Raw genomic sequence first — 69,292 nt, forward strand, 5'->3', positions numbered from 1 at the left:
CTCCATCCCTTCCCTTTCCCTCTCCTTTCCCTCATCTCAATCCCCCCCCATCCCATTTTTTGGGATCTGATCCCTCCATCCCATCCCTTTCCCTCATCCCATTCCCACCTCTCCCCTTTTTTGGGGATCCGATCCCTCCATCCCAGCCCTTTCCCTCATCCCAATTCTCCCTCATCCCATTTTTTGGGATGTAATCCATCCCTCCATCCCATCCCATTCCCCCCTCTCCCCATTTTTTGGGATCTGATCCATCCCATCCCTTTCCCTCTCCATCCCAATCCCACTTCACCCCATTTTTTTGGGAAATGATTCATCCATCACATTCTTTTCCTTCTCCTTTCCCTCATCCCATTCCCACCTCACTCCATTTTTTGGGATGCAATCCCTCCATCCCAGCCCTTTCCCACCTCACCCCATTTTTTGGGATCTGATCCCTCCATCCCATCCCTTTCCCTCTCCATCCCCTCAATCCCAATCCCACCTCACCCCATTTTTTGGGATTTCATTCCTTCCTCCATCCCATCCCTTTCCCTCATCCCATTCCCACCTCTCCCCATTTTTTGGGATATGATTCCTCCATCCCATCTGTTCCTTCCCCTTTCCCTCATCCCATTCCCAGCTCACCCCATTTTTTGGGATCTGATCCCTCCATCCCATCCCTTTCCCTCTCCTTTCCCTCATCCCATTCCCACCTCACCCCATTTTTTGGGATGTGATCCCTCCATCCCATCCCAATCCCACCTCACTCCACTTTTTGGAATGTGATCCCTTTATCCCATCCCTTTCCCTCTCCATCCCAATCCCACTTCACCCCATTTTTTTGGGAAATGATTCATCCATCACATTCTTTTCCCTCTCCTTTCCCTCATCCCAATCCCACCTCACTCCATTTTTTGGGATGTGATCCCTCCATCCCATCCCATCCCTTTCCTTCTCCATCCCCTCATCCCAATCCCACCTCACCCCATTTTCTGGGATCTGATCCCTCCATCCCATCCCGTTCCCACCTCACCCCACTTTTTGGGATCTGATCCCTCCATCCCATCCCTTTTCCTCATCCCATTCCCACCTCCCCCCATTTTTTGGGATCTGATCCATCCATCCCATCCCATTCCCACCTCTCCCCATTTTTTGGGATCTGATCTCTCCATCCCACCCCTTTCCCTCTCCATCCCATCTTTTGGGATGTGATCCCTCCATCCCATCCCAATCCCACCTCACCCCATTTTCTGGGATCTGATCCCTCCATCCCATCCCATTCCCACCTCATCCCATTTTTTGGGATGTGATCCCTCCATCCCATCCCTTTCCCTCTCCATCCCAATCCCACCTCACCCCATTTTTTGGGATCTGATCCCTCTCCCCCCCCCCCCATTCCCAAGGATCCCAACTTCGGCGCCGCCCCCGCCCCGAGCAGGAAAAAATCCCCCTTTTTCCCGATCCCAATCCCTAAAAAACGCCCCCCGGGCCCCGCCATTCCCGAGGGCTCGGCCGGCGGACTCACGGGAGAACTGCTGGAAGAGGCGGCTGATCCATCCCATCGCTCCCGGAGCTCCGGGAATCGCTCCCGGGAATCCGCTTTTCCCTCCTCCTCCTCCCCCTCCCCCTTTTCCCAAAGCTCCCCCTTTTCCAGCGGCGAATCCAACGGGATTTATTAACAGCGCCCCCCCCATCCCGACATTCCCGGCATTCCCAAGGAATAAAAAGGACCCCACTCACTCTTTTCCCGGGGCCGGCGGGGGATTTTCGGGAATTCCGAGCGGGAGGAGGAGGAGGAGGAGGAGGAGCGGGACAAGTTGGGAGCCGGGAATGTTGGAGGGATCGGGAAGCGCATCCCGAGGGATCCCGCGGGGCCCTGGCGCCACCTGCAGGCCGGGAAAAGGGTTGGGATAAGGAATTCCCGGCCCTCCCAAACCTCTGGAGAACCTCAGCCATGCCCTTATTCCGTTATTCCATGATTTCCTTGGAAAATCCATCCTGGTTTGACTTTTAGGGATGGAAAATCCTCTTCCCAAGTGCCCTTTGCCCCCCCCTCAACATTCCCAAGGAATTCCCAGCCCCCCCAAACCTATGGACAATTCCAGCCATGCTGTTATTCCATTATTCCATTATTCCTTTATTCCATTATTCCATAATTTCCTTGGATAATCCGTCCTGGTTTGACTTTTAGGGATGGAAAATCCTCTTCCCAAGTTCCCTCTGCCCCCCCCCCCCCCTCAACATTCCCAAGGAATTCCCAGCCCCCCAAACCTCTGGAGAATCCCAGAAATGCCCTTATTCCTTTATTCCTTTATTCCTTTATTCCTTTATTCCATTATTCCATTATTCCATTATTCCTTCATTCCTTTATTCCTTTATTCCATTATTCCATTATTCCTTCATTCCTTTATTCCTTCATTCCTTTATTCCATTATTCCTTCATTCCTTTATTCCTTTATTCCATTATTCCATTATTCCTTTATTCCATTATTCCATAATTTCCTTGGAAAATCCATCCTGGTTTTAATTTTAGGGATGGAAAATCCTCTTCCCAAGTTCCCTCTGCCCCCCCCTCAACATTCCCAAGGAATTCCCAGCCCCCCAAACCTCTGGAGAATCCCAGAAATGCCCTTATTCCTTCATTCCTTTATTCCTTTATTCCTTTATTCCATTATTCCATTATTCCTTTATTCCATTATTCCATAATTTCCTTGGAAAATCCATCCTGGTTTGACTTTTAGGGATGGAAAATCCTCTTCCCAAGTGCCCTTTGCCCCCCCCTCAACATTCCCAAGGAATTCCCAGCCCCCCCAAACCTATGGACAATTCCAGCCATGCTGTTATTCCATTATTCCATTATTCCTTTATTCCATTATTCCATAATTTCCTTGGATAATCCGTCCTGGTTTGACTTTTAGGGATGGAAAATCCTTTTCCCAAGTTCCCTCTGCCCCCCCCCCCCCCTCAACATTCCCAAGGAATTCCCAGCCCCCCAAACCTCTGGAGAATCCCAGAAATGCCCTTATTCCATTATTTCTTTATTCCTTTATTCCATTATTCCATAATTTCCTTGGAAAATCCATCCTGGTTTGACTTTTAGGGATGGAAAATCCTCTTCCCGAGGGGTTTCCAGGCCCCAAAACCGGGAAAACAGCTGGAATGAGGGTGCCAGGGATGGGATGGGATGGGATGGGATGGATGGGATGGGATGGGATGGGAGGGGATGGGATGGGATGGGATGGGATGGGATGGGATAGGATGGGATGGGATGGGTGGGATGGATGGGATGGGATGGGATGGGATGGATGGGATGGGATGGGATGGGATGGGATGGATGGGATGGGATGGGATGGGATGGGATGGGATGGGATGGGATGGGATGGGATGGGATGGGATGGGATGGGATGGGATGGGATGGATGGGATGGGATGGGATGGGATGGGATGGATGGGATGGGATGGGATGGGATGGGATGGGATGGATGGGATGGGATGGGATGGATGGGATGGGATGGGATGCCCTAAAACCCATAAATTATCCCCTGGGATAAATAATCCCTGAATTATCCCCTGGGATATTCCTGCTTGGTGACCCCAAATCCCCCCCCAGCCCCCGAGGAGCCTCCACGGTGTCATCCCGACAGAATTCCCTGGAAAAACAACATCCCCCCCATCCCCGAGAAGGAAGATCTGGGAAACCACAGGTGGGTCAGGCCTGGAATTCCTCCCTTTGGGAATGTTGGGGGGACATCCCGGGAGCTCCGGCAGCGGCCCCACATTCCCGACATCCCCCCATTTCCATGGAAACTGCGGATACAAACTCCATGGCAACCCCATGGCAACGGCGCCGCTTCCCACAAATCCGGAGGCGGGAGATGCCCGGGAATGCTGAGCCTGGAGAGCTCTGTGTGCTCCGTGGGTGCCACCATTCCAGCATTCCCGGGAAATCCGGAGTTGTCCCGTCTCCCGAGGTGGCCGGACGTGGTTATCCCGGGATTCCTGTCCTGCTTTTCCAGGTGTCCATCAGCTGCTCCACGTCCGACCTGGATGCGAGGGAAGCCCTTCCAGAGGGTTCTTATTCCCCCTGGATCGTTATTCCAGCAGAAATGAAGGATATCCCAACAAACCGGGGGGTCGGGGAAGGGATTTGGGAATGTTTCTGACCCCTGGGCTGAGTGAATCCGTCGGGGCTGGAGCAGGGATTTGGGAAGGGATGGCTGGGATGGGCAAGGAATGTCCTGGGAGAACAATCTCGGGGATCCAGGGGCAGCCACAGCTTCTCTGGGAATTCCAGCCCAGCCCCTCCCCACCCTCCCAGCCAGGAATCCCTTCCCAATCTCCCCCCCAAATCTCCCCTTTCCCACTGGGATCCATTCCCTGGGGCCTGGCATTCCAGGCCCTCATCCCCAGTCCCTCTCCAGCTCTCCTGGAGCCCCTTCAGCCTCTGGAATGTGCTCCAAGCTCTCCCGGGATCCTTCCCTTCTCCAGCCTGGCCATTCCCAGCTCTCCCAGCCTGGAGCCAGAGCCTGCCCTTGGATCCATCCCCAGCCCAGCTCCTCCCTGGGAAGGAGTTCCGGGAACAAGGGGGTTCCCTGGGAATCTCGGCACTCAGGGCAGGGTCTCCCTTCCCCTTTCCTGCCTTTTCCATCCCCACATTCCAGAAAAATCCCTCTGAGTGGATCCTGAGTGTCCTTTATCCTGGACCCATGGAACGGTTTGGGTGGGAAGGGCCCCTTAAATCCCATCCCATCCCATTCCATGTTCAGGGACACCTCCCACTATCCCAGGGAATCCAACCAGGCCTTGGACACTCCCGGGGATCCAGGGGCAGCCACAGCTTCTCTGGGAATTCCAGCCCAGCCCCTCCCCACCCTCCCACCCCCCCGACGTGCAGGGACCCCCGTGCAGGTGACACCGGGCGGGGGGGGCTCTCAGGCCCTGTCCCGGTGCCGTTTTTCCCGGTGTTCCCAATGGAAACACTCCGGGATGCGGCGGCGGGGGGGGGGGCGACGACGCTGCCCCTCGTTGCTAAGCAACAGATGAGAGCGCATGCGCAGTAGCGACGTGAAACTGCAATGGCGCCCGCGTTGCCAGGCAATGGGAGACGCTCCCTTTTGCGTGCGCATGCGCAGTGACGCAAAGCACGCACGTTGCCAGGCAACTGGTGAGTCTCTCCTCACTTTGCACATGCGCAGCAGCGACGAAAACTCGCCATGGCTGCCGCGTTGCCAGGCAATGGAGGACGCTTTTCCGGTGCGTGCGCATGCGCAGAGACGCAGAGCACACACGTTGCCAGGCAACCGGTGACTCTCCCTGCCCTTCGCGCATGCGCAGCGGCGGCGAGAAACCGCCATGGCCGCCGCGTTGCCGGGCAACGGGGGACGCTCCCGGCCGGGCGCGCAAGCGCAGTAGCGGCGCCGCCCTTTCCCGTCTCCCAGCGCTCCCGGTCCCGGCGCATCCATGGAAAACCGGGAGGGCGGGGCGGCTCCGGCCGCGCTCCACGAGATCCGCGAGCCCAGCCCCGGCCCCGAGCCCAGCCCCGACCTGCACCTCGGGGCTGCCGCCGCCGCCGAGAGCGGCCCCGAGCCCGGCGCGGCCGCCGAGGCGGCCTCGGAGCGGGCGGAGCGGATCGGAGCCCGCAGGAGCCGCGTCGAGGCGCGGAGACGGTGAGGAAGCGACCCCAAACTCACCCCAGGGCTCAGAACCTGTCCCAAAATCCCTCCCCGGGGCTCAGGACCATCCCCAGGGCTCAGGATCTGTCCCCAAACTCATCCCCAGGGCTCAGAACCCGACCCCAAATCCGACCCCAGGGCTCCAAACCAGTTCCCAGGGATAAGGACCCGACCCCAAACTCATCCCCAGGGCTCAAAATCCATCCCCAAATCCCTCCCCGGGGCTCAGAACCATTCCCAGGGATAAGGACCCGACCCCAAACTCATCCCCAGGGCTCAGAACCCGACCCCAAACTCACCCCAGGGCTCAGAACCTGTCCCAAAATCCCTCCCCGGGGCTCAGGACCATCCCCAGGCCTCAGGATCTGTCCCCAAACTCATCCCCAGGGCTCAGAACCCGACCCCAAATCCGACCCCAGGGCTCCAAACCAGTTCCCAGGGATAAGGACCCGACCCCAAACTCATCCCCAGGGCTCAAAATCCATCCCCAAATCCCTCCCCGGGGCTCAGAACCATTCCCAGGGATAAGGACCCGACCCCAAACTCATCCCCAGGGCTCAGAACCCGACCCCAAACTCACCCCAGGGCTCAGAACCTGTCCCAAAATCCCTCCCCGGGGCTCAGGACCATCCCCAGGCCTCAGGATCTGTCCCCAAACTCATCCCCAGGGCTCAGAACCCAGCCCCAAATCCGACCTCAGGGCTCCAAACCAGTTCCCAGCACTCAGAACTCGACCCCAAATCCGACCTCAGGGCTCAGAACTCGACCCCAAACTCATCCCCAGGGCTCAGGATCCATCCCTAAATCCCTCCTCAGGGGTCAGGACCATTCCCAGGGATAAGGACCAGACCCCAAACTCACCCCAGGGCTCAGAACCCGAGGGGTGGTTCTGGAATATCTGCCCTGTTCCCAAGGACGTTCCCAAACCTGGACGAGGAGCCAGGGAATGGATCCCAGTGGGAAAGGGGAGATTTGGGGGGGAGATTGGGAAGGGATTCCTGGCTGGGAGGGTGGGGAGGGGTTGGGCTGGAATTCCCAGAGAAGCTGTGGCTGCCCCTGGATCCCTGGCAGTGTCCAAGGCCGGGTTGGATCCCCTGGGATAGCGGGAGGTGTCCCTGAACATGGAATGGGATGGGATTTAAGGACCGTTCCCACCCAAACCATTCCAGGATTCCAGGATAAAGGACACTCAGAATCCACTCAGAGGGGTTTTTCTGGAATGTGGGGATGGAAAAGGCAGGAAAGGGGAAGGGAGACCCTGCCCTGAGTGCCGAGATTCCCAGGGAACCCCCTTGTTCCCGGAACTCCTTCCCAGGGAGGAGCTGGGCTGGGGATGGATCCAATGGCAGGCTCTGGCTCCAGGCTGGGAGAACTGGGAATGGCCAGGCTGGAGAAGGGAAGGATCCCGGGAGAGCTTGGAGCACATTCCAGAGCCTCCTTCCCACGAGGATTCCCGGCATTCCCAGCTCCTGGAAAGGCTCTCCTGGATCCCGTTTCCCTCCTCAGCATCACCCAGAGATCCAAGGGCTGGGATCCCAAATCCAGTCCGGATTCCAGGAAGATGTTGGGGTGGGAAACATCCCGCTTTTCCCACTGTTTTTCCCCCCAGGGCAGCCCTTGGAATTGTGGAGGAGGTGGAGGAAGAGGAGGAGGAGGAGGAGGAAGAGCAGAGGAAGAGCCTGGCACTGATCGAGGAGACGGAGAAGGTGAGGGGGAATCTGGGAATGTGCTCCTGGATCCGCCCTCGGAGCTGGGATTGGGTCATTAATGGGAAATTTTGGGATAGGAACTCCTCAGGACTCGGAACTGGGGTGGAATCCTTGGGATGGGAATTCCCTGTGGAAATCCCATGGATTGGGAGGATCTGGGGCTGGATACATGGATCCAACCCCAATCCCAACTTCCCAAATGTGTGTCCCGGGTGTCTCCTCCTTGGAACTTGTTTTGGGTCATTATTCCAACATTTTGGGATAGAAACTTCTCCGGACTCGGAATTGGGGTGGAATCCTTGAGATGGGAATTCCCTGTGGAAATCCCATGGATTTGGGAATGTGGCCATGAATCCAACCCCAATCCCAACTTCCCAAATGTGTGTCTTGGGAGTCTCCTCCTTGGATCCCTCCTTGGAATTTATTGTCCCATTTTTGGGACAGAAACTCCTCGGGATTTGGATTCGGGCTGGAATCCTTGGGATGGGAATTCCCAGCCCATGGATTGGGAGGATTTGGGAATGTGGCCGTGAATCCAACCCCAATCCCAACTTCCCAAATGCGTGTCCCGGGAGTCTCCTCCTTGGATCCATCCTTATAATTTATTGTCCCATTTTGGGACAGAAACTCCTCAGGATTCGGAATTGGGATGGAATCCTTGGGATGGGAATTCCCAGCCCATGGATTGGGAGGATTTGGGACTGGATCCATGAATCCAACCCCAATCCCAACTTCCCAAATGTGTGTCCCGGGTGTCTCCTCCTTGGATCCCTCCTTGGAGCTTGGATTTGATCCTTATTGTCCCATTTTGGGACAGAAACTCCTCAGGATTTGGATTCGGGCTGGAATCCTTGGGATGGGAATTTCCTGTGGAAATCCCATGGATTTGGGAATGTGGCCATGAATCCAACCCCAATCCCAACTTCCCAAAACTGTGTCCTAGGTCTCTCCTCCTTGGATCCCTCCTTGGAATTTATTGTCCCATTTTGGGACAGAAACTCCTCGGGATTTGGATTCGGGCTGGAATCCTTGGGATGGGAATTCCCAGCCCATGGATTGGGAGGATTTGGGAATGTGGCCGTGAATCCAACCCCAATCCCAACTTCCCAAATGCGTGTCCCGGGAGTCTCCTCCTTGGATCCATCCTTATAATTTATTGTCCCATTTTGGGACAGAAACTCCTCAGGATTCGGAATTGGGATGGAATCCTTGGGATGGGAATTCCCAGCCCATGGATTGGGAGGATTTGGGACTGGATCCATGAATCCAACCCCAATCCCAACTTCCCAAATGTGTGTCCCGGGTGTCTCCTCCTTGGAACTTGTTTTGGGTCATTATTGCAACATTTTGGGATAGAAACTTCTCCGGACTCAGAATTGGGGTGGAATCCTTGGGATGGGAATTCCCTGTGGAAATCCCATGGATTTGGGAATGTGGCCATGGATCCAACCCCAATCCCAACTTCCCAAATATGTGTCCCAGGTGTCTCCTCCTTGGATCCATCCTTGGAATTTATTGTCCCATTTTTGGGACAGAAACTCCTCGGGATTTGGATTCGGGCTGGAATCCTTGGGATGGGAATTTCCTGTGGAAATCCCATGGATTTGGGAATGTGGCCATGAATCCAACCCCAATCCCAACTTCCCAAAAGTGTGTCCTGGGTGTGTCCTCCTTGGATCCCTCCTTGGAATTTATTGTCCCATTTTGGGACAGAAACTCCTCGGAATTTGGATTCGGGCTGGAATTCTTGGGATGGGAATTCCCAGCCCATGGATTGGGAGGATTTGGGAATGCGGCCATGGATCCAACCCCAATCCCAAACTTCCCAAAAGTGTCTCTTCCCTGCCAGGCTCTGGCCAAGCTGCTTTTCCACGGCACTCAGCTGGTGACGGATGTCCGGGTGGATTCGGATTTCCGGGAATTCCAGAGGAGGGAACGGGAAGCCAAGGAGAGGAGGGACAGGTGAGACATTCCATGGTCTCCAAGGCCTTTTCCAGCCTCAGGAATTCCAGGATTCCCTCAGAATTCCAAATGGTTGAAGCTGATGGTCTCCAAGGGCTTTTCCAGCCTCAGGAATTCCAGGATTCTGTCAGGAATTCCAAATGGTTGGACCTGATGGTCTCCAAGGGTTTTTCCAACCTCAGGAATTCCAAGATTCTTTCAGGAATTCCCAATGGTTGGAGCTGATGGTCTCCAAGGGCTTTTCCAACCTCAGGAATTCCAGGATTCCCTCAGAATTCCCAATGGTTGGAGCTGATGGTCTCCAAAGGCTTTTCCAGCCTCAGGAATTCCAGGATTCCCTCAGAATTCCCAGTGGTTGGAGCTGATGGTCTCCAAGGGCTTTTCCAGCCTCAAGAATTCCATGATTCCCTCAGAATTCCAAATGGTTGGAGCTGATGGTCTCCAAGGGCTTTTCCAGCCTCAGGAATTCCCAGTGGTTGGATCTGATGGTCTCCAAGGGCTTTTCCAAGCTCAGGAATTCCAAGATTCCCTTGGATGGAAAACTGGTTGGAGCTGATGGTGTCCAAGGGCTTTTCCAGCCTCAGGAATTCCAGGATTCCCTCAGGGGGAAAAATGGTTGGACCTGATGGTCTCCAAGGGTTTTTCCAACCTCAGGAATTCCAAAATTCCCTTGGATGGAAAAATGTTTGGACCTGATGAACTCCAAGGGCTTTTCCAGCCTCAGGAATTGCGGGATTCCCTCAGGAATTCCCAGTGGTTGGAGCTGATGGTCTCCAAGGGCTTTTCCAGCCTCAAGAATTCCATGGTTCCCTCAGAATTCCAAAGGGTTGGAGGTGATGGTCTCCAAGGGCTTTTCCAGCCTCAATGATCCCAGGATTCCACGACGCCGCTCGGAATTCCGAGCGAGTTCCGAGGGGAAGTGGCGCTTCCCGAGTTTTCCCTGGATCCCTGCAGGTTGGAGAGGCTGGAGAGGGAAGCCCAGCGGAGCACGGAGAAGCTGGGGGAGATCAACTCCGGGTGGGTCCTGGCCCAGGATTCCAAGATCCCGCAGGAATTGCAGGAATTGCTGAAGGAACAGCAGGAAAACTGCGAGCGGCTCCTGCGGGAAAAGAACCGGCTCATCCGGGACCTGCGGGAGGTGAGCTGGGAATTCCGGGGCTGGAGCCAGGCTGGGAAAACTGGGAATGGCCAGGCTGGAGAAGGGAAGGATCCCGGGAGAGCTTGGAGCACATTCCAGAGCCTGAAGGGGCTCCAGGAGAGCTGGAGAGGGACTGGGGATGAGGGCCTGGAATGCCAGGCCCCAGGGAATGGATCCCAGTGGGAAAGGGGAGATTTGGGGGGGAGATTGGGAAGGGATTCCTGGCTGGGAGGGTGGGGAGGGGCTGGGCTGGAATTCCCAGAGAAGCTGTGGCTGCCCCTGGATCCCTGGCAGTGTCCAAGGCCGGGCTGGATTCCCTGGGATAGCGGGAGGTGTCCCTGAACATGGAATGGGATGAGCCTTAAAATCCCTTCCCACCCAACCCATTCCAGGATTCCAGGATAAAGGACACTCAGGATCCATTCAGAGGGATTTTTCTGGAATGTGGGGGTGGAAAAGGCAGGAAAGGGGAAGGGAGACCCTGCCCTGAGTGCCGAGATTCCCAAGGAACCCCCTTGTTCCCGGAACTCCTTCCCAGGGAGGAGCTGGGCTGGGGATGGATCCAATGGCAGGCTCTGGCTCCAGGCTGGGAGAGCTGGGAATGGCCAGGCTGGAGAAGGGAAGGATCCCAATTTCCTCTATGGATTCCATCTGGGAATTCTGGGAACTAAATTTCCAGGTTTCCTCTCCGAATCCGACCTGGGAATTCCAGGAGGTGGAGGGGTTTGGAGTCAGGAGTTCTCTGCTAGTCGGGATATGGGGGGGGAAGGGATGTTCCAGGGATGGAGTGGGATTATTCCCTTGGGAAAGAGCCCAGACAGCCCTGGGATGTGGGATGAGGATGATCTTGAACCAGGGAAGGGATTATTTCCTTGGAAAAAGCCCTGACAGCCCTTGGATGCGGCTGCTCCGGAGCTGGGCTGGGTTTTCCCTCGGGAAGAGCCCTTGGATGTGGATTCTCCGGAGCTGGGCTGGGTTTTCCCTCAGGAAGAGCCCTTGGATGGGGATTATCCAGGGCTGGGCTGGGTCTTTCCCTTGGGAAGAGCCCTTGGATGTGGATTATCCGGGGCTGGGCTGGGTCTTTCCCTCGGGAAGAGCCCTTGGATGCAGCCCTGGAAAAGCGGGATGTGATTGTTGGATGCCGGGAGCAAACCCCACCCAGGGCTCGTTCCAGGCTCGGATCCAGGATCCGCTTCCAGAGGGTGAGACCGGAGTGTAAACATTGGAATGAAAACCTCGTGTGGGAAGGAGCCGGGGTCGGATCCGTCGGGAGGAAGGGAGGGAAGGAGGAGGCTCTTCCCGGTCAGGGCAGAGCTCCGGAATATCGGGATCCAGCGGGAGAATCCTGGGATTGGGGGGGTCCTTCCTGAGCTGGGAGACACCTGGAAGTGTCCCTGGAAGTGTCCAAGGATGGGCTGGATTCCCTGGGATAGCGGGAGGTGTCCTTGGACATGGAATGGGATGGGATTTAAGGGCCCTTCCCACCCAAATTAGTCTGGGATTCTGGGATAAAGGACATTCAGAATTCAGTCAGAGGGGTTTTTCTGGAATGTGGGGATGGAAAAGGCAGGAAAGGGGAAGGGAGACCCTGCCCTGAGTGCCGAGATTCCCAGGGAACCCCCTTGTTCCCGGAACTCCTTCCCAGGGAGGAGCTGGGCTGGGGATGGATCCAATGGCAGGCTCTGGCTCCAGGCTGGGAGAGCTGGGAATGGCCAGGCTGGAGAAGGGAAGGATCCCGGGAGAGCTCGGAGCACATTCCAGAGCCTCTCCTTTTCCATGAGAATTCCCGCTGGGAAGCCTTCCCCGTGGTTTTTCCAGGAGCTGGAGCAGAAGGACGAGCGCTACGAGCGGGCCCTGCAGGAACAGCGGGATGAGATCCAGCTGCTCCTGGAAAGGATGGAGGAGCAGACCAGGAATCTGCTCCAAACCTACCGGAAAAACCTCCGGCAGATCGAGGTGAGCCCGTTCCCGAGGGATAAGGATCCCTTTTTTGTGGGAAAATATCCCACTTTTTTGGAAAAGATCGCTTTTTTGTGAGAAAAGATCCCTTTTTTGGGTGGAAAAAATCTTTTTTGGGGAGAAAGGATCCCTTTTTTTGGGAAAAGATCCCATTTTTTGTGGGAAAAGATCCCATTTTTTGTGGGAAAAGATCCCATTCTTGTGGGAAAAGATCCCTTTTTTGTGGGAAATGATCCCTTTTTTGTGGGAAATGATCCCTTTTTTGTGGGAAATGATCCCTTTTTTGTGGGAAATGATCCCTTTTTTTTGCAAAAAGGTCCCGTTTTGTGGGAAAAGTTCCCTTTTTTGTGGGAAAGAATCTTTTTTTTGTAGGAAAAGATTTTTTTTGTGTGGGAAAGGATTCCTTTTTTTTGCAAAAAGATCCTGTTTTTGTGGGAAAAATCCTTTTTTTGTGGGGAAAAAGTCCCTTTTTTGTGGGAAAAGATCCCTTTTTTGTGGGAAAGGATCTCTTTTTTGGGGGAAAAGATGCCTTTTTTGTGGGAAAAATCCCTTTTTTTGTGGGAAAAAAAATCCCCTTTTGTGGGAAAAGATCCTTTTTTTGTGGGAAAATATCCCCTTTTTGTGGGAATGAATCCTTTTTTTTGTGGGAATGAATCCCTTTTTTTGAGGGAAAGGATCCCCTTTTTGTGGGAAAGAATCCCTTTTTTGTGGGAAAAAATCCCTTTTTTGTGGAAAATATCCCCTTTTGTGGGAAAGAATCCCCTTTTGTGGGAAAGAATCCCTTTTTTGTAGGAAAGGATCCCTTTTTGTGGGAAAAAAATCCCTTTTCTGTGAAATGATCCCTTTTTTGTGGGAAAAAAATCCCTTTTTTGGGAAATGATCCCTTTTTTGTGGGAAAAGATCCCCTTTTTGTGGGAAAGAATCCCTTTTTTGTGGGAAAGAATCCCTTTTTTGTGGGAAAAGTTCCCTTTTCTGTGGGAAAAATCCCTTTTTTGTGGGAAAAGATCCCCTTTTTGTGGGAAAGAATCCCTTTTTTGTGGGAAAGAATCCCTTTTTTGTGGGAAAAGTTCCCTTTTCTGTGGGAAAAATCCCTTTTTTGTGGGGAAAATCCCTTTTTTTGTGGGAAAAGGTCCCTTTTTTGTGGGAAAAGATCCTTTTTTGTGGAAAAGATCTCTTTTTTGTGGGAAAGAATCCCTTTTTTGTGGGAAAAATCCCTATTTTTGTGGGAAAAATCCCTTTTTTTGTGGGAAAAAAATCCCTTTTCTGTGAAATGATCCCTTTTTTGTGGGAAAAAAATCCCCTTTTTGGGAAATGATCCCTTTTTTGTGGGGAAAAAAATCCCTTTTTTGGGAAATGATCCATTTTTTCTGGGAAAATATCCTTTTTTGTGGGAAAGAATCATTTTTTTGTGGGAAAAAATCCTTTTTTTGTGGGAAAAAAATCCCTTTTTTGTGGGAAAAACACCCTCAGGATCGTGGCTTGGGATGATCTCCAGAGGGGGAGGGAATGAGGCTGAAATCCAGGGATCTGGAAGGCTGGGAATGCCAGTGGGAATGTTGAATCCTTGGATATTCCTTGGAATCACAGACTCTGCTCCTCCACAGGAAACCTTCGAGGAGGAGCGTCGGGAAATGCTGGAAAACCGCCGGAAAAAGTGGGATGAGACCATCCGGGCCCAGAACGAGCAGCACGTAACATTCCCGGGGGGGAAAAATCATGGAATGCCGGGGGGGTCCCGGATCCGTGTCCCCAAGGGCCACATCCACAGGGATTGGAAATCCCTCCGGGAATGGCGACTCCAGCCCTGCCCTGGGAAGTTCATTCCAGGGCCTGACAGCCCTTTCCATGTGGGAATTGTTCCCAATATCCCACCTGCCCCTCCCCTGGCCCAGCCTGAGGCCGTTCCCTCTCCTCCTGTCCCTCGTTCCCTGGGAATTAGGGACCCCTGGCAGGGAGTTGTGGGGCGGGAAAAGCTCCCTCCTGATCCCTCTTTTCTCTGGGATGAGCCACTTTCCAGCTCCCTCAGATATTCCTGCTGCTCCAGCCCCTTCCCAGCTCCCTCAGCCATTCCTGGTTCTCCAGCCCCTTCCCAGCTCAGCCATTCCCAGATTTCCAGCCCCTTCCCAGCTCCCTCAGATATTCCAGGTTCTCCAGCCCCTTCCCAGCTCCCTTGGCCATTCCCAGATTTCCAGCCCCTTCCCAGCTTCCTTATTTCCTGTTCTCCAGCCCCTTCCCAGCTCCCTTATTCCCTGTTTTCCAGCCCCTTCCCAGCTCCCTCAGCCATTCCCAGATTTCCAGCCCCTTCCCAACTCCCTCAACCATTTCTGCTTTTCCAAGCCCTTCCCAGCTCCCTCAGCCATTCCCAGTTCTCCAGCCCCTTCCCAGCTCCCTTATTCCCAGATTTCCAGCCCTTTCCCAGCTCCCTCATCATTCCAAGTTTTCCAGCCCCTTCCCAGCTCCCTCAGCCATTCCAGATTTCCAGCCCCTTCCCACCTGCTCCATCCGTATCCCAACAGCTGGAATTCCTGCGGGGCCGGATGGAGCGGGCGGAGGAATTCGAGCGGCACCTGGAAGAGCTGCAGGATCAGGACGTGGCCAACTACGACCGGATGAAGCTCCAGCTGGAAAAGGACGTTCAGGTCCCGCCGGGATTGGGATCGGGAATCACCCCCGGGATTGTTTCCTGGGAGCCCGGAATGGTTTGGGTGGGAAGGGACCTTAAATCCCATCCCATTCCAGGGGCAGGGACACCTCCCACTATCCCAGGGGATCCAACCCAGCCTTGGACACTCCCAGGGATCCAGGGGCAGCCACAGCTTCTCTGGGAATTCCAGCCCAGCCCCTCCCCACCCTCCCAGCCAGGAATCCCTTCCCAATCTCCCCCCCAAATCTCCCCTTTCCCACTGGGATCCATTCCCTGGGGCCTGGCATTCCAGGCCCTCATCCCCAGGCCCTCTCCAGCTCTCCTGGAGCCCCTTCAGCCTCTGGAATGTGCTCCAAGCTCTCCCGGGATCCTTCCCTTCTCCAGCCTGGCCATTCCCAGCTCTCCCAGCCTGGAGCCAGAGCCTGCCCTTGGATCCATCCCCAGCCCAGCTCCTCCCTGGGAAGGAGTTCCGGGAACAAGGGGGTTCCCTGGGAATCTCGGCACTCAGGGCAGGGTCTCCCTTCCCCTTTCCTGCCTTTCCCATCCCCACATTCCAGAAAAATCCCTCTGAGTGGACTCTGAGTGTCCTTTATCCTGGAATGCTGGGATAGTTTGGTTGAGAAGGGATTTTAAGGCTCATCCCATTCCATGTTCAGGGACACCTCCCGCTATCCCAGGTGGCTCCAACCTTTCCTTGGACATTCCCAGGGATCCAGGGGCAGCCACAGTTTCTCTGGGAATTCCAGCCCAGCCCCTCCCCACCCTCCCAGCCAGGAATCCCTTCCCAATCTCCCCCCCAAATCTCCCCTTTCCCACTGGGATCCATTCCCTGGCTCCTCGTCCAGCTTTGGGAACGTCCTTGGGAACGGGGCAGATATTCCAGAACGACCCCTTGGGTTGTTCCAGGGAAGGTTTCCCTTGGAAATCGGGAATTATTCCTTCCCAAAAGATGTGAGAGGTGCAGTAATGCTCAGAATTCCACGGGATGGAGTAGAAGGAATTCCCTGAGTCCGTCATAGATGCGGGAAAATACAGGGATGAGTTTTCCCAGGAAAATTGGGATTAGAACTCGGGTTTAGGGCTGGAATTCCAAGGTGGGAGAGCCTGGAATTCCTCAGGAATTCCTTGGGGGTTATTGGGAGTTTTCCCAGGAAAACTTGACCTGGAACTGAGATTTAGGGCTGGAATTTTGAGCTGAGTTTTCCCAGGGAAAATTGGGATTGGAATTTAGATTTGGGGTTGGAATTTTGAGCTGAGTTTTCCCAGGAAAATTGGGATTGAAACTCGGGTTTAGGGCTGGAATTCCAAGGTGGGAGAGCCTGGAATTCCTCAGGAATTCCTTCGGTGTTATTTGGAGTTTTCCCAGGAAAAATTTGGATTGGAATTTAGATTTGGGGTTGGAATTTTGAGCCGAGTTTTCCCAGGAAAATTGGGATTGGAACTGAGATTTAAGGCTGGAATTCCAAGCCTGGAATTAGGCAGGAATTCCTTGGGGGTTATTTGGGAGTTTTCCCAGGGAAAATTGGGATTGGAATTTAGATTTAGGGCTGGAATTTTGAGCTGAGTTTTCCCAGGAAAATTGGGATTGGAACTGAGATTTAAGGCTGGAATTCCAAGCCTGGAATTGGCCAGGAATTCCATGGGGGTTATTTGGGAGTTTTCCCAGGAAAAATTGACCTGGAACTCAGATTTAGGGCTGGAATTTTGAGCTGAGTTTTCCCAGGGAAAATTGGGATTGGAACTCATGTTTAAGGCTGGAATTCCAAGGTGGGAGAGCCTGGAATTGGCCAGGAATTCCTTGGGGGTTATTTGGGAGTTTTCCCAGGGAAAATTGGGATTGGAAATTTAAATTTAGGGCTGGAATTCCAAGGTGGGAGAGCCTGGGATTGGCCAGGAATTCCTTAGTGGTTATTTAGAATATTCCCAGGGAATATTGGGATTGGAAATTTAGATTTAGAGCTGGAATTTTGAGCTGAGTTTTCCCTGGAAAATTGGGATTGGAATTTAGATTTGGGGTTGGAATTTTGAGCTGAGTTTTCCCAGGGAAAATTGGGATTGGAACTCAGATTTGGGATTGGAATTCCAAGGTGGGAGAGCCTGGAATCGGCCAGGAATTCCTTAGTGGTTATTTGGAATTTTCCCAGGAAAAATTTGGATTGGAATTTAGATTTGGGGTTGGAATTTCAAGCTGAGTTTTCCCAGGGAAAATTGGGATTGGAACTCAGATTTAGGCCTGGAATTCCAAGGTGGGAGAGCCTGGAATTCCCCAGGAATTCCTTGGGGGTTATTTGGAGTTTTCCCAGGAAAAATCGGGATTGGAATTTAGATTTGGGGTTGGAATTTTGAGCCGAGTTTTCCCAGGGGAAAAAAGGATTTTTTCCAGGAAAAATTGGGATTGGAACTGAGATTTAGGGCTGGAATTCCAAGCCTGGAATTGTCCAGGAATTCCCCGACATTTTTGTTTTTCAGAGTGGATTTTTCCGCTTTTTCTCCCATCAATTTTTTGGGAATCAATTCCCGGGGGGGGGTAGGGAATTCCCAATTTTCCCATGGCTTTTGTGGGAATTTTTTCCCCCTTTGGAATTGCAGTACCTGGAGCGGAAGCTGCAGGAGATGAAGGGGATTTTCCACCTGAACAAGGTGAAGCTGGAATACAACCTGGAAGTTCTCCGGCAGCAGGACCTGGAAAATTCCACGCTCCGATCCTTGCAGAAAAGACGGATCACCCGGTAAATCCTCCGGAAATCCCATTCCCAGGGGGAAAAATTCCTCATTCCCGGTCATTCCCGGCGTGTTCCCGAATTTTTTAATCCTTGGACAGGCTCCAGGGGGCGCTGAGTAACTTGAATTCCCGGCTGGAAAAGCAGGAGAGGAAATTCCGCGAGGAGAAGCAGAGCTTGGAATGCGACCGGGAAAGGATCAAGGGGCAGCAGGAGGAGACCAGGAGCAGGATGAGGTGGGAATTCTGGGAATTCTGGGAATTGCGGGAGTGGATCGAGGGGCGGTAGGAGGAGATGAGGAGCAGGATGAGGTGGGATTGGGATCGGGAATTCCATGGCTCCCACTTCCACAAGGCAGGGAATTCCATGGATCCCAATTCCATGGATCCCAATTCCACAGGGCAGGGAATTCCATGGATCCTGCTTCCAAAGGGCTGGGAATTCTGACTGATTTTGGGGAATTCCTTGGATCCCGCTTCCCCAGGGCAGGGAATTCCATGGATCCCGCTTCCAAAGGGCCGGGAATTCCAGCTGATCTGAGGATGTGGATCCCAATTCCACAGGGAATTCCAGCTGGTTTTGAGGACCTGGATCAGGGAATTCCAGATGGTTTTGAGGACATGGATCAGGGAATTCCGACTGATTTGAGGATGTGGATCCAAATTCCACAGGGCAGGGAATTCCAGCCAATTTGGGGACGTGGATCCCAATTCCATGGATCCCAATTCCACAGGGTAGGGAATTCCATGGATCCCAATTCCATGGATCCCACTTCCCCAGGGCAGGGAATTCCAGACAATTTGGGGACGTGGATCATGGAATTCCAGCAGCACCTGGGGGACACGGATCCCAGTTCCCCAGGGCCGGGAATTCCATGGATCTCAATTCCCCAGGGCAGGGAATTCCATGGATCCCACTTCCCCAGGGCAGGGAATTCCATGGATCCCAATTCCACAGGGCAGGGAATTCCATGGCTCCCAATTCCATGGATCCCAATTCCATGAATCCCAATTCCACAGGGCAGGGAATTCCATGGCTCCCAATTCCACAGGGCCAGGAATTCCGGCTGATTTGGGGATGTGGATCAGGGATTTCCAGCTGGTTGGGGGACATGGATCCCAATTCCACAGGGCAGGAATTCTGTGGATCCCGCTTCCCCGGGGCAGGGAATTCCATGGATCCCAATTCCATGGATCGCAATTCCATGGATCCCAATCCCCATGGATCCCAATTTCACAGGGCAGGGAATTCCAGCTAATTTGGGGACATGGATCCCAATTCCACAGGGAATTCTGGCCAATTTGGGGACATGGATCCCACTTCCCCAGGGATGGGAATTCCGTGGATCCCACTTCCCCAGGGATGGGAATTCCATGGATACCACTTCCAAAGGGCAGGGAATTCCGGTGGGATTTGGGGATGTGGATCCCAATTCCACAGGGCCGGGAATTCCATGGATCCCAATTCCATGGATCCCAATTCCACAGGGCAGGGAATTCCATGGATCCCAATTCCATGGATCTCAATTCCATGGATCCCAATTCCATGGATCCCAATTCCCCAGGGCAGGGAATTCCATGGATCCCGCTTCCAAAGGGCTGGGAATTCCATCTGATTTGGGGAATTCCTTGGATCCCGCTTCCCCAGGGCCAGGAATTCCATGGATCCCACTTCACCAGGGCCGGGAATTCCACATCTCCCGCTTCCCCAGGGCCTGGAATTCCACGGATCCCACTTCCCCAGGGCCTGGAATTCCACATCTCCCCTTCCCACAGACACTTTTCCGTGACCGGATTGGCTCAGTTCCGGCGGGTGTGGTTGGTGAACGAGGAAGAGGCCAAGGAGCTGATCCGGAAAGCTCTGGAAGCCGATCGGCTCATCCACGTCCAGCAGCTGGGAATTCCCTGGGAAGAGCCGCTCCACTGGTTCCTGGAAAACGTGGGACCCTTGGGAGAGAAGCCGGAGAAGAGGACGGCCCTCCGGGCGGCCCGGGAAGCGCTGGAAGGTGGGAATTCCGGGAATGTTGCCGGAATATTCCCGACATTTCCCTCCCTGGGAACCCCCCTGGGATGTTCCCGGCCTTGTCGTTCCCGTTTGGAATCTCCCGGGAATCCTCAATTCCAGGAAAACTGGCCACGATCCTCCTCCCACCCCAGAATCCTTTGGATTTGTTTTCCTGGGGTTTGTTGGGATTTTCCTGAGGATTTTCATGGAGAAAATTCCAAGGATTTTTGGATTTGTTTCCCAGGGATTTTCCTGATTATTTCCAGGAGAACATTCCAAGGATTTTTTGATTTGTTTTCCTGGGATTTTCCTGATGATTTTATGGAGAACATTCCAAGGATTTGGGGATTTGTTTTCCAGGGATCATCTGGAAGTTTCTTGATGATTTTTAGGAGAACATTCCAAGGATTTTTGGATTTGTTATCCTGGGATTTTCCTGATGATTTTATGGAGAACAATCCAAGGATTTTTGGATTTGTTTTCCAGGGTTTTATTGGGATTTTCCTGCTGATTTTCAGGGAGAACATTCCAAGGATTTTTGGATTTGTTTCCCAGGGATTTTCCTGATGATTTTGGGGAGAACATTCCAAGGATTTTTGGATTTGTTTTCCAGGGTTTTGTTGGGATTTTCCTGCTGATTTTGGGGAGAACATTCCAAGGATTTTTTGATTTGTTTCCCAGGGATCATCTGGGATTTTCCTGATGATTCTAGGGAGAACATTCCAAGGATTTTGGGATTTGTTTTTCTGGGATTTTCCTACTGGTTCCAGGGGGAACATTCCAAGGATTTTTGGATTTCTTTTCCATAAATCTATTGGGATTTTTCTGATGTTTTTATGGAGAACAATCCAAGGATTTTTGGATTTGTTTTCCAGGGTTTTGTTGGGAATTTCCTGCTGATTCCAGGGAGAACATTCCAAGGATTTTTGGATTTGTTTTCCAGGGTTTTGTTGGGATTTTCCTGCTGATTTTGGGGAGAACATTCCAAGGATTTTTGGATTTGTTTTCCAGGGTTTTGTTGGGATTTTCCTGCTGATTTTGGGGAGAACATTCCAAGGATTTTTGGATTTGTTTTCCTGGGATTTTCCTGCTGATTTTGGGGAGAACATTCCAAGGATTTTTGGATTTGTTTCCCGTGGATCCATTGGGATTTTCCTGCTGATTTTATGGAGAACATTCCAAGGATTTTTTGATTTGTTTCCCAGGGATCATCTGGGATTTTCCTGCTGATTTTGGGGAGAACATTCCAAGGATTTTTGGATTCTTTCCCAGGCATCCATTGGAATTTTCCTGGTGATTTTTAGGGAGAACATTCCAAGGATTTTTGGATTTGTTTTCCAGGGTTTTGTTGGGATTTTCCTGAGGATTTCAGGGAGAAAATTCCAAGGATTTTTGGATTTGTTTACCAGGGATTTTTTGGGATTTTCCTGCTGATTCAAGAGAGAACATTCCAAGGATTTTTGGATTTGTTTCCCAGGGATCCACTGGGATTTTCTTGCTGATTCCAGGGGGAACATTCCAAGGATTTTTGGATTTGTTTTCCTGGGGTTTGTTGGGATTTTCCTGATGATTTTGGGGAGAACATTCCAAGGATTTTTGGATTTGTTTCCCAGGGATTATCTGGGATTTTCCTGCTGATTCCAGGGAGAACATTCCAGGGATTTGGGGATTTGTTTTCCAGGGATTTTTTGGGATTTTCCTGCTGATTTTGGGGAGAACATTCCAAGGATTTTTGGATTTATTTCCCAGGGATCATCTGGGATTTTCCTGAGGATTTTCAGGAGAACATTCCAAGGATTTTTGGATTTGTTTTCCAGGGTTTTGTTGGGATTTTTCTGATTATTCCAGGGGGAACATTCCAAGGATTTTTGGATTTATTTTCCAGGGATTTTCCTGCTGATTTTGGGGAGAACATTCCAAGGATTTTGGGATTTGTTTTACAGGGATTTTTTTTGGATTTTCCTGATTATTTCCAGGAGAACATTCCAAGGATTTTTTGATTTGTTTTCCTGGGATTTTCCTGATGATTTTATGGAGAACATTCCAAGGATTTTGGGATTTGTTTTCCATGAATCTGTTGGGATTTTCCTGAGGATTTTGGGGAGAACATTCCAAGGATTTTTGGATTTGTTTCCCATGGATCCATTGGGATTTTCCTGAGGATTTTATGGAGAACATTCCAAGGATTTTTGGATTTGTTTTCCAGGGTTTTATTGGGATTTTCCTGCTGATTTTCAGGGAGAACATTCCAAGGATTTTTGGATTTGTTTTCCAGGAATTTTTTTTGATTTTCCTGCTGATTTTGGGGAGAACATTCCAAGGATTTTGGGATTTGTTTTCCCAGGGATCATCTGGGATTTTCCTGCTGATTTTAAGGAGAACATTCCAAGGATTTTTTGATTTAATTTTCTGGGATTTTCCTGATGGTTTTGGGGAGCACATTCCAAGGATTTTTGGATTTATTTTCCAGGGATTTTCCTGGTTATTCCAGGGAGAACATTCCAAGGATTTTTGAATTTGTTTTCCAGGGATTTTCCTGATAATTTTGGGGAGAACATTACAAGGATTTTTGGATTTGTTTTCCATGGATCATCTGGGATTTTCCTGCTGATTTTTCGGCACCACCAAGGACTTTTCCTCCCCCTTTTTCTCTCCCCATTCCAGAGGAAAACTCCGGAAAACCACCCGAGGACGGAAAAGCGAAGAAAAAGAAAGGCTTGGGAAGCGGAAACGAAGGCAAAGGAATTCCCGGGAAAGCCGGGCTCGGATCCAGACCCTTGGGAAACGTTCCCAAAGAAACCATCCGGAGGATCCTGGAGCTGCTCCGGGACGAGTCGGTGAGCGACGGGTTCCGTGGGATGATCCCGCTTTTCCCGGATTTCCTCGGGATCAAGGCGGGAGACGCTCATTCCCGGCTCCGCCCCCTCTTCCCGGCCTTTTTCCCAAGGGATTCCTGATGGAGAAGGAGCTGCTGAAGCCACTGCAGGAGCTGGAGGGGCCCCCGGACACCCTCGGGAAGATCCGATCCCTCTTCCAGGTGCGGCGGGATTTGGGAAGGGAGTGAGGGAAGGGATGGGATTTAAGGCCCATTCCCACCCAAAGCATTCCAGGAGATTCCCTTCCCTTCCCTTCCCTTCCCTTCCCTTCCCTTCCCTTCCCTTCCCTTCCCTTCCCTTCCCTTCCCTTCCCTTCCCTTCCCTTCCCTTCCCTTCCCTTCCCTTCCCTTCCCTTCCCTTCCCTTCCCTTCCCTTCCCTTCCCAAACCTTCCCTTCCCAAACCTTCCCTTCCCAAACCTTCCCAAACCTTCCCAAACCTTCCCTTCCCTTCCCAAACCTTCCCAAACCTTCCCAAACCTTCCCTTCCCAAACCTTCCCTTCCCTTCCCAAACCTTCCCAAACCTTCCCAAACCTTCCCTTCCCAAACCTTCCCTTCCCAAACCTTCCCTTCCCAAACCTTCCCATCCCTTCCCTCCCCATCCCAAATCCCTCTTTCCGAAGGATTTCCCTCTCCCCAGGCCCTCCGGATCGAGGACGAGGACGACCTTTTCCAGCTGGTGGATTCCTTCCTGAAACACAAATCCCGGGAAGCGCCGGAGAAGAGCCAGGTGGGAAACTTCAGGAATCTCAGATCCAAGGGCCGGGAATGCTCCTCCATCCCCAAATTCCTCCTCTCCAGGGACAAAGGGTTGGAATCTCCCCAGGAGATGCCAGGAAAAGCCCCTGGAATTCCGCCTCGGCTCCCGACGTTTTCCGCCGGAGCTGGGAAATCCCGGTGGGAATTCGGCGGGAAAACTCCGTGTCCCAATTTTCCAGCAGAACCAGGGAAGTGCAGGAGGAGAGATCCCGGATCCGGCGGAGGAGGGAGGAGCCTCTTCCCGGCAGGAGGAGCTCCGGTGCTCCCGGAATTCCCGGAGCTCCGTGCGCGTCCACCGGGACGACGTCCCGAAGATCCTGAAGGAATTCCTGAGGAATTTCGACAGGCTCAGGTGGGAATTGGGTCATTCCCAAGGGTTTGTTCTCCATCCCAAGGGTTTGTTCCCAGGGATTTGTTCTCCTTCCCAAGGGTTTGTTCTCCATCCCAAGGATTTGTTCTCCTTCCCAAGGGTTTGTTCTCTTTCCCAAGGGTTTGTTCTCCATTCCCAACCTTTTGTTCTCCATCCCAAGGGTTTGTTCCCAGGGATTTGTTCTCCATTCCAAGAGTTTGTTCTCCATCCCAAATGTTTTTTCTCCATCCCAAGGGTTCTCCATCGCCAGGAATTTTTTCCCAAGAACTTTTTTCTCTATCCCAAGGCTTTGTTTTCTATCTCCAAGACTTTATTCACAAGATTTTTGTTCCCAGGGATTTGTTCTCCATCCCAGGGATTTGTTCTCCATTCCCAAGGGTTTGTTCTCCATTCCCAAGGGTTTGTTCTCCATCCCAAGGGTTTGTTCTCCAATCCCAAAGGTTTGTCCTCCATCCCCAAGACTTATTTCCCAGGGATCTGTTCTCCATCCCAAGGGTTTGTTCCCAGGGATTTGTTCTCCATCCTAAGGGTTTGTTCTCCATTCCCAAGTGTTTGTTCCCAGGGATTTGTTCTCCTTCCCAAGGATGTGTTCTCCATTCCCAAGGGTTTGTTCTCCATTCCCAAGGATTTGTTCTCCATTCCCAAGGATGTGTTCTCCATCCCAAGGTTTGTTCTCCATCCCAAGGGTTGTTCTCCATCCCCAAGTGTTTGTTCCGAAGGTTTTGTCCCCACTTCCAAGGTTTTGCTCCATTCCCAAGGATTTGTTCTCCATTCCCAAGGATTTGTTCCCCTTCCAAGGCTTTTTCTCCATCCCAGGGATTTGTTCTCCATCCCAAGGGTTTGTTCTGCATTCCCAAGGATTTGTTCCCCATCCCAAGGGTTTGTTCCCAGGGATTTGTTCTCCATTCCCAAGGATTTGTTCTCCATCCCAAGGGTTTGTTCCCAGGGATTTGATCTCCATCCCAGGGATTTGTTCTCCATTCCCAAGTGTTTGTTCCCAGGGATTTGATCTCCATCCCAGGGATTTGTTCTCCATCCCAAGGGTTTGTTCTCCATTCCCAAGGGTTTGTTCTCCATTCCAAGAGTTTGTTCTCCATTCCCAAGGATTTGTTCTCCATCCCAAGGATTTGTTCTCCATCCCAAGGATTTGTCCTCCATCCCAAGTGTTTGTTCCCAGGGATTTGATCTCCATCCCAGGGATTTGTTCTCCATCCCAAGGGTTTGTTCTCCATTCCCAAGGATTTGTTCTCCATCCCAAGGGTTTGTTCTCCATCCCAAGGGTTTGTTCTCCATCCCAAGGGTTTGTTCTCCATCCCAGGGATTTGTTCCCCTTCCAAGGCTTTTTCTCCATCCCAGGGATTTGTTCTCAATCCCAAGGGTTTGTTCTCCATTCCCAAGGATTTTTCCTCCATTCCCAAGAGTTCTCCATCCCCAAGACTTCCTTCCCAAGATTTTTTGTCCTCCATTCCCCAGCCTTTGTTCCCACGGATTTGTTCTCCATTCCCAAGGGATTTGTTCTCCATTCCCAAGGGTTTGTTCTCCATTCCAAGGTTTTGTCCCCAGGGATTTGTTCTCCATCCCAAGGTTTTGTCCCCAGGGATTTGTTCCCCATCCCAAGGGTTTGTTCTCCATCCCAAGAGTTTGTTCTCCATTCCCAAGGATTTGTTCCCCATCCCAAGAGTTTGTTCTCCATCCCAAGGGTTTGTTCCCAAGGATTTGTTCTCCATCCCAAGGGTTTGTTCCCAGGGATTTGTTCTCCATCCCAAGGGTTTGTTCTCCATCCCAAGGATTTGTTCTCCATCCCATGGACTTGTTCCGAGGGATTTGTTCTCCATCCCAAGAGTTTGTTCTCCATTCCCAAGGGTTTGTTCTCCATCCCAAGGGTTTGTTCTCCTTCCCAAGGGTTTGTTCTCAATCCCAGACATTTTCCTCCATCCCAAGAGTTCTCCATCCCCAAGACTTCCTTCCCAAGACTTTTTGTTCTCCATTCCCAAGACTTTGTTCTCCATTCCCAAGGGTTTGTTCTCCATCCCAAGGGTTTGTTCTCCATTCCCAAGGGTTTATCCCCAGGGATTTGTTCTCCATTCCCAAGACTTTGTTCTCCATTCCCAAGACTTTGTTCTCCATTCCCAAGACTTTGTTCTCCTTCCCAAGGATTTGTTCTCCATCCCAAGGATTTGTTCTCCATCCCAAGGATTTGTTCTCCATCCCAAGGATTTGTTCTCCATCCCAAGGATTTGTTCTCCATCCCAAGGGTTTGTTCTCCATTCCCAAGGGTTTGTTCTCCATCCCAGGGATTTGTTCTCCATCCCAAGCATTTTTCCTCCAACCCAAGAGTTCTCCATCCCCAAGACTTCCTTCCCAAGCTTTTTGGCCTCCATTCCCAAGCCTTTGTCCCCAGGGATTTGTTCTCCATTCCCAAGGGATTTGTTCTCCCTTCCCAAGGGTTTGTTCTCCATTCCAAGGTTTTGTCCCCAGGGATTTGTTCTCCATCCCAAGGGTTTGTTCTCCATCCCAAGGGTTTGTTCCCCATCCCAAGAGTTTGTCCTCCATCCCAAGGGTTTGTTCCCAGGGATTTGTTCTCCATCCCAAGGATTTGTTCTCCATCCCATGGACTTGTTCCCAGGGATTTGTTCTCCATCCCAAGGGTTTGTTCTCCATCCCAAAGTGTTTGTTCCCAAGGTTTTGCTCCCCCTTCCAAGGTTTTTCCTCCATTCCCAAAGCTTTGTCCTCCATCCCCAAACATTTTTCCTCCATCCTAAGCCTTCTCCATCCCCAAGGCTTCTTCCCCCCTCCCAATCCCTCCGTGTCCCCCCCCCGCAGGGACGCCGCGGCCGCGGCCGCCCGGGAAGCCCTGGATATCCGGGATTCCTCCGGAGACGCGGAATACTGGGAAGCGCTGGCCCACGTCATCCCGGAGCCCAAGCTGAAACTTTGGGATGCTCTGGATGCGGCCCTTCTGGAATACCAGTGAGTTCCCGGGGCGGGATGGAGGGGGAACATTCCAGAGGGGCATTCCCGACATTCCCAGTGTCCCTTCCCAGCCGTGTCCTGAGCCGGAGAGCCGAGCTCCTCTCCCAGGCCACGCTCCTGCAGCAGCAGAACTCGGAGCTGGGAATGCTCCTGGAGGAATATCTGCGCTCCAAAGCCAGCGGCTGAGCCGGGAATTCCGGCCCCTGGAAACGGATCCGAACGCGCGCCGAGGAATCGCTGGGAATGGGCGGGGCCGGGCGGGGATTTGCCGGATCTCGATCTGGATCTAAACCTGGATCTGAGTTTGGAGCTAGATCTGGATCGGGATCGGGATCTGGGTTTGGATCTGGATCTGGATCTGGATCTAGACCTGGATCTGGATCTGGATCTGGACCTGGATTTGGTTCTGGACCTGGATCGGGATCTGGGTCTGGACCTGGATCTGGATTTGGATCTGGGTTTGCATCTGAATCTGGAACTGGACCCAGATCTGGATCTGGATTTGGATCTGGATCTAGACCTGGATCTGGATCTGGACCTGGACCTGGATTTGGATCTGGATCTGAACCTGGATTTGGTTCTGAATCTGGACAGGGATCTGGATTTGGATCTGGACCTGGTTCTGGATTTGGACCCAGATCTGAATCTGAATCTGGAATTGGATCTGGATCTGACCTTGGATCTAGATCTTAACCTGGATCTGGATCTGGATTTGAATCTGGACCTGGATTTGGACCCAGATCTGGATCTAGACCTGGACCTGGATCTGGACCTGGACCTGGACCTGGATCTGGATCTGGACCTGGACCTGGATCTGCATTTGGATCTAGGTTTGGGTCTGAATCTGGATCTGGACCTGGATCTGAATTTGGATCTGGATCTGGATCTGGATCTGAACCTGGATTTGGTTCTGAATCTGGATCTGGATTTGAATCAGGATCTGGATCTGTATCTGGACCTGGATTTGGACCCAGATCTGTATCTGGATCGGAACCTGGATCTGGATCTGGATTTGGATTTGGACCTGGACCTAGATCTGGACCTGGATCAGGATCTGAACCTGAATTTGGTTCTGAATCTGGACATGGATCTGGATCTGGATTTGGATCTGGACCTGGATCTGGATTTGAATCTGGATCTGGATCTGGACCTGGATCTAGACCTGGACCTGGATCTGGGTTTGGATCTGGACCTGGATTTGGATCTGGATTTGAATCTGGATCTGGATCTGAATCTGGACCTAGATTTGGATCTGGACCTGGATCTGAGCCAGGGATTCCCAGCTCAGGGATCAATAAAACCCTTCCCCATAAAACCCTTCCCTTTTCTCCCATTTTATATCCCTGACTCCCATAAAAACCCCTCTGAGTGGATTCTGAGTGTCCTTTATCCCAGAATCCTGGAATGGTTTGGGTGGGAAGGGCCCTTAAATCCCATCCCATTCCAACCCCGACACCTCCCGCTATCCCAGGGAATCCAACCCGGCCTTGGACACTCCCAGGGATCCAGGGGCAGCCACAGCTTCTCTGGGAATTCCAGCCCAGCCCCTCCCCACCCTCCCAGCCAAGAATCCCTTCCCAATCTCCCCCCCAAATCTCCCCTTTCCCATGGGATCCCTGTGGGACCCGGACTGGGATTGGGGGGATGTTTGACCCCGGGCTGGAAGGGAACTGCTCCTCCCCACCCCCAACTCCTTTCCCTTCTCCTGCCTCGGACTTGGGATGGATTCAGGTGGGAGCCAAACCGGGATGGTGGGAAGGAGGAGAGAGGAATTCCCAGCTGCTTTTTTTTCCCCTTGGAAAGCCCTGCTCTTATCCCAGTGGTGATGGAAAATCCTTCCCGTTCCCTCGGAAAGCTGCGGGATCGCTCTCGGGAGGCTCCTTTTGGAGCAGGAGGGAGCTCATCCCATCCCATCCCATCCACCCCATCCATCCCATCCCATCCCATCCCATCCCATCCCATCCCATCCCATCCCATCCCATCCATCCCATCCCATTCCCATCCCATCCATCCCATCCCATCCCATCCCATCCCATCCCATCCCATCCCATCCCATCCATCCCATCCCATCCCATCCCATCCCATCCCATCCCATCCCATCCCATCCCATCCATCCCATCCCATCCCATCCCATCCCATCCCATCCCATCCCATCCCATCCCATCCCATCCCATCCCAAATCCCATCCATCCATCCCATCCCATTCCATGTTCAGGGACACCTCCCGCTATCCCAGGTTGCTCCAACCTTTCCTTGGACACTGCCAGGGATCCAGGGGCAGCCACAGCTTCTCTGGGAATTCCAGCCCAACCCCTCCCCACCCTCCCAGCCAGGAATCCCTTCCCAATCTCTCCCCAAATCCCCCCTTTCCTGCTGGGATCCATTCCCTGGCTCCTGTCCCTCCCTGCCCTGGTTGTCTCCATGGATCCCTCTCTGTCCTTGGAAAACTCTTCCCCATTTCCCACCCCCGCCCCCTCCCCGATTGGATCCCCCGCAGCTCCCAAACAGGGGCTACAAAATTCCCTCTCCCCCATCCCCCCAAATATCCTCCTGAACCCTTTTCCCGGCTCTTCCCAACCTCAGGAATGACTCTGGAATTCCTGCTTTGCTCCCGAGGTCGCTCCCGACCCTTCGACGTTCCCAAAAAAACCCGCCTCTTAATTAGGATTTGGATTTATTTCCCAAGTTTTCCGCCTCATTTACAGTATTTTACAGCTCGGGGGGGGGGGGGGGGCGGATCCCAAACCCATCCCACCGGGATTCGGGAGCCGCTCCCGCTCCCCGCGCGCATCCAAGGGCTCCAACCCCTAATTCCCGCCCTCTCCCCGCCCCTAAATCCCGGGAATACGAGGAGCCATCGTCTCCCAAGGGAAGCGGCGCCAAAGCTCCGGGAATGACGGGGAGGGAGGGGAAAAAAAAAAAAATCCCGAATTCCTTTGGGATTTTCCCGCGGGACGCTGAAGCTCCGAGAGGGGGGAAAAGGGAATTCCCGGCGGGAATTTTTTTCCCGCCTCACTGCCCCTTCTTGGCGGCGCTTTTCCCGATGGTGTTCCTGAAGAGCGTCACCAGCGGGGTCCGGCCCTTCTCCGAGCCCATGAACCCCCCGTAGCGCTTATCCAGCGGCGATTCCCAGCGGGATTTCCCCTCGTCCCCCCCCCTCCCCGAGCTGCCGGCGGAATTCCAGCGGGTATTCCTGCCCCGCCGCCGCCTCCTCCTCCTCCTCCTCCTCCTCCACGCCGTTGGGATACACCTTGACGGGTCTCCTCTTGCGCCCCACGGGTTTGCCCCAGCGGAAATGCTCCATGGAATACGAGCGCTTCCCTTCCTCCTTCCCGCCGGGAATGGGGCTGCCCGCTGCCGGCTCTTCCCGCCGCTGGGAATTCGGGATATTCCCGGCTCCCTCTTCCCGTTTGGAGCCGCCGCCGCCGCCGCCGCCGCTGCTGCTGTTGCCGTTCCCTTTCCCGAATTTATTCCATCGGAAGTGGCTCATGACGTACCTGCGGATGCTCTCGGAGAGCGGCTGGAATTGCCCGTTCCCGGGATACAGCGGCGCTTCCAGGGAAAGGTCGGCCCGGCACGCGGCGGCGCATTCCTGGAGGGCGGGAATTCCATGAGGAGGAGGGGGGTGGGATGCTCCGGAGGGAGGAAAGGGGAGATATCGGAATTGCGGGAGCGTCCCGGGTGTCGGGAGCTCTCCAGGGAATCCTGGAGTTGTGGGATGGGGTGGGTGGGAAGGGATGTTGGAGGGCATGGAATTCCGATCCCGGCACCTCCCGCTATCCCAGGGAATCCAACCCGGCCTTGGACACTGCCAGGGATCCAGGGGCAGCCACAGTTTCTCTGGGAATTCCAGCCCAGCCCCTCCCCGCCCTCCCAGCCAGGAATCCCTTCCCAATCTCCCCCCCAAATCTCCCCTTTCCCACTGGGATCCATTCCCTGGGGCCTGGCATTCCAGGCCCTCATCCCCAGTCCCTCTCCAGCTCTCCTGGAGCCCCTTCAGGCTCTGGAATGTGCTCCAAGCTCTCCCGGGATCCTTCCCTTCTCCAGCCTGGCCATTCCCAGCTCTCCCAGCCTGGAGCCAGAGCCTGCCATTGGATCCATCCCCAGCCCAGCTCCTCCCTGGGAAGGAGTTCCGGGAACAAGGGGGTTCCCTGGGAATCTCGACACTCAGGGAAGGGTCTCCCTTCCCCTTTCCTGCCTTTTCCATCCCCACATTCCATAAAGTTCCCTCTGAGTGGATTCTGAGTGTCCTTTATCCTGGAATCCTGGAATGGTTTGGTTGGGAAGGGCCCTTAAATCCCATCCCATTCCATGTTCAGGGACACCTCCCGCTATCCCAGGGGATCCAACCCGGCCTTGGACAATCCTGGGGATCCAGGGGCAGCCACAGCTTCTCTGGGAATTCCAGCCCAGCCCCTCCCCACCCTCCCAGCCAGGAATCCCTTCCCAATCTCCCCCCCAAATCTCCCCTTTCCCACTGGGATCCATCCCCCTTTATCCCCTCCTATATTTCCCCCCCTCCATCCATTTTCCGGGATCTTCCCTTTGTGCCGAGCCGGGATTTTTATCCCCAAATCCCCCTTTTTTCCCCACCACTTCCCTATTCCCACCCCCAACATTCCCGGGGCTCTCCCCCATCCCGAATTCCCTCGGCTCACCAGGATTCCCGACTGGCTGGAGAGCTCCTGGCACTTGGAATTCTCCCAGCAGGGCCCGGCGGCTCCCACGGGATTCCAGAGGAGCAGCCCCAGGAACACGGACACGCTTCCCCACGGCATTCCCGGCGGGAATTCGGCGCCGGGATCGCTCCGGAGGCCGCCGGGCGGGAACTGCGGGGAAAATCCCCCCCAAAAAAATTCCTTTTACCCTCAGGAATTCCTTTGGAATGTGGCCCCGATCCCTTCCCCCCTTTCCCTTCTCCAGGAGCAGAATTCCCACCAGCCACCCCCATTCCCGCCCTTTCCCAGTTTTTTTTTTTTTTGGGAAAAAGGGGATTTTTAAAGACGAGGAAGGAAAAATCCCGATTTTCCCAATTCTGGGAAGGACAGGAGAGAATTTATCCCATTATTTGGAGCTGTTGACCAGGAAAAGAGGCAGATTTTTGGGATCAACTTCCCTTTCCCTCTGGAAAAATCCACCCTATTCCCAAGGCTGGGAAAGGGATCATTTTCCATGAATTCTCTCTGGAAAAATCCCGATTTTCCCAATTCTGGGAAGGACAGGAGGGAATTTTTCCCATTTTTTTGGAACAGGTGAGGAGGGAAAGAGGCAAATTTTGGGATCAACTTTCCTTTCCCTCTGGAAAAATCCCTCCCATTCCCAAGACTGGAAAAGGATCATTTTCCATGAATTCTCTCTAAAAATCCCAATTTTCCTAATCTGGAGAAGGACAGGAGGGATTTTTTTCCCACTTTTTGGAGCAGTTGACCAGGAAAAGAGGCAGATTTTTGGGATCAACTTCCCTTTCCCTCTGGAAAAATCCACCCTATTCCCAAGGCTGGGAAAGGGATCATTTTCCATTAATTCTCTCTGGAAAAATCCTGATTTTCCCAATTCTGGGAAGGACAGGAGGGAATTTTTCCCATTTTTTTGGAACAGGTGAGGAGGGAAAGAGGCAAATTTTGGGATCAACTTCCCTTTCCCTCTGGAAAAATCCCTCCCATTCCCAGGGCTGGAAAACTGTAAATTTTCCCTTCATTCCCTTGAAAATCCAAGTTTTCCCAAAGCTGGGAAGGACAGGAGGGAATTTTTCCCCATTTTTGGAGGAGTTGAGCAGGAAAAGAGGCAGATTTTTGGGATCAACTTCCCTTTCCCTCTGGAAAAATCCCTCCCATTCCCAGGACTGGAAAAATGTTAATTTTCCCTTCATTCCCTTGAAAATCCAAGTTTTCCCAATTCTGGGAAGGACAGGAGGGAATTTATCCCATTTTTTGGAGCAGTTGACCAGGAAAAGAGGCGGATTTTTGGGATCAACTTCTCTTTCCCTCTGGAAAAATCCCTCCCATTCCCAAGGCTGGAAAAGGGATCATTTTCCATGAATTCTCTCTGGAAAAATCCCGATTTTCCCAATTCTGGGAAGGACAGGAGGGAATTTTTTCCCCATTTTTGGAGGAGTTGAGCAGGAAAAGAGGCAGATTTTTGGGATCAACTTCCCTTTCCCTCTGGAAAAATCCCTCCCATACCCAGGGCTGGAAAACTGTAAATTTTCCCTTCATTCCCTTGAAAATCCAAGTTTTCCCAAAGCTGGGAAGGACAGGAGGGAATTTTTCCCCCATTTTTGGAGGAGTTGAGCAGGAAAAGAGGCAGATTTTTGGGATCAACTTCCCTTTCCCTCTGGAAAAATCCCTCCCATACCCAGGGCTGGAAAACTGTAAATTTTCCCTTCATTCCCTTGAAAATCCAAGTTTTCCCAATTCTGGGAAGGACAGGAGGGAATTTTTCCCATTTTTTTGGAACAGGTGAGGAGGGAAAGAGGCAAATTTTGGGATCAACTTTCCTTTCCCTCTGGAAAAATCCCTCCCATTCCCAAGGCTGGGAAAGGGATCATTTTCCATTAATTCTCTCTGGAAAAATCCCAATTTTCCCAATTCTGGGAAGGACAGGAGGGAATTTATCCCATTTTTTGGAGCAGTTGACCAGGAAAAGAGGCAGATTTTTGGGATCAACTTCCCTTTCCCTCTGGAAAAATCCCTCCCATTCCCAAGGCTGGAAAAGGGATAATTTTCCATTAATTCTCTCTGGAAAAATCCCGATTTTCCCAATTCTGGGAAGGACAGGAGGGAATTTATCCCATTTTTTGGAGCAGTTGACCAGGAAAAGAGGCAGATTTTTGGGATCAACTTCCCTTTCCCTCTGGAAAAATCCCTCCCATTCCCAAGGCTGGAAAAGGGTCAGTTTTCCCTTAATTTCTTAATAATCCCATTTTCCCAATTCTGGGAAGGACAGGAGGGAATTTATCCCATTTTTTGGAGCGGCTGAGCAGGGAAAGAGGCAGATTTTTGGGATCAACTTCCCTTTCCCTCTGGAAAAATCCACCCTATTCCCAAGGCTGGGAAAATGTTAATTTTCCCTTCATTCTCTTAAAAATCCAGGATTTTCGGAAAGTTGGGAAGGGGCAGGAGGGAATGGGATCCCAAAAATCTGCCTCTTTCCCTGCTCAGCTGCTCCAAAAAAATGGGGAAAAATTCCCTCCTGTCCTTCCCAGAATTGGGAAAATGGGATTTTTAATGGAATTAAGGGGAAATGTTCCCTTTTCCAGCCTTGGGAATGGGAGGGATTTTTCCAGAGGGAAAGGGAAGTTGATCCCAAAAATCCGCCTCTTTTCCTGCTCGGCTGCTCCAAAAACTGGGAAAAAATTCCCTCCAGTCCTTCCCAGAATTGGGAAAATGGGATTTTCGAGGGAATTAAGGGGAAATGGACCTTTTTCCAGCCTAAAGTTGGGTTTAAAGGGGGAGAAAAAAGAGGAACAAATGAAATTTAGGAATAAATTTGGGTTTAAAGGGGGGGAAATGTGGGAAAAGGTCAAATTTAAGCCTAAAGTTGGGTTTAAAGGGGAAATAAAACAGAGAAAGAGACCAAATTTAAGGCTGAAGTTGAGTTTGAAAGGGGGGAAATTGAGAAAAAGGTCAAATTTAAGCCTAAAGTTGGGTTTAAAAGGGGAGAAAAATGTAGGAAAAGGTGAAATTTAAGCCTGAAGTTGAGTTTAAAGGGGGAGGAAACAGAGGAGCAGGTGAAATTCAGGAATAAATTTGGGTTTAAAGGGGGAGAAAACGGGGATAAAGGTCAGATTTAAGCCTCAATTTGGGCTTAAAGGGGGAGAAAATGGAGAAAAAGATGAAATTTAAGCCTAAAGTTGGGTTTAAAATGGAGAAAATGGAGAAAAAGTTGAAATTTAAACCTGAAGTTGGGGTTATAAGAGGGAAAAGGTGAAATTTAAGTCTAAAATTGAGGGAAATAACCGGGAAAAGGGGCGGCAGGATGGGATTTATCCCGGGAAAAGACGGGATTTATCCCGGGAAAAGGGACGGTGGGAGCGGATTTATCCCGGGAAAAGGGGTTTATCCCGGGAAAAGGGATGGCGGGACAGGATTTATCCCGGGAAAAGGGGTTTATCCCGGGAAAAGGGGCAGCGGGACCGGGTTTATCCAGGGAAAAGGGGCGGCAGGAGGGGATTTATCCCGGGAAAAGGGGCAACAGGATGGGGTTTATCCCGGGAAAAGGGATTTTCCCGGGAAAAGGGGTGGTAGGACGGGGTTTATCCCAGGAAAAGGCGAGATTTATCCCGGGAAAAGGGGCGGCGGGACGGGGTTTATCCCAGGAAAAGGGGTTTATCCCGGGAAAAGGGGCGGTAGAACGGGGTTTATCCCGGGAAAAGCCGGGATTTATCTCGGGAAAAGGGGCGGCGGGAGGGGATTTATCCCGGGAAAAGGGGTTATCCTGGAAAAAGGCGCGGCAGGACGGGGTTAATCCCGGGAAAAGACGGAATTTATCCCGGGAAAAGGGGTTATCCTGGGAAAAGGGATGGCAGGACGGGGTTAATCCCAGGAAAAGACGGGGGTTATCCCGGGAAAAGGGGCGACGAGACCGAGTTTATCCCGGGAAAAGGAGCAGCGGGATGGGATTTATCCTGGGAAAAGGGGCGGCAGGACGGGATTTATCCCGGGAAAAAGGGGTTTATCCCGGGAAAAGGGGTGGCAGGACGGGATTTATCCCGGGAAAAGGGGTTTATCTCGGGAAAAGGGGTGGCAGGATGGGGTTTATCCCGAGAAAAGCGATTTTCCCGGGAAAAGGGGCGGCAGGACGGGGTTTATCCCGGGAAAAGCGATTTTCCCGGGAAAAGGGGCGGCAGGACGGGGTTTATCCCGGGAAAAGCGATTTTCCCGGGAAAAGGGGCGGCAGGACGGGGTTTATCCCGGGAAAAAGGGGTTTATCCCGGGAAAAGGGGCGGTAGAACCGGGTTTATCCCGGGAAAAGCCGAGATTTCTCCCGGGCAAAGCCCTTCCCGGCGCTCCTCCCTCCCCGGGCAGCCTCCATCCTCCCATCCCGTATTTTTTTCCAAGCTTTTTCTCCTGGATCCCGGTGTGGGGGGGACGGGACTCACCCGCGGCCGGGCTGGGCTGGAATTCCCTGGTTCCCTCCTTCCCGAGGATTCCCGGGAAGCATCTGCCGCTCCCATCCCGAGCCCGGCGGCCTTTTATATCCCCAGGGAAGAGGAGGAGGAGGGAAGGGGGGGGGGAAAGAGGGACAATTCCAAAGGGGTTGGACAAAAGGAGGAGCCGGCCGGAGGGATTAACAGCATTCCAGGAAAAACTTTCCCGGGAGAGGCTCTAATTGCTTTGGGAGGGAGGGGAGGGGGGGGTGGGAGGGGGGAAAATCCTTCCCTGGGGTGGGAAAAGGGGGGATTTGGGGCGGGAATGTTGGGCTGGAGCGTCTCTGGAATTCCAGAGGCTCCAGAGGGGGCTTTTGGGGGGGGGGAAAGGGGGATTTTGGGGGAAAGGAAAGCTTTGGGAAGGGGGGAATGGGCTGAGCGTGGAAGCGTGGGATGGGTGGGAAGGGATTTTAGGGATCATCCCGTTCTAACCCCGACACCTCCCGCTATCCCAGGGGATCCAGCCCGGCCTTGGACACTCCCAGGGATCCAGGGGCAGCCACAGCTTCTCTGGGAATTCCAGCCCAGCCCCTCCCCACCCTCCCAGCCAGGAATCCCTTCCCAATCTCCCCCCCAAATCTCCCCTTTCCCACTGGGATCCATTCCCTGGGGCCTGGCATTCCAGGCCCTCATCCCCAGTCCCTCTCCAGCTCTCCTGGAGCCCCTTCAGCCTCTGGAATGTGCTCCAAGCTCTCCCGGGATCCTTCCCCAATCCATCCCCACCTTTCTGCCCTTCCCAAATCCATTCGCCATCCATCCCCCCTTCCCAAATCCATTCCAAATCCCTCCCCACTTCCTGGTCCTTCCCAAATCCATCCCAAATCCATCCCCCCCTCCCTGCCCTTCCCAAATCCATTCCCAAATCCCTCCTTGCCCTTCCCAAATCCATCCCCAATCCATCCCCCTTCCCAAATCCATCCCCCCCTTCCCAAATCCATCCCAAATCCATCCCCAATCCATCCCCCCTTCTCAAATCCCTTCCCACCTCCCTGCCCTTCCCAATCCATCCCAAATCCATCTTCCCTTCCCAAATCCCTCCCCAATCCATCCCCCCTTCCCAAATCCATCCCCCCCTCCCTGCCCTTCCCAAATCCATCTCCCCTTTTCAAATCCATCCCCAATCCATCCCCAAATCCATCCCCCCTTCCCCAATCCATCCCAAATCAATCCCCCCTTCCCAAATCCATCCCCAATCCATCCCTCCCTTCCCCAACCCATCCCCAAATCCATCCCCCCTTCCCAAATCCACCCCCAATCCATCCCCCCTTCCCAAATCCATCCCAAATCCCTCCCCCCTGCCCTTCCCCAATCCATCCCCCCTTCCCAAATCCATCCTAAATCCATCCCCACCTCCCTGCTCTTCCCAATTCCCTCCCCAAACCCATCCCCCCTTCCCAAATCCATCCCCAATCCATCCCAAAATCCTTCCCTAATCCTTCCCAAATCCATCCCAAATCCATTCCCCCCCCAATGCCCTTCCCAAATCCATCCCCAATCCATCCCCCCTTCCCAAATCCATCCCCAATCCATTCCCTCCTTCCCAAATCCATCCCCAATCCACCCCCCCTTCCCAAATCCACCCCCCCTTCCCAAATCCATCCCCCTCCCCATTCTTCACGAATCCAGCCCCAATCCCTCCCCCCCTCCCAGCCCTTCCCAAATCCATCCCCAAATCCATCCCCAATCCATCCCCAATCCATCCCCAATCCATCCCCCCTTCCCAAATCCATCCCAAATCCATCCCCCCCTCCCTGTCCTTCCCAAATCCACCCCTAATCCTTCCCCCCTTCCCAAATCCATCTCCAATCCATCCCTCCTTCCCTGCCCTTCCCAAATCCATCCCAATCCATCCCTCCCTCCCTACCCTTCCCAAATCCATCCCAAAGCCATTGCCCCCTCACTGCCCTTCCCAAATCCATTCCAAATCCATCCCCAAATCCATCCCCAATCCATCCCCCCTTCCCAAATCCATCCCAAATCCATCCCCAAATCCATCCCCAATCCCTCCCCCCTTCCCAAATCCATCCCAAATCCATCCCCAATCCATCCCCAATCCCTCCCCCTGTCCCTGCACTTCCCAAATCCATCCTCAAATCCATCCCCAATCCATCCTCCCCTCCCTGCCCTTCCCAAATCCACCCCTAATCCATCCCCCCTTCCCAAATCCATCCCCAATCCATCCCCCCTTCCCCAATCCATCCCCCCTCCCTGCCCTTCCCAAATCCACCCCTAATCCATCCCCCCTTCCCAAATCCATCCCCAATCCCTTCCCCCTTCCCCAATCCATCCCCCCTCCCTGCCCTTCCCAAACCCACCCCTAATCCATCCCTCCCTTCCCAAATCCATCCCCAATCCCTTCCCCCTTCCCAAATCCAGCCCCAATCCATCTCCCCTTCCCAAATCCATCCCCAATCCCTCCCCCCTTCCCAAATCTATCTCCAATCCTTCCCCCCTCCCTGTCCTTCCAAAATCCATCCCCCCTCCTGCCCTTCCCCAATCCATCCTCCCTTCCCAAATCCATCCCCCCTTCCCCAATCCATCCTCCCCTCCCAGCCCTTCCCAAATCCATCCCCAATCCATCCCCAATCCATCCCCCTGTCCCTGCACTTCCCAAATCCATCCCAAATCCATCCACCCCTCCCTGCCCTTCCCAAATCCACCCCTAATCCATCTCCCCTTCCCCAATCCATCCCCAATCCATCCCCCCTTCCCCAATCCATCCCCAATCCATCCCCCCTTCCCCAATCCATCCCCCCTCCCTGCCCTTCCCAAATCCACCCCCAATCCATCCCCCCTACCTGCCCTTCCCAAATCCACCCCTAATCCATCCCCCCTTCCCAAATCCATCCCCAATCCATCCCTCCCTCCCTACCCTTCCCAAATCCATCCCAAAGCCATCACCCCCTCACTGCCCTTCCCAAATCCATCCCAAAGCCATCCCAAATCCACCCCCAATCCATCCCCCCTTCCCAAATCCATCCCCAATCCATCCCCAATCCCTCCCCCCCTCCCTGCCCTTCCCAAATCCATCCTCAAATCCATCCCCAATCCATCCCCCCCTCCCTGCACTTCCCAAATCCATCCCCAATCCATCCCCCCTTCCCAAATCCATTCCCAATCCATCCCCCCTTCTCAAATCCATTCCCAATCCATCCCCCCTTCTCAAATCCATTCCCAATCCATCCCCCCTTCCCAACTCCCTCCCCAGTCCATCCCCCCTTCCCAAATCCATCCCCAATCTATCCCCCCTTCCCAAATCCATCCCAAATCCATCTCCTCCTTCCCAAATCCATCCCCCCTTCCTGCCCTTCCCCAATCCATCCCCTCTTCCCCAATCCATCCCCCCTTCCCAAATCCACCCCCAATCCATCCCCCCTTCCCAAATCCACCCCCAATCCATCCCCCCTTCCCAAATCCATCCCCAATCCATCCCCCCTTCCCAAATCCACCCCCAATCCATCCCCCCTTCCCAAATCCACCCCCAATCCATCCCCCCTTCCCAAATCCATCCCCAAATCCATCCCCCCTTCCCAAATCCATCCCCAGTCCGTCCCCCCCACTGCCATCCCCAAATCCATCCCCAATCCCTCCCCCCTTCCCAAATCCACCCCACTCCCTCCCCACCCCTCCCCTCTCCCCCCATCCCACCCCGTTCCTGCGTCAGCTCCCCCGGCCGCCCCTTCCCGGCCGTATTTTTCCGGTGACAGGGCGGCCATTCCGAGCCCCCGGGTGGCCCATCCCGGAGCCATAATTCCCACTTTAAAGGCTCTTCCATCTTCATCAGGCCAATCCCCGTTTCCAAGGAAAGGCCGGGAAATCTTATTTAGGGAAGGCGACGTCACCGGAGCCGGAGCCGGAGCGGCCCCGGGGATTCCCGGGGGATCTTTTCCGAGCTCCCGGAGTCTCAATCCAGCCCCTCCCCGGCTGGAGCTGGACTGGGGCCTCTCCTTGTCCTTCCCGAGGGTGGGAATGGTGGAATGGTGGATTTAGGAAGGGCGGGAAAGCCCTCGGAGGTCGTCAGGTCCGCGGCCCCGAATCCCGCGTCCCACGGGGATTTTAATTCCCACCGGGAATGGGGATCCCAGCACTGCCCCAGGGAAGCTGGACCAGGGCTGGGGAACTTTTTCCAGGCAGGAATTGTTCCCAACATCCCAGGGGGGTTGGTGGATGCAGCTGGATCCCATGGGATGAACCAGAGGGATCTGACAGCGGGAAGAAAATCCAACGGGGAGGAAACTCTTCCTCCTCTCCCAGAGCTGAACCCCATCCAGGACCTGGAATTCCACTCCTTGGAAAAGCAGGATCGTCCAGCCCCTGGCTCGGAGCGTGGTTGGCAGAATTCCAGGATGGTTTGGATGGGAAGGGACCTCAAAGCTCATCCCATTCCAACCCTTTGATCCCAGGGGATCCAGCCCAGCCTTGGACACTGCCAGGGATCCAGGGGCAGCCACAGCTTCTCTGGGAATTCCAGCCCAGCCCCTCCCCACCCTCCCAGCCAGGAATCCCTTCCCAATCTCCCCCCCAAATCTCCCCTTTCCCACTGGGATCCATTCCCTGGGGCCTGGCATTCCAGGCCCTCATCCCCAGTCCCTCTCCAGCTCTCCTGGAGCCCCTTCAGGCTCTGGAATGTGCTCCAAGCTCTCCCGGGATCCTTCCCTTCTCCAGCCTGGCCATTCCCAGCTCTCCCAGCCTGGAGCCAGAGCCTGCCATTGGATCCATCCCCAGCCCAGCTCCTCCCTGGGAAGGAGTTCCGGGAACAAGGGGGTTCCCTGGGAATCTCGGCACTCAGGGCAGGGCCTCCCTTCCCCTTTCCTGCCTTTTCCATCCCCACATTCCAGAAAAACCCCTCTGAATGGATTCTGAGTGTCCTTTATCCTGGAATGGTTTGGGTGGGAAGGGATTTTAAGGCTCATCCCATTCCATGTTCAGGGACACCTCCCGCTATCCCAGGTGGCTCCAGCTTTTCCTTGGACACTGCCAGGGATCCAGGGGCAGCCACAGCTTCTCTGGGAATTCCAGCCCAGCCCCTCCCCACCCTCCCAGCCAGGAATCCCTTCCCAATCTCCCCCCCAAATCTCCCCTTTCCCATGGGATCCATTCCCGTCTCCACAGCTCAGGACATGCAGCCCTTTCCTGGCAGTGCCGGATCCGGGGGTGTCTGGATTTGTCTGGATTTGTCCTCCACGTCATTCCTGGCCTTTCATTCCCTAATTCCCGGGCCGGGTCACACCTGGGTGTGAATGAGCTCCGGTGAATGTCACCGCCGGGCTCAAATCCCTCGGGCTGAGGCACAGCCGGGCTGTGACACCGGAGCCGCGGGGACAGGAGGTGCTCCGGGGGCTCACAACAACCCGCTGAGATCCAGGGATGTTTTTCCCGGGATCCTCGTGTCCCTGTGAGTTTGTCCCGGGATCCTCGTGTCCCTCCGGCACAACCCCGTGCCCTGGGATGTGGAGGGAGTCATAAAAACAGGGAATCCTGGAATGGGGTGGGTGGGAAGGGAGGTTAAAGCTCGTCCTGTTCCAATCCTGGCACCTCCCGCTGTCCCAGGGGATCCAGCCCGGCCTGGGACACTCCCAGGGATCCAGGGGCAGCCACAGCTTCTCTGGGAATTCTATTCCAGCCTCTCCCAGCCAGGAATCCCTTCCCAGTCTCCCCCCCAAATCTCCCCTTTCCCACTGGGATCCATTCCCTGGGGCCTGGCAATCCAGGCCCTCATCCCCAGTCCCTCTCCAGCTCTCCTGGAGCCCCTTCAGGCTCTGGAATGTGCTCCAAGCTCTCCCGGGATCCTTCCCTTCTCCAGCCTGGCCATTCCCAGCTCTCCCAGCCTGGAGCCAGAGCCTGCCATTGGATCCATCCCCAGCCCAGCTCCTCCCTGGGAAGGAGTTCCGGGAACAAGGGGGTTCCCTGGGAATCTCGGCACTCAGGGAAGGGTCTCCCTTCCCCTTTCCTGCCTTTTCCATCCCCACATTCCAGAAAAATCCCTCTGAATGGATCCTGAGTGTCCTTTATCCTGGAATCCCGGAATGGTTTGGGTGGGAAGGGTCCTTAAATCCCATCCCATTCCATGTTCAGGGACACCTCCCGCTACCCCAGGTGGCTCCAACCTTTCCTTGGACACTGCCAGGGATCCAGGGGCAGCCACAGCTTCTCTGGGAATTCCAGCCCAGCCCCTCCCCACCCTCCCAGCCGGGAATCCCATCCCAGCATCCCACCCACGGGATCCCAGACTGGTTTGGGAGGGAAGAAACCCTTAAACCCCATCCCATTCCGTGTTCAGCGACACCTCCCGCCATCCCAGCTCTCCCCATCCTTTCGGGAATCCCTAAACCGGGAAGCAGAACGCCCGGGCAGCACCCAGGGCCGTTGCCTTGGATTCATCCCGAACCTCCAGAGCCGCCGTTCCCCCAAAAACTCCCCCTCGCCTCATCCCTACGGACCCTCAACCCCCCCCCTTTTTTTTCTCTCCCTCCTCCTCCGGAAAAGCCGGGAATGTTCTGCCGGGAGCGGCCGGGCTTTGTCCTCCCGGAGAGGCGGCTCAGCCTTGGGAGCCCGAGCCGGAGCCACTCGAGGGGCAGGGACGGAGCGAGGCGGCCGCTTCTCCCCCTCGTCCATCCCCGCCTCTGACGCCAAGCCCCCGCTCCCCGGTTTTTATTCCCGAGGATAATGAGGAAGGGAAAATTGAAAGGGAGAGGGAGAAGAGGGAGAAAGGAGGGAAAGGAGGGGGGGGTCACATCCATTTAGGAGCCCCCGGGCATTGACGGGGGAAGTGCCGCGCACAAAAGGGGCTCTGCCGGCTCTGCCTGGAGAGGGGGGAGCGGGAGCCGCTCGGTGGGGGAAGAAAAAAAAGCGGGATAATGGGTTTGGAGAGGGAGAGGCGAGCTCGGCAAAGGTCGATCGGCTCCTGAGAGGGTCCTTGGGCTGCGGGGGGAGAGGGAGATGTGCCCCTGATCATCCTTCCCCCCGAAAAAAGGACCCTTGGGGGGGTGAAATTCAGTTTATTCCCGATTTTATCCCGGTTTTTTCCGCTCTGATCCCGCGGGGGGGGGGGGGGGGGGGGCTCGGGAGCAGCGGCAGGGGAGGGATGGAGGAGACTGGGGAAGGTGGAGGGAACTAATCCATGCTCTGTGTCCCTGGGAATGGCTGGAGTGGGATCTGATCCATGTCCTGTGTCCCTGGGAATGACAGGAGTGGGATCTGATCCATGTCCTGTGTCCATGGAATGGCTGGAGTGGGATCTGATCCATGTCCTGTGTCCCTGGGAATGACAGGAGAGGATCTAATCCATGGCCTGTGTCCCTGGAATGGCTGGAATGGGATCTGATCCATGTCCTGTGTCCCTGGAATGGCTGGAGTGGGATCTAATCCATGGCCTGTATCCTTGGGAATGGCTGGAGTGGGATCTAATCCATGGCCTGTATCCTTGGGAATGGCTGGAGTGGGATCTGATCCATGTCCTGTGTCCCTGGGAATGACAAGAGGGAATCAAATCCATGTCCTGTGTCCCTGGAATGGTTGGAGTGGGATCTGATCCATGTCTTGTGTCCCTGGGAATGGCTGGAGTGGGATCTGATCCATGGCCTGTGTCCCTGGGAATGGTTGGAGTGGGATCTGATCCATGTCCTGTGTCCCTGGAATGGCTGGAGTGGGATCTGATCCATGGCCTGTGTCCCTGGGAATGGCTGGAGTGGGATCTGATCCATGTTCTGTGTCCCTGGAATGACTGGATTGGGATCTAATCCATGTCTGGGTCCCTGGAATGGCTGGAGTGGGGTCTGATCCATGTCCTGTGTCTCTGGAATGGCTGGAGTGGGATCTGATCCATGTCCTGTGTCCCTGGGAATGGCTGGAGTGGGATCTGATCCATGGCCTGTATCCCTGGGAATGGTTGGAGTGGGATCTAATCCATGGCCTGTGTCCCTGGGAATGGCTGGAGTGGGATCTGATCCATGTCCTGTGTCCCTGGGAATGACAGGAGTGGGATCTGATCCATGTCCTGTGTCCATGGAATGGCTGGAGTGGGATCTGATCCATGTGCTGTGTCCCTGGGAATGACAGGAGAGGATCTAATCCATGTCCTGTGTCCCTGGAATGGCTGGAATGGGATCTGATCCATGTCCTGTGTCCCTGGAATGGCTGGAGTGGGATCTAATCCATGGCCTGTATCCTTGGGAATGGCTGGAGTGGGATCTGATCCATGTCCTGTGTCTTTGGGAATGTCTGGAGTGGGATCTGATCCATGTCCTGTGTCCCTGGGAATGGCTGGAGTGGGATCTAATCCATGTCCTGTGTCCCTGGGAATGACAGGAGAGGATCTAATCCATGGCCTGTGTCCCTGGAATGGCTGGAATGGGATCTGATCCATGTCCTGTGTCCCTGGGAATGACAAGAAGGGATCAAATCCATGTCCTGTGTCCCTGAGAATGGCAGGAGTGGGATCTGATCCATGTCCTGTGTCCCTGGGAATGGCTGGAGTGGGATCTGATCCATGGCCTGTATCCTTGGGAATGGCTGGAATGGAATCTAATCCATGCTCCGTGTCCCTGGAATGGCTGGAGTGGGATCTAATCCATGTCTTGTGTCCCTGGGAATGGCTGGAGTGGGATCTGATCCATGTCCTGTGTCCCTGGGAATGGTTGGAGTGGGATCTGATCCATGGCCTGTGTCCCTGGGAATGGCTGGAGTGGGATCTGATCCATGTTCTGTGTCCCTGGAATGACTGGATTGGGATCTAATCCATGTCTGGGTCCCTGGAATGGCTGGAGTGGGGTCTGATCCATGTCCTGTGTCCCTGGGAATGGCTGGATTGGGATCTGATCCATGTCCTCTATCCTTGGGAATGGCTGGAGTGGGATCTAATCCATGTCCTGTTTCCCTGGAATGGCTGGAGTGGGATCTGATCCATGTCCTGTGTCTTTGGGAATGGCTGGAGTGGGATCTGATCCATGTCCTGTATCCTTGGGAATGGCTGGAGTGGGATCTGATCCATGTCCTGTGTCCCTGGGAATGACAAGAAGGGATCTGATCCATGGTCTGTGTCCCTGGAATGGCTGGATTGGGATCTAATCCATGTCCTGTGTCCCTGGGAATGGCTGGAGTGGGATCTGATCCATGTCCTGTGTCCTTGGGAATGACTGGATTGGGATCTGATCCATGTCCTGTGTCCCTGGAATGACTGGATTGGGATCTGATCCATGTCCTGTGTCCCTGGGAACGGTTCCAGTGGGATCTAATCCATGTCCTGTATCCTTGGGAATGCTGGAATGGGATCTAATCCCCCATATCCTGCGGGATCCCCGTTCCTCTTTTCCCTCCCAAGCCCTTTTCCCGGCTCTTCCCAGCCTCCAACCCCCTTTTCCCACCCTCTTCCCGTGGTATCCCTTCACCCAGCGCTTCCCTCGCTTCGGGAATGACCTCAGGATCCTTTTTCCCCTGGAAGGAGCCGCATCCGTGTTTTTCCATCCCAAGAAAAACCGGGAGCTGGTCGCGGGCTCGGAATTTTTCCCGATCCCGGAGCTCAAACTTGGATTTCGTCCTTCCCAAGGGAGGGAAGAGTGGCCGGATCCGTCCGTGGGGAAGGCCGGGAAGGACACGGAATGCAGGGTTGGCATCCAAAGGCTCCTTCCAGCTTTTTTTGGGAGCGGGAGGGGCCTTTCCATGGAGCTGCCGGGGCCACTCCCCTGGATATCCGGGAGAATTCCCGGAGGACATTCCCTGGGGAATTCCAGCCAATCCAGGGGGGGTTCCCAGTGAATATTCCCTTCTCCAGGAGCTTCCTGTGGGGGTTTTTTTGGGATTATCCGAGCTGCTTTTGTGGGAATATGGAATTAACATCCCACAGTCCTGGGGTTGGATAATTAATGTGGAATTAATATCTCATATCCCTGTAATTGATTAATTAACATATGGAATTAATATTTCTCATCCCTATAATTGATTAATTAACATATGGAATTAATATTTCTCATCCCTATAATTGATTAATTATTCAAGGAATAATATATGAATAAAATAATAATGGATAAAATCATAATAATTAATATTTTAATATTAATAAATCAAATTAAAATTAAATCGATTAGATAAAAATAAATTAATATTGAAATAAATTACTAAATATACATAAAATAATATTTAATATTCAAATAGTAATAAATTCTATTACAATTAAGACAATAAAAATAAATTAAAATAAATTATTAATAACGGATAAAATCAAGGAATATTCAAGGAATAATAAATGAATTAAATAATAAATAACAAAATAATAATTAAATAACAATAAACTAAGGTTCAAATAAATTACTAAATATAAATAAAATAATAATTAATATTTAAATATTAATAAATTCTATGAAAATTAAATCAATTAAATAAAAATCAATTGAGATTGAAATAAATTTTTATATATAAATAAAATAATAATTAATGTTTAAATATTAATACAGTCAATTAAAATTAAATAAATTAAATAAAAATAAATTAAAATAAATTCCTAAATATAAAAAAATTTAAATATTAATAAAGTCAAATAAAAATAAATCAGTTAAATAAAAATAAATTAAAATAAATTCTTAAATATAAGTAAAATAATAACTAATATTTAAATATTAATAAAGTCGATTAAAAATAAATCAATTAAATAAAAATAAATTTTAAAAATTCTTAAATATTAAAAAAAAATTAAATATTAGTAAAGTCAAATAAAACTAAATCAGTTAAATAAAAATAAATTAAAATAAATTCTTAAACATAAGTAAAATAATAACTAATAATGAAATATTAATAAAGTCAATTAAAACTAAATCAATTAAATAAAAATAAATTTAAAAATTCTTGAATATAAAAAATAATATTTAGATATTAATAAAGTCAAATAAAACTAAATCAATTAAATAAAAATAAATTAAAATAAATTCTTACATATAAGTAAAATAATAACTAATAATGAAATATTAATAAAGTCGATTAAAAATAAATCAATTAAATAAAAATAAATTTTTAAAATTCTTAAATATTAAAAAAATTAAATATTAATAAAGTCGATTAAAAATAAATCAATTAAATAAAAATAAATAAAATTAAATAATTTAATATAAATAAAAATAAATAAAATTAAATAATTAAATACAAATAAAATAATGACATTCAAATGTTAATAAATTTTCTTAAAATTAAAGCAATAAAAATAAATTAAAATAAAATATCAACTATAAATAATATTTAATTATAAATTATGAATAATGAATCAAACCATTACTTTCCCTGCCATCCACGGCCAGGCCGGGAACCTTTCCCACCAAAACCCGGGAGACTCCCCAAACCCACATTCCCGGGGGAGTTTTGGGGGGAGGAGGAGGAGGAGGAGGAGGAGGAGGAGCCTCTTCCCGCTGCCAAGACTCCGGATTAATCCCGCGGGAGCCGCTCAGGTCACGGAATCCTCCCAATCCCCCCTCCCGGGCCCGGCGTCTCGCTCATCCCTATTTTTAGAGCCGTGAGAGGATCAGCGGGAATCAGGATTCCGTAGGATTCCATTCCGGGGCCTCGGGATGAGCCCCCGCTTCCCACGGGCAGCCCCAGCCGGAGGCTCCGGGAAAACCGGCCGGGAAGTTGGGAGGTAGGTGGGAATTCTGGAGAGGGGAGGGATGATCCCGGGAAGTTGGGAGGTAGGTGGGAATTCTGGAGAGGGGAGGGATGATCCCGGGAAGTTGGGAGGTAGGTGGGAATTCTGGAGAGGGGAGGGATGATCCCGGGAAGTTGGGAGGTAGGTGGGAATTCTGGAGAGGGGAGGGATGATCCCGGGAAGTTGGGAGGTAGGTGGGAATTCTGGAGAGGGGAAGGATGATCCCGGGAAGTTGGGAGGTAGGTGGGAATTCTGGAGAGGGGAGGGATGATCCCGGGAAGTTGGGAGGTAGGTGGGAATTCTGGAGAGGGGAGGGATGATCCCGGGAAGCTGGGAGGTAGGTGGGAATTCTGGAGGGGGGGGGGGGATGATCCCGGGAAGTCGGGAGGTAGGTGGGAATTCTGGAGAGGGGAAGGATGATCCCGGGAAGTTGGGAGGTAGGTGGGAATTCTGGAGAGGGGGGGGATGATCTCGGGAAGTTGGGAGGTAGGTGGGAATTCTGGAGAGGGGAGGGATGATCCCGGGAAGTTGGGAGGTAGGTGGGAATTCTGGAGGGGGGGGGGGATGATCCCGGGAAGTTGGGAGGTAGGTGGGAATTCTGGAGAGGGGAGGGATGATCCCGGGAAGTTGGGAGGTAGGTGGGAATTCTGGAGAGGGGAGGGATGATCCCGGGAAGTTGGGAGGTAGGTGGGAATTCTGGAGAGGGGAGGGATGATCCCGGGAAGTTGGGAGGTAGGTGGGAATTCTGGAGAGGGGGGAGGGATGATCCCGGGAAGTTGGGAGGTAGGTGGGAATTCTGGAGGGGGGGAGGGATGATCCCGGGAAGTTGGGAGGTAGGTGGGAATTCTGGAGAGGGGAGGGATGATCCCGGGAAGTTGGGAGGTAGGTGGGAATTCTGGAGAGGGGAGGATGATCCCGGGAAGTTGGGAGGTAGGTGGGAATTCTGGAGGGGGGGGGGGGATGATCCCGGGAAGTTGGGAGGTAGGTGGGAATTCTGGAGAGGGGAGGGATGATCCCGGGAAGTCGGGAGGTAGGTGGGAATTTTGGAGAGGGGAAGGATGATCCCGGGAAGTTGGGAGGTAGGTGGGAATTCTGGAGAGGGGAGGGATGATCCCGGGAAGTTGGGAGGTAGGTGGGAATTCTGGAGGGGGGGGGGGATGATCCCGGGAAGTTGGGAGGTAGGTGGGAATTCTGGAGAGGGGAGGGAGGATCCCGGGAAGTTGGGAGGTAGGTGGGAATTCTGGAGAGGGGAGGGATGATCCCGGGAAGTCGGGAGGTAGGTGGGAATTCTGGAGAGGGGGGAGGGATGATCCCGGGAAGTTGGGAGGTAGGTGGGAATTCTGGAGAGGGGAGGGATGATCCCGGGAAGTTGGGAGGTAGGTGGGAATTCTGGAGAGGGGGGAGGGATGATCCCGGGAAGTTGGGAGGTAGGTGGGAATTCTGGAGAGGGGGAGGGATGATCCCGGGAAGTTGGGAGGTAGGTGGGAATTCTGGAGAGGGGAGGGATGATCCCGGGAAGTTGGGAGGTAGGTGGGAATTCTGGAGGGGGGGGGGGATGATCCTGTTCCTTTGGCTCTGCGGGAGTGGGATTTGGGGCGGGAGAAACCTCGGGATCGGAGCCGGGTGAGGGAAGTCCTGGAGTTGGGAAAAGGGCTGTGAAGGGATCCTGATTTCCCTGGATCCTGATTTCCCTGGAGCCCAGTTTGTCTGGATCCTGATTTCCCTGGATCCTGATTTCTCTGGATCCTGATTTCTCTGGATCCCGATTTTCCTGGATCCTGATTTCCCTGGATCCCGGTTTCTCTGGATCCTGATTTCCCTGCATCCTGATTTCCCTGGATCCTGATTTCCCTGGATCCTGGTTTCTCTGGATCCCGGTTTCTCTGGATCCTGATTTGCCTGGACCCAAATTTCACTGAATCCCGATTTCCCTGCATCCCAATTTCACTGAATCCCAATTTCTCTGCATCCCAACTTCTCTGCATCCAAACCTCTCTGGATCCTGATTTGTCTGGACCCCGATTTCACTGAATCCTGATTTTCCTCACTAAATCCTGATTTCCCTGGATCCTGCTTTCCCTGGATCCTGATTTGTCTGGATCCCAATTTCTCTGCATCCAAATCTCTCTGGATCCTGATTTGTCCTCACCCAAATTTCTCTGAATCCCAATTTCTCTGGGTCCTGATTTGTCTTTATCCTGATCTGTCTGGACCCCAATTACACTGAATCCTGCTTTCCCTGGATCCTGATTTGTCTGGACCCCAATTTCTCTGAATCTCAATTTCTCTGGATCCCAAATTCCCTGGATCCCAATTCTCTGGACACCAAATTCTCTGGATCCTGGTTTACCTGGATCGCAATTTCTCTGGACCCCAGTTTCTCTGGATAACAAATTCCCTGGATCCCGATTTCTCTGGATCCCAATTTCTCTGCATCCAAATCTCTCTGGATCCTGATGTGTCTGGATCCCAATTTCTCTAAATTCCAACTTCTCTGGATCCTGATTTCCCTGGATCCTGATTTGTCCGGACTCCAATTTCACTGAATCCCAGTTTCTCTGGATCCTGATTTGTCTGGATCCCAGATTTTCTGGATCTTGGTTTACCTGGATACTGATATCCCTGGATCCTGATTTGTCTGGACCCCAGTTTCTCTGGATCTCAATTTTTCTGGATCTCAAATTCCCTGGATGCCAATTCCCTGGACACCAAATTCTCTGGATCCTGGTTTATCTGTATCCCCATTTTCCTGCATCCCAATTTCCTGGATCCCGGTTTATCTGGATCCCGATTTCTCTGCATCCAAATCTCTGGATCCTGATTTGTCCTCACCCCAATTTCTCTGGATCCCGATTTCTCTGAATCCCGATTTGTCTGGATCCCGATTTATCTGAATCCCAATTTCTATGCATCCCAATTTCTCCACATCCAAATCTCTCTGGATCCTGATTTGTCTGAATCCCAGTTTCTCTGAATCCAAATTTCCCTGGATCCCAATTTCCCTGGATCTTGATTTGTCTAGACCCCAATTTCACTGAATCCCAATTTCTCTGGATCCCAATTTCTCTGGATCCCAAATTCCCTGGATCCCAATTTCACTGAATCCCAATTTCACTGCATCCCAGTTTCTGTGCATCCAAACCTCTCTGGATCCTGATTTGTCTGTACCCCGATTTCACTGAATCCTGATTTCCTTCACTAAATCCTGACTTCCCTGGATCCTGATTTCCCTGAATCCTGATTTGTCTGGACCCCAATTTCACTGAATCCCAACTTCTCTGGATCCCAAATTCCCTGGATGCCAATTCTCTGGACACCAAGTTCTCTGGATTCTGGTTTACCTGGATCCCAATTTCTCTGGATCCCAAATTCCCTGGATCCTGATTCCTCTGCATCCCAATTTCTCTGCATCCAAATCTCTCTGGATCCTGATTTGTCCTCACCGCAATTTCTCTAAATTCCAACTTCTCTGGATCCTGATTTCTCTGGATCCTGATTTGTCTGACCCCAATTTCTCTGAATCTCAATTTCTCTGGACCCCAATTTCTCTGGATACCAAATTCCCTGGATCCTGATTTCCCTGGATCCTGATTTGTCTGGACCCCAATTTCTCTGAATTCCAGTTTCTCTGGATCCCAAATTCCCTGGATCCCAATTCTCTGGACACCAAATTCTCTGGATCCTGGTTTATCTGGATCCCAAGTTTCCTGGATCCCAAGTTTCCTGAATTCAAAATTTTCTGGATCCCAGTTTATCTGGATCCCAATTTATCTGGTTCCCAAATTCTCTGGACCCCAAATTCCCAGAATCACAGTTTCTCTGCATCCCAATTTCTCTGGATCCAAATCTCTCTGGATCCTGATTTGTCCTCACCCCAATTTCTCTGGATCCCAGTTTCCCTGGATCCCAAAATTTTCTCTACCCAAGTTTTTCTGGGTCCCAGTTTATCTGGATCTTGATTCCTCAGGATCACAAATTCTCTGGATCCCAAACTCTTTGAATCCTGGTTTCTCTGGATCCAGAGCCATCCACGCTGTCCTGGGTCCATCCAGACTGCCCCAGATCCATCCAGGCTATCCCAGATCCAACCAGGCTATCCCAGATCCATCTGTGCTATCCCAGATCCATCCAGACTGTCCCAGATCCATCCAGGCTATCCCAGATCCATCCAGACTGTCCCAGATCCATCCAGGCTGTTCCAGATCCATGCAGACTTTCCCAGATCCATCCAGACTGTCCCAGATCCATCCAGACTATCCCAGATCCATCCAGGCTATCCCAGATCCATCCAGGCTATCCCAGATCCAGGGGGGTTTTGTTTTCTGGGATCCCCACCAGGCACCTGATAATTCCATTTCTGGTTGTGTATTCCAAGGAAAAATCAGACACAGGGACATGGAGAGAGCCCCAAATCCATGTGCTGTGTCCCTGGGAATGGCTGGAGTGGGATCTGATCCATGTCCTGTGTCCATGGGAATGACAAGAGTGGGATCTAATCCATGTCCTGTGTCCCTGGGAATGACAAGAAGGGATCTAATCCATGCTCTGTGTCCCTGGGAATGGCTGGAGTGGGATCTAATCCATGGCCTGTATCCATGGGAATGGCTGGATTGGGATCTAATCCATGTCCTGTGTCCCTGGGAATGGCTGGAGTGGGATCTGATCCATGTCCTGTGTCCTTGGGAATGGCTGGAATGGGATCTGATCCATGCTCCGTGTCCCTGGGAATGGCTGGAGGGAGCCAGGAAAGGCTGGGAAGGATCAATCCTTTCCCTGTGGATGCCCAGGATTCTGGGAAGGCTCCACCCTCCCTCTCCATCCCATCTCCTTGCTCTGATTCCCATTTTTCCTGTTTCAGGTGGAATCCCGGGATGCCCGGCGGGGGGGATCCGTCCCGTTCCCACACGTGGTCCTGAGCGGGCGGAATTCCCTTCCGGAATTCTCTCCTGGAGAGCGGAGAAGCTTCTGCTGGAGCCCATCCCGGCCTGGGGGACACCGGGAAGGACATTCCATGGGAACAGGCACCGGCACCTTCAGTGGGAGCTCTGGGATCCCTATGGATGCCCCGATCCCACAGAGCTGCATTCCCAGGAGGAGAGCTGGGGTTATTCCCTGATCCCACAGAGCTGCATTCCCAGGAGGAGAGCTGGGGTTATTCCCTGATCCCAGAGAGTTGCATTCCCAGGAGGAGAGCTGGGGTTATTCCCTGATCCCAGAGAGTTGCATTCCCAGGAAAAGACCTGATCCCAAAGAACTGCATTCCCAGGAGGAGAGCTGGGGTTATTCCCTGATCCCACAGAGCTGCATTCCCAGGAAAAGACCTGATCCCAAAGAGTTGTATCTCCCAGGAGAAGAGCTGGTGTTATTCCCAGATCCTACGGAGTTGCAATTCCAAGGAGAAGACTTGGTGTTATTCCCTGATCCCAAAGAGTTGCATCTCCTGGGAGAAGTCCTGGGTGTTATTCCCAGATCCTACAGAGTTGCAATTCCCAGGAGAAGACTTGGTGTTATTCCCTGATCCCATAGAGCTGCAATTCCCAGGAGAAGCCCTGGTGTTGTTTATTCCCTGATCCCAAAGAGCTGCAATTCCTGGGAGAAAACCTGGTGTTATTCCCTGATCCCACAGACCTGCATTCCCAAAAGAAGCCCTGGTGCTATTTATTCCCTGATCCCACAGAGCTGCATTCCCAGGAGAAGCCCTGGTGTTATTCCCAGATCCTACAGAGTTGCAATTCCCGGGACAAGCCTTGGAGTTATTGATTCCCTGATCCCACAGACCCACATTCCCGGGAGAACCTCCGGTGTTATTGATTCCCTGATCTCACAGACCTGCATTCCCAGGAGAAAACCTGGTGTTATTCCCTGATCCCAAAGAGCTGCATTCCCGAAAGAAGCCCTGGTGTTATTCCCTGATCCCATCAATCTGCACCTCCCAAGATAAGACCTGGTGCTATTCCCCGATCCCATAGAGCTGCAATTCCCAGGAGAAGCCTTGGAGTTATTTATTCCCTGATCCCCAATCCTACAGAGTTGCAATTCCCAGGAGAAGACTTGGTGCTATTTATTCCCTAATCCCACAGACCTGCATTCTCAGGAGAAAACCTGGTGTTATTCCCTGATCCCACAGACCTGCAATTCCTGGGAGAAGACTTGGTGTTATTCCCTGATCCCATAGGGCTGTAATTCCCAAGAGAACCTCTGGGTGTTATTCCCTGATCCTACAGAGCTGCATTCTCAGGAGAGGATCTGGTGTTATTCCCTGATCCCATAGAGCTGCAATTCCCAGAAGAAGACCTTGTGTTATTCCCTGATCCCAAAGAGTTGCAATTCCCTGATCCCAGAGAGCTGCATCTCCTGGGAGAAGCCCTGGTGTTATTCCCTGATCCTACAGAGTTGCAATTCCCTGATCCCATAGAGCTGCAATTCCCAGGAGAAGACTTGGTGCTATTTATTCCCTGATCCCAAAGAGCTGCAATTCCTGGGAGAAGACTTGGTGTTATTCCCTGATCCCAGAGAGCTGCAATTCCCAAGAGAACCCCTGGGTGTTATTCCCTGATCCCACAGGGCTGCAATTCCCAGGAGAAGACTTGGTGTTATTCCCTGATCCCATAGGGCTGCAATTCCCTTATCCCAAAGAGCTGCATCTCCCAGGAGAAGCCCTGGTGTTATTCCTTGATCCTACGGAGTTGTAATTCCAAGGAGAAGACTTGGTGTTATTCCCTGATCCCAGAGAGCTGCATCTCCTGGGAGAAGCCCTGGGGTTATTCCCTGATTCCATAGAGCTGCAATTCCCAGGAGAAGCCCTGGTGTTATTCCCAGATCCTACAGAGTTGCAATTCCCAGGAGAAGCCTTGGAGTTATTCATTCCATAATCCCCCAGACCCACATTCCCGGGAGAACCCCCCGGTGTTATTGATTCCCTGATCCCCCAGACCCACATTCCCGGGACAACCCTTGGTGTTATTGATTCCCTGATCCCCCAGACCCACATTCCTGGGAGAACCCCCCGGTGTTATTCATTCCATAATCCCCCAGACCCACATTCCCGGGACAATCCCTGGTGTTATTCATTCCCTGATCCCACAGACCCACATTCCCAGGAGAACCCCCCCGGTGTTATTGATTCCCTGATCCCACAGACCCACATTCCCGGGAGAACCCCGGTGTTATTGATTCCCTGATCCCCCAGACCCACATTCCCGGGACAACCCCTGGTGTTATTGATTCCCTGATCCCCCAGACCCACATTCCCGGGAGAACCCCCCGGTGTTATTTATTCCCTGATCCCCCAGACCCACATTCCCAGGAGAAGCCTTGGAGTTATTGATTCCCTGATCCCCCAGACCCACATTCCTGGGAGAACCCCGGTGTTATTGATTCCCTGATCCCCCAGACCCACATTCCCGGGACAACCCCTGGTGTTATTGATTCCCTGATCCCCCAGACCCACATTCCCGGGAGAACCCCCGATGTTATTGATTCCCTGATCCCCCAGACCCACATTCCCGGGAGAACCCCGGAGTTATTGATTCCCTGATCCCCCAGACCCACATTCCCAGGAGAACCCCCCGGTGTTATTGATTCCCTGATCCCCCAGACCCACATTCCCAGGAGAACCCCCGGTGTTATTGATTCCCTGATCCCCCAGACCCACATTCCCAGGAGAACCCCCCAGAGTTATTCATTCCCTGATCCCCCAGACCCACATTCCCGGGACAACCCTTGGAGTTATTGATTCCCTGATCCCCCAGACCCACATTCCCGGGAGAACCCCCGATGTTATTGATTCCCTGATCCCCCAGACCCACATTCCCAGGAGAACCCCCCGGAGTTATTCATTCCCTGATCCCCCAGACCCACATTCCCGGGACAACCCCCCGGTGTTATTGATTCCCTGATCCCCCAGACCCACATTCCCGGGAGAACCCCCCGGTGTTATTGATCCCCTGATCCCCCAGACCCACATTCCCGGGAGAACCCTTGGTGTTATTGATTCCCTGATCCCCCAGACCCACATTTCCGGGACAACCCCCGATGTTATTGATTCCCTGATCCCCCAGACCCACATTCCCGGGACAACCCCCGGTGTTATTGATTCCCTGATCCCCCAGACCCACATTCCCGGGAGAACCCCCCGGTGTTATCGATTCCCTGATCCCCCAGACCCACATTCCCGGGAGAACCCCCCGGTGTTATTGATTCCCTGATCCCCCAGACCCACATTCCCGGGAGAACCCCGGAGTTATTGATTCCCTGATCCCCCAGACCCACATTCCCAGGAGAACCCCCCGGTGTTATTGATTCCCTGATCCCCCAGACCCACATTCCCAGGAGAACCCCCGGTGTTATTGATTCCCTGATCCCCCAGACCCACATTCCCAGGAGAACCCCCCAGAGTTATTCATTCCCTGATCCCCCAGACCCACATTCCCGGGACAACCCTTGGAGTTATTGATTCCCTGATCCCCCAGACCCACATTCCCGGGAGAACCCCCGATGTTATTGATTCCCTGATCCCCCAGACCCACATTCCCAGGAGAACCCCCCGGAGTTATTCATTCCCTGATCCCCCAGACCCACATTCCCGGGACAACCCCCCGGTGTTATTGATTCCCTGATCCCCCAGACCCACATTCCTGGGAGAAGCCTTGGAGTTATTGATTCCCTGATCCCCCAGACCCACATTCCCGGGACAACCCTTGGTGTTATTGATTCCCTGATCCCCCAGACCCACATTCCCGGGAGAACCCCCGGTGTTATTCATTCCCTGATCCCCCAGACCCACATTCCCGGGAGAACCCCCGGTGTTATTGATTCCCTGATCCCCCAGACCCACATTCCCAGGAGAACCCCCAATGCTATTGATTCCCTGATCCCCCAGACCCACATTCCCGGGAGAACCCCCGATGTTATTGATTCCCTGATCCCCCAGACCCACATTCCCGGGAGAACCCCCCGGTGTTATTGATTCCCTGATCCCCCAGACCCACATTCCCGGGAGAACCCCCCGGTGTTATCGATTCCCTGATCCCCCAGACCCACATTCCCGGGAGAACCCCCCGGTGTTACGCCCCGGGGAACTCCCCCCTCTCCCCCCGGAACCCTCCGGACGACCCCTCCGCGCCTCCCCCATGGAATTCCTCCTCTCCCTCGTCCTGCTCTCCTCCCTCCTGCGGCTTTCCCGGGAAAAATCCCTTCCCGCTGCCCACCGGGACCACGAGGAAGGGCAGGACGGGGCGGGGTTGATCCGGTGCGGGGAATACACCAACCAGGTGCTCCCCAACGGGCGCTGCCGGATCGTGGCCACGCTGCCCCAGGGGGACGAGCGGCGCTGCCCCGACATGTTCCGCTGCACCGACGAGGTCTCCTTCTGGCTCCACGAGAACGAGGAGCGCAAGCAGCAGATCCTGGAGCTCCGGGAGCTCATCGCCGAGCTCCAGGAGGAGCTGCGCAGCCACCGGCACCGCGTCAAGGCGCTGGAGACACAGGTGAGGGGGGAAACGGGGAGGGAGGGGGACGCTCGGTGGGGTGGGAGGGGCCCTAAATCCCAATTGTTCCTTCTGGGATGGCTGGAGGACACTTGGTGTGCTGGGAGGGGCCCCAAATCCCAGCTGGTCCTTCTGGGATGGCTGGAGGACACTTGGTGGGGTGGGATGGGCCCCAAATCCCAACTCTTCCTTCTGAGATGGTTGGAGGACACTTGGTGTGATGGGATGGGCCCTAAATCCCAATTGTTCCTTCTGGGATGGCTGGAGGACACTCCATGGGCTGGGATGGGCCCCAAATCCCAACTGTTCCCTCTGGGATGGCTGGAGGACACTTGGTGTGCTGGGATGGGCCCTAAATCCCAACTGTTCCTTCTGGGATGGCTGGAGGACACTCCATGTGCTGGGATGGGCCCCAAATCCCAACTGTTCCTTCTGGGATGGCTGGAGGACACTTGGTGTGCTGGGATGGGCCCCAAATCCCAATTGTTCCTTCTGGGATGGCTGGAGGACACTTGGTTTGGTGGGATGGGCCCCAAATCCCAACTGTTCCCTCTGGGATGGCTGGAGGACACTCCATGTGCTGGGATGGGCCCCAAATCCCATTTCTTCTTCTGGGATGGCTGGAGGACACTCCATGTGCTGGGATGGGCCCCAAATCCCAACTGTTCCTTCTGGGATGGCTGGAGGACACTCCTGCACTGAGCAGGAGAGCCGGGAATGTTCACGGAGACCGGGATACGTTTGGAGCATCCTGGGGGGTCGGGATCCATCCCAGGGCTCCCATCCCCTGGAATCACCAGCAGGAATCTCCCGCCGGCTCCTCCACGTGTTTGACCTTGGATCAGGGGCGGGTGGATCCCAAAAACAAGGAGGAAAAGGGTCGGGAAGGGGCTGAGGTTCCGTCTCCAACCTGCTCCTGGGGGAACGTCACCGGCAGCGCCGCTTCCAGGGAGGAATTCCCGGCTCGTGGAGCCGCTGGAGCGAGTCTGGAGAAGGGCTTGGAGATGTTGTGAGGGCTCTGGATCCGGGCTGGGAGAGCCGGGAATGGCCAGGCTGGAGAAGGGAAGGATCCCGGGAGAGCTTGGAGCACATTCCAGAGCCTGAAGGGGCTCCAGGAGAGCTGGAGAGGGACTGGGGATCAGGCACCACCTTCGGAATCCTCGATCCCATCCCTTTTCCCTCCTTTCCCGCAGCACGAGGAGTCGGCCGGGCGGAACCGGAGCCTGATCCAGCGTGTCCAGGACCTGGAGCAGCGGCAGGGGGAATCCAGCACCCTGCAGCACATCCAGGCCACGCTCCTGTACGACATCCAGGCCCAGATCAACAACATCTCCGCCCTCGCCGACTGGGCCTGGAGGAACCCCAACTGCGCCGGCCCCGCCGGGATGCAGCTCCAGGAGGAGATGCACCAGCCAGGTGGGGGGAATGGGGCCGGGAATGGGGCTGGGAATGGGGCTGGGAATGGGGCTGGGGATGGGGATTGGGCTGGGGATGGGAGGAAATGTGGGATAAGGGCTGGGAATGCAGGAGGAGATGGGAATGGGGCTGGGAATGGGGCTGGGAATGGGGCTGGGAATGGGAGCAGATTGGGATAACATCTGGGAATGCAGAAGGAGATGCACCAGCCAGGTGGGGGGAATGGGGCTGGGAATGGGGTTAGGAATGTGGAGGAACTGTGGGATAATGGATGGGAATCCAGGAGGAGATGCAGCATCTAGGGGATGGGAATGGGGCTGGGAATGGAGCTGGGAATGGGGTTGGGGATGGGAGGAAATGTGGGATAAGGGCTGGGAATGCAGGAGGAGATGGGAATGGGGCTGGGAATGGGGCTGGGAATGGGGCTGGGAATGGGAGGAAATGTGGGGTAAGGGCTGGGAATGCAGGAGGAGATGCAGCATCCAGGGGATGGGAATGGGGCTGGGAATGGGGCTTGGGCTGTAATGAACTGTGGGATAATGGCTGGGAATGCAGGAGGAGATGGGAATGGGGCTGGGAATGGGGAGGAACTGTGGGATAACAGCTGGGAATGCAGGAGATGCACCAGCCAGGTGGGGGGAATGGGGCCGGGAATGGGAGCAGATTGGGATAACAGCTGGGAATGCAGGAGATGCACCAGCCAGGTGGGGGGAATGGGGCCGGGAATGGGGCTGGGGATGGGAGGAAATGTGGGGTAAGGGCTGGGAATGCAGGAGGAGATGGGAATGGGGCTGGGAATGGGGCTGGGAATGGGGCTGGGAATGGGAGCAGATTGGGATAACATCTGGGAATGCAGAAGGAGATGCACCAGCCAGGTGGGGGGAATGGGGCTGGGAATGGGGTTAGGAATGTGGAGGAACTGTGGGATAATGGATGGGAATCCAGGAGGAGATGCAGCATCTAGGGGATGGGAATGGGGCTGGGAATGGAGCTGGGAATGGGGTTGGGGATGGGAGGAAATGTGGGATAAGGGCTGGGAATGCAGGAGGAGATGGGAATGGGGCTGGGAATGGGGCTGGGAATGGGGCTGGGAATGGGAGGAAATGTGGGGTAAGGGCTGGGAATGCAGGAGGAGATGCAGCATCCAGGGGATGGGAATGGGGCTGGGAATGGGGCTTGGGCTGTAATGAACTGTGGGATAATGGCTGGGAATGCAGGAGGAGATGGGAATGGGGCTGGGAATGGGGAGGAACTGTGGGATAACAGCTGGGAATGCAGGAGATGCACCAGCCAGGTGGGGGGAATGGGGCCGGGAATGGGAGCAGATTGGGATAACAGCTGGGAATGCAGGAGATGCACCAGCCAGGTGGGGGGAATGGGGCCGGGAATGGGGCTGGGGATGGGAGGAAATGTGGGGTAAGGGCTGGGAATGCAGGAGGAGATGGGAATGGGGCTGGGAATGGGGCTGGGAATGGGGCTGGGAATGGGGCCGGGAATGGGGATGGGGATGGGGCTGGGAATGGGAGGAACTGTGGGATAATGGCTGGGAATGCAGGAGGAGATGCACCAGCCAGGTGGGGGGAATGGGGCCGGGAATGGGGATGAGGATGGGAGGAAACGTGGGATAAGGGCTGGGAATGCAGGAGGAGATGGGAATGGGGCTGGGAATGGGGCCGGGAATGGGGATGGGGATGGGGCTGGGAATGGGAGGAACTGTGGGATAATGGTTGGGAATGCAGGAGGAGATGCACCAGCCAGGTGGGGGGAATGGGGCCGAGAATGGGGCTGGGGATGGGAGGAAATGTAGGATAAGGGCTGGCAATGTAGGAGGAGATGGGAATGGGGCTGGGAATGGGGCTGGGAATGGGGCTGGGAATGGGGCCGGGAATGGGGATGGGAATGGGGCTGGGAATGGGGGGGAACTGTGGGATAATGGATGGGAATGCAGGAGGAGATGGGAATGGGGCTGGGAATGGGGAGGAACTGTGGGATAATGGATGGGAATGCAGGAGGAGATGGGAATGAGGCTGGGAATGGTGCTGGGAATTGTGGGATAACAGCTGGGAATCCAGGAGGAGATGCAGCATCCAAGGGCTTGGAATGGGGCTGGGAATGGGGAGGAATTGTGGGATAAGGGCTGGGAATGCAGGAGGAGATGGGAATGGGGCTGGGAATGGGAGGAAATGTGGGATAAGGGCTGGGAATGCAGGAGGAGATGCAGCATCCAGGGGATGGGAATGGGGCTGGGGATGGGAGGAAATGGGGGATAAGGGCTGGGAATGCAGGAGGAGATGGGAATGGGGCTGGGAATGGGAGGAAATGTGGGAATCCAGGAGGAGATGCAGCATCCAGGGGATGGGAATGGGGAGGAACTGTGGGATAATGGCTGGGAACCCAGGAGGAGATGAGAATGGGGCTGGGAATTGTGGGATAACGGCTGGGAATCCAGGAGGAGAGGCAGCATCCAGGTAATGAGAGAGCCTGGGAATGAGGCTAATGAGGTTTTCAGCTTTGGAAGAATCCTGGAATACTGGAATGGTTTGGGTGGGAAGGGGCCTTAAATCCCATCCCATTCCATGTTCAGGGACACCTCCCGCTATCTCAGGTGGCTCCAACCCGGCCTGGGACACTCCCAGGGATCCAGGGGCAGCCACAGCTTCTCTGGGAATTCCAGCCCAGCCCCTCCCCACCCTCCCAGCCAGGAATCCCTTCCCAATCTCCCCCCCAAATCTCCCCTTTCCCACTGGGATCCATTCCCTGGGGCCTGGCATTCCAGGCCCTCATCCCCAGTCCCTCTCCAGCTCTCCTGGAGCCCCTTCAGGCTCTGGAATGTGCTCCAAGCTCTCCCGGGATCCTTCCCTTCTCCAGCCTGGCCATTCCCAGCTCTCCCAGCCTGGAGCCAGAGCCTGCCATTGGATCCATCCCCAGCCCAGCTCCTCCCTGGGAAGGAGCCCAGGGAACAATCTCGGGCTGGTTTGGGTGGGAAGGGACTTTAAATCCCGTCCCGTGCCAGGGGCAGGAACCTCTCCCACCATCCCAGATTTCTCCAAGCCCCCTCCACCCCCGGGATCCCCTCCAGGCTCCCTCACATCCCCAATTCCCAAAGCCGGGATTGACTCTCCCGGCTCCCGCGGGATCGGGTCGGGAAGCGCGTCCCTGAGCGGGGGCTTCTCCCCGCCGTCTCCCACATTCCAGAGGGAAGGAACGCCCGCAACTGCCCCATCGACTGCGCCTCCGTCTACTCCAGCGGGATCCGGAGATCCGGGATCTACAGCGTCCTGCCCGCCGTGCCGGGAATGCCGCTGGAAGTGCTCTGCGACATGGACACCGAGGGTACGGGACGGAGGGAAGGGAATTCCCGGCGGCCGGGATTCCTTGGGATGGCGGGAGAAGGGGCCGGGAGACTCCCGTGCCGGTCCCGGCTCGCGGATGGGGAAGCGGGGAAAGATTTCTGGGAATGCCGTCCCAGATCTGCAGCCCTGGAATGGTCGTGGCGCCCCCCTAATTCCCGCTTTTCCGCCCCCGCTCCGGAATTTGGGATGTGGGAAAAGGCCTGGGAAGCAGCACCGGCAGGAGGAGGAAGGAAAGGAGGGATATTCTGGAGCTGCCGTCAGTTCTGGGGGCGATTCCCAGCCGCGGGGATATCCTGGGAATCCCAAATCCTGGTGGGAATGGGGATTGAGGAGCGATCCAGGTTCTGGGAGCAGCTGGAAGGGGGGAAAAAAGAAAACCTGGAATAAATCCCGGGCAGCAGCGCTGGAGGGACGGGTCAGGAACCACATCCCGGTATTCCCAGGGATATTTAATGAGCCTCGCGCTTCCAGGGACACCTAAAATTCCGGCTTTTCCCCGGAGACGGGGAGGTGAGGGAACGACCTCCCGTATTTTCAGGATGCCGGGATGTCCTGGGAGCCCGAGCAGGGGATGAGGGAAGGGATGGAGGGGGTGGAAAACGGCGGATCCTGCGGATTACGGGATGGCCAAGTCCGAGGGATTCATTGGGATGGAGGAGAGGGGGGGTATTCCCAGGATTTCGTGGGATTCGGAGGAGCTGCTCTGCCCCCTAAAGGACAGGGAGCAGCGAGCAGGAAAGCCGGGAATGTCCGCTTTGGGAGCATCCCGGGGGGTCGGGATCCATCCCAGGGCTCCCATCCCCTGGAATCACCGTCGGGAATCTCCCGCCGGCTCATCCACGTGTTTGATGCTGGATCGGGGGCGGGTCGATCCCAAAAAACAAGGAGGAAAAGGGTCGGGAAAGGGGCTGAGGTTCCGTCTCCAACCTGCTCCTGGGGGAACGTCACCGGCAGCGCCGCTTCCAGGGCGGAATTCCCGGCTCGTGGAGCCGCTGGAGCGAGTCTGGAGAAGGGCTTGGAGATGTTGTGAGGGCTCTGGATCCGGGCTGGGAGAGCTGGGAATGGCCAGGCTGGAGAAGGGAAGAATCCAGGCAGCTCCCACCTCCTGCCGCTCCGGGGGTGGTGATGGAGGGGCCGGAGCGGATCCTTAGGGAATGGGCACTTCCCGAGGGGGCCAGAGGTCAAGGGAAGGGTTGGGATAATGCCCATGGGGTGGGATTCGGGATGTGGGGCCAGGGCTTGGAGTGGGATGATCCCTGGGGGTCACTTCCCGACGTTATGGAATCATGGAATGCTGGAATGGTTTGGGTGGGAAGGGACCTTAAGGATCATCCCATTCCAACCCCAACACCTCCCACTATCCCAGGGGGCTCCAACCTTTCCTTGGACACTCCCAGGGATCCAGGGGCAGCCACAGCTTCTCTGGGAATTCCAGCCCAGCCCCTCCCCACCCTCCCAGCCAGGAATCCCTTCCCAATCTCCCCCCCAAATCTCCCCTTTCCCACTGGGATCCATTCCCTGGGGCCTGGCATTCCAGGCCCTCATCCCCAGTCCCTCTCCAGCTCTCCTGGAGCCCCTTCAGCCTCTGGAATGTGCTCCAAGCTCTCCCGGGATCCTTCCCTTCTCCAGCCTGGCCATTCCCAGCTCTCCCAGCCTGGAGCCAGAGCCTGCCATTGGATCCATCCCCAGCCCAGCTCCTCCCTGGGAAGGAGTTCCGGGAACAAGGGGGTTCCCTGGGAATCTCGGCACTCAGGGAAGGGTCTCCCTTCCCCTTTCCTGCCTTTTCCATCCCCACATTCCAGAAAAATCCCTCTGAATGGATCCTGAATGTCCTTTATCCTGGAATCTTGGAATGGTTTGGTTGGGAAGGGCCCTTAAATCCCATCCCATTCCATGTTCAGGGACACCTCCCGCTATCCCAGGGAATCCAACCCGGCCTTGGACACTCCCAGGGATGTGGATCCCACTCCCTTCCCACCCTCCACACGGATCCCCCGGGGCTTCCACCCCTCCAGTTCCTCCCCAGGCCCCCCCCAGTGTTTTCCCTGGACATTCCCGCTGTCCCTGTGTCCCGGCAGGGGGGGGTTGGACGGTGATCCAGCGGCGCCAGGACGGCTCCGTGGATTTCAACCGGACGTGGAGCGAGTACCGGGACGGCTTCGGGGCCCTGAGCGGGGAGTTCTGGCTGGGCAACGACAACATCCACCGGCTCACCAGCCAGGGGGACTATTCCCTACGGATCGACCTGGAGGACTGGAACAACAAGCACAAACACGCCTTCTACCAGCTCTTCAGGTGGGACATCCCGGGGGCTGATCCGTCGGGATACAGCGGGAATTCTGCCCATGGAGAGTCCGCCCGGAGGGGTTTCCACGCCGGGCTTCCTTTCCTTCCCTGCCCAGATTTGATCCCGGATTTGAAGCTCTGGGGGGATGAGGTCAGGAATCTCCGACGTGCTCCGGCTGTGGGTGATACCCAAGGCCGCTGGAGGAGGGGATTTGGGATCCAAAGGAAAATCCCAGGTGGATTTTGCTGCCCAAATTCCCGAGCTCTGTGCCAAACCTTGGATTTTTGGGAGTGATTTGGGACACAATAGAAAATCCCAGGTGGGTTTTGCTGCCCAAATTCCCGAGCTCTGTGCCTAACCCTGGATTCTTGGAGGGGATCTGGGAAGACCCAACGGAAAATCCCGGGTGGGTTTTGCTGCCCAGATTCCCGAGCTCTGTGCCCAGCCATGGATTTTCGGAGGGTATCCGGGATCCAACGGAAAATCCTGGGTGGATTTTGCTGCCCAAATTCCCGAGCTCTGTGCTGAACCCTGGATTTTCGGAGGGCGATTTGGGACCTAACAGAAAATCCCAGGTGGATTTTGGCCCTTGTGGAACCTCATCCCGTTGGAATGAGCCCATGGATCCAGCCTGTGCAGGTCCCTCTGCAGAGCCCTCCTGCCTTCCAGCAGATCCACACTGCCCCCAGCTCGGTGTCACCTGCACATTTGCTGATGGTGGGACTCCATCCCCTCATCCGGGTCATCAGGAAAGACACGGAACAGGGCTGGGCCCAGCACTGATCCCTGGGGACACCACTGGTGCCTGGATCCCAGTGGGATGCAGCTCCATTCCCACCACTCACTGGGACACCACCAGTGACCAGATCCCAGATGGATGCAGCTCCATTCCCACCACTCTCCGGGCCCGGTCCTGATCCCTGGGGACACCAGTGGTGCCCGGATCCCAACTGGATGCAGCTCCATTCCCACCACTCTCTGGGCCCAGCACTGGGACACCAGTGGTGCCCAGATCCCAGATGGATCCAGCACCATTCCAACCACTCTCCGGGCCCAGCACTGATCCCTGGGGACACCACTGGTGTCCAGATCCCAGATGGATCCAGCACCATTCCCACCACTCTCCGGGCCCGGTCCTGATCCCTGGGGACATTCCTGGTGCCCGGATCCCAAGTGGATCCAGCACCATTCCCATCACTCACTGGGACACCACCAGTGACCAGATCCCAATGGGATCCAGCACAATTCCAACCACTCTCCGGGCCCAGCACTGATCCCTGGGGACACCAGTGGTGACCAGATCCCAGTGGGATCCAGCTCCACTCCCACCACTCTCTGGGACACCACCAGTGACCAGATCCCAGTGGGATCCAGCACCATTCCCACCACTCTCTGGGACACCACCAGTGCCCAGATCCCAAATGGATGCAGCTCCATTCCCACCACTCTCTTGGCCCATCACTGATCCCTGGGGACACCACCGGTGACCAGATCACAGTGGGATCCAGCTCCATTCCTACCACTCTCCGGGCCCAGATCCCAATGGGATCCAGCACCATTCCCACCACTCCCTGGTGTCCAGATCTCAAATGGATCCAGCTCCATTCCCACCACTCTCTGGTGCCCAGAGACAGGAAAACCCCCCCCTCATCCCTGCCTTTCCCCGGAGACAAATCCCAGCGGGGAGGCGGCCGCGGCGCCGCTTCCCGGTCGGTCGGGACTCTCGGGAATTCCTCAAATATTCCCTGGATTTCCCCCCCCCTCCCGGCAGCATCGAGGACGAGGAGAACTACTACCGGCTGCACGTGGACGGGTTCAGCGGCACGGTGGAGGATTCCTTCGCCTGGTACCACGACAAGAGGAGCTTCAGCACCCCGGACTCCGGGAACATCTGCGCCGAGATCTCCCACGGCGGGTGGTGGTACCACCAGTGCTTCTTCTCCAACCTCAACGGCGTCTACTACAAGGTGGGAGAAGGGGCGGAAAAGCGGGATGGGAGACGCCGGGAGGGGAGTTCCGAGGGTTGGGAAGGGGGTGGCGGCGGCGGCGGAATTAGGGATTCGTTGAGGTTGGGAAAAGTCTTGGATGACTTCGGGTCCGGGGTTATCCCGGTGCTGCCGAGGCCGCCATGGAGACGTGTCCCCGAGGGCCACGTCCACGGGGGTTTGGAAATCCTGCCTGGAATGGGGAATCCAGCCCTGGGCGGCCCTTTTTCCATGCGGGAATTGTTCTCGATGTCCCAGCTGAGCCACATCCACAGGGATCGGAGATCCCTCCAGGAATGGGGATTCCAGCACTTCCAGGGCCTGACAGACCTTTTTCCATGCGGGAATTGTTCCCAATATCCCACCTGCCCCTCCCCTGGCCCAGCTGGAGGCCGTTCCCTCTCCTCCTTTCCCTTCTTCCCTGGGAATTGGGGACCCTCCCAAAACTTCCTTCCAGGGAATTGTGGAGAGCTGGGACAGTGCCAGGATGGCACAGAATCCTTAGGGATGGTTCAGGTTGGAAAAACTCTTGGAGATCACGGAATCCAACCATTCCAGCACTGCCCAGGCCACCCCTGACCCGTGTCCCCAAGGGCCACATCCACAGGGATCTGAAATCCCTCCGGGAATGGCGACTCCAGCCCCGCCCTGGGAAGTTCATTCCAGGGCCTGACAGCCCTTTCCATGCGGGAATTGCTCCCAAAATCCCACCTGAGCCTCCCCTGGAGCAGCCGGAGGCCGTTCCCTCTCCTCCCTTGGAGCAGATCCTTCCCTCCTGGCTTGACCAACCTCTGCTCTCCCGGGACGGAATAAAAGGATCCCCAGGGGGTGATCCAACTTTTCCATGGATCAGACGCGACCGTGGAGCCGCCTCTGTGCTCTGGGGCTTGGAATGACCCTGTGGAAACCCCTGGAACGGGCGATTCCAGCAGCCCGAGGCGGGCGGCCGTGGCTCCGTCGGGATTATCCGAGGAATTCCGGGATTGACTCGCTGTTTTCCAGCCGATTTTTCCCAATGCTTCCCCGTGTCTCCCATCCTGCAGGGCGGGAGATATTCCATCAAGAACCGGAAGATGCTGGGGCCGGACGGGATCGTGTGGTATTCCTGGAAGGACACGGACTATTATTCCCTGCGGAAGGTGGTGATGATGATCCGGCCCCGCACGTTCCGGCCCCGCCTCTCCCCGTGACGGATCCCGCGGAACGCCGGGAACGGGGAGGGCCGGGAACGCTCCGGGGGAAAAGAACTGTTGGCTTCGGGAGGGAATCCATCCAAGGGGGATCCAACAGGGAATCGCTCCGGGTTGGGGGGGGCGGGAGCTCTCCTGGGAACGCCGAGGTGATTCCTGGGAAGGGCTTTGGGCGTTCCCGGGAGTAAATCCCGTTATCCCAGCGGTGGGAATCGGCTCCAAACCCACGCTGGAGCTCCGGCGACGTTCCAGGAGGAAGCAGAGGACCGGGAATCCTGGAAGAGTTTTCCATGTGGAATGCCATGGACTAGCCGTTATCCCGTGGGATGAGAGTCCCTCCGCTCCGGGCAGAGCTTTGGAAGGCCCGGAAAATCCCGAAGATCCTGAAGATCCCGACGATCCACCACCACTCGGATGTGGCCCCGAGGAAAGCCAGGAGAGCATTCCCAGGCCTGGGATCACGGGAAGTTCGGGAAGGCAGGGATCGTGTTCCAGGCACGGACATCGACCGGCCGCGACAACATTCCAAAGGCAAATATTTTAAAATAAAGAAAAACGGGAATTTTTTCCACTTTCCGTTGTTTTCCGTCCCGTTCCCGCCTTTCCGTCCTTTTTCCCCCGGCAAAGAATTCCAGGAGGATTTTTTATCCACCCAAAAACCGACTGGCAGGAAGGCTCAGACCTGATTTATCCCTCTTTTATTTTTCTGCTCATTCCTTATTCCCGACAAACCTGATCTGCCGTTCGGGGTTAATTCTCCACCTGTAATTCCAGCGGGAGACCCTCCTTTTTCCCCGGATTTTGCCTTCTCCCGGGAATCCGGAGCTGGAGGACATTAAACATCTAATCAAGTAATTAATTAAATTCCCTTTTTCCCCGTCCCACGGGCCCGGGAACGTCCGGAGAAGGGAAAGGTGGATTTTCCCGTTTTTCCCGAGGGTTTCCCTCCCGGCTCCGGTGGTTTCTTTCGGGCTATTCCAGACCGTGTTTCCCCTGGAATTCAGGGGCAAATCCATGGAAAAATCACCTTCCAAGCATCCCGGAGATGATAACCCAACACTGTTGTCTTTTCCTTCACCTGGGAAGGATTCAAGAGTTGGGATCATTCCCAAGACTCCTCTGGATGTGCCTTGGGCCTGACATTCCCACTTGGGACCAGAATTCCAAGGCATCTCCTGGTTAATCAACACCCCGTTAAGGCCCCAATTAATCACTTGATTAATTAAGGATCCCGCTGTTCCCAATCCACGGTCGGGTTTTGTGGGATTATTAAACCCGAGGATAAAGGCACCGCTCCCATGGGAATTGCACATGGAAGCTCCCAAATTCATGTTTCCACCCTTCCTTTCCCGCTGTTCTTCATTCCAGGGGTGATTCCCACCTTCCTGCTTTAAGGAGTTTGGGATGGAGAAGGGAAGGATCCCGGGAGAGCTTGGAGCACATTCCAGAGCCTGGAGGGGCTCCAGGAGAGCTGGAGAGGGACTGGGGATGAGGGCCTGGAATGCCAGGCCCCAGGGAATGGATCCCAGTGGGAAAGGGGAGATTTGGGGGGGAGATTGGGAAGGGATTCCTGGCTGGGAGGGTGGGGAGGGGCTGGGCTGGAATTCCCAGAGAAGCTGTGGCTGCCCCTGGATCCCTGGCAGTGTCCCAGGCCGGGTTGGATTCCCTGGGATAGCGGGAGGTGTCCCTGAACATGGAATGGGATGGGATTTAAGGGCCCTTCCCACCCAAACCATTCCAGGATTCCAGAAAGCACAAGGCTGAATATCCCTCAGGATTCAGGCTCCGGAGCAGGAGGATCCCGGAATCCTGGAATGGTTTGGGTGGGAAGGGACCTCAGATCTCATCCCATTCCATGGGCAGGGACACCTCCCACTATCCCAGGCTGCTCCCAGATCCCTGGATCTCACCTCATCCTCCTCCTACCTCCTCAGGTGCTCTCCTGCTCTCCCCAGGGCCTTTCCCAGGATCCTGTGGATGTCTGGGATGCTCCCAAGGATTTTGGGTGGCACAGAACTGAGACCCAGAACAGTGGGAAGA

General features: G+C 54.0%; 3 protein-coding genes and 1 long non-coding RNA gene across 5 annotated transcripts; 2 read left to right on the forward strand and 2 right to left on the reverse strand.

Annotated features, from left to right (window-relative positions):
- Window positions 1-5,305: 5,305 nt before the first annotated feature.
- DRC1 (dynein regulatory complex subunit 1) lies at window positions 5,306-27,039 on the forward strand. Of its 2 annotated transcripts, none has more exons than XM_051775483.1 (16): window positions 5,306-5,644; window positions 7,260-7,356; window positions 9,209-9,321; window positions 10,276-10,459; window positions 12,278-12,415; window positions 14,023-14,109; window positions 14,935-15,057; window positions 17,652-17,791; window positions 17,884-18,018; window positions 19,558-19,787; window positions 22,451-22,623; window positions 22,734-22,823; window positions 23,301-23,390; window positions 23,599-23,771; window positions 26,613-26,759; window positions 26,834-27,039. In XM_051775483.1, the coding sequence occupies exons 1-16, from the start codon at window positions 5,439-5,441 to the stop codon at window positions 26,946-26,948; spliced, it is 2,241 nt and encodes a 746-aa protein (XP_051631443.1). In that variant the 5' UTR covers window positions 5,306-5,438; the 3' UTR covers window positions 26,949-27,039. The 2 variants fall into 2 exon arrangements, with proteins under 2 accessions (XP_051631443.1, XP_051631444.1); XM_051775484.1 differs by having other exon boundaries at window positions 23,602-23,771.
- Window positions 27,040-27,132: 93 nt separating this feature from the next.
- On the reverse strand, window positions 27,133-28,107 carry LOC127465004 (uncharacterized). The gene is made up of 4 exons (XR_007901808.1): window positions 27,931-28,107; window positions 27,823-27,894; window positions 27,247-27,306; window positions 27,133-27,174 (listed from the first exon to the last, which is right to left on the reverse strand). It is a non-coding gene; the product is annotated as an uncharacterized LOC127465004 (long non-coding RNA).
- A 1,555-nt stretch (window positions 28,108-29,662) lies between these two features.
- POMC (proopiomelanocortin) lies at window positions 29,663-35,952 on the reverse strand. The gene is given in 4 exon segments (XM_051775485.1): window positions 29,663-29,913; window positions 29,915-30,354; window positions 31,421-31,591; window positions 35,863-35,952. Coding segments are annotated over 4 exon segments (825 nt in total). The 5' UTR covers window positions 35,938-35,952; the 3' UTR covers window positions 29,663-29,774.
- Window positions 35,953-56,663: 20,711 nt separating this feature from the next.
- On the forward strand, window positions 56,664-67,863 carry LOC127465006 (fibrinogen-like protein 1). Its single transcript, XM_051775486.1, has 7 exons — window positions 56,664-57,021; window positions 58,215-58,408; window positions 60,895-60,905; window positions 61,633-61,770; window positions 63,869-64,085; window positions 65,849-66,044; window positions 67,106-67,863. The coding sequence occupies exons 1-7, from the start codon at window positions 56,665-56,667 to the stop codon at window positions 67,250-67,252; spliced, it is 1,260 nt and encodes a 419-aa protein (XP_051631446.1). The 5' UTR covers window position 56,664; the 3' UTR covers window positions 67,253-67,863.
- Window positions 67,864-69,292: the final 1,429 nt, after the last annotated feature.

Source organism: Manacus candei, unplaced genomic scaffold, assembly GCF_025592945.1.
Source record: "Manacus candei isolate 608988 ecotype Guabito, Panama unplaced genomic scaffold, ASM2559294v1 h1tg000305l, whole genome shotgun sequence".
NCBI lineage: Eukaryota > Metazoa > Chordata > Aves > Passeriformes > Pipridae > Manacus > Manacus candei.

Coding starts and splice junctions, on each gene's coding strand:
- DRC1 (XM_051775483.1), top strand. CDS start 5,439: ATGGAAAACCGGGAGGGCGGGGCGGCTCCGGCCGCGCTCCACGAGATC. Junction 9,322..10,275: donor GCCAAGGAGAGGAGGGACAG/GTGAGACATTCC, acceptor GGATCCCTGCAG/GTTGGAGAGGCTGGAGAGGG. Junction 22,624..22,733: donor AGCTGCTCCGGGACGAGTCG/GTGAGCGACGGG, acceptor CTTTTTCCCAAG/GGATTCCTGATGGAGAAGGA.
- LOC127465006 (XM_051775486.1), top strand. CDS start 56,665: ATGGAATTCCTCCTCTCCCTCGTCCTGCTCTCCTCCCTCCTGCGGCTT. Junction 61,771..63,868: donor CTGCGACATGGACACCGAGG/GTACGGGACGGA, acceptor GTGTCCCGGCAG/GGGGGGGTTGGACGGTGATC. Junction 64,086..65,848: donor GCCTTCTACCAGCTCTTCAG/GTGGGACATCCC, acceptor CCCTCCCGGCAG/CATCGAGGACGAGGAGAACT.